The sequence below is a fragment of the Loxodonta africana genome, chromosome 2 (genome assembly GCF_030014295.1).
Source record: "Loxodonta africana isolate mLoxAfr1 chromosome 2, mLoxAfr1.hap2, whole genome shotgun sequence".
In the NCBI taxonomy this organism is placed as follows: domain Eukaryota; kingdom Metazoa; phylum Chordata; class Mammalia; order Proboscidea; family Elephantidae; genus Loxodonta; species Loxodonta africana.
The window spans coordinates 199,476,216-199,548,304 of NC_087343.1; the positions used below are offsets into that span (position 1 = coordinate 199,476,216).

Here is a 72,089-nt window from a genome sequence, read left to right on the forward strand (position 1 = left end):
CTAAATAGACCCATAACAAAAAAAGAGATTGAAAAGGTAATAAAAAAATACCCCCCCAAAAAGCCCTGGTCCGGACAGCTTCACTGCAGAGTTCTACCAAACTTTCAGAGAAGAGTTAACACCACTACTACTAAAGGTATTTCAAAGCATAGAAAAGGATTGAATACTATCGAACTCATTCTATGAAGCCACCATATCCCTGATACCAAAACCAGGTAAAGACACCACAAGAAAAGAAAATTATAGACTTATATTCCTCATGAACGTAGATGCAAAAATCCTCAACAAAATTCTAGCCAATAGAATTCAACAACATATCAAAAAATAATTCACCATGACCAAGTGGGATTCATACCAGGTATGCAGGGATGGTTCAACATTAGAAAAACAATTAATGTAATCCACCACATAAATAAAACAGAAGACAAGAATCACATGATTTTATCAATTGATGCAGAAAAGGCATTTGACAAAGTTCAGCACTCATTCATGATAAAGACTCTCAGCAAAATAGGAATAGAAGGAAAATTTCTCAAGATAATAAAGGGTATTTATACAAAGCCAACAGCCAACATCACCCTAAATGGAGAGAGCCTGAAAACATTCCCACTGAGATTGGGAACCAGACAAGGATGCCCTTGACCACCACTCTTATTCAACATTGTGCTGGAAGTCCTAGCCAGAGCAATTAGGCTAGATAAAGCAATAAAGGGCATCCAGATTCGCAAGGAAGAAGTAAAAGTATCTCTTTTGAATTTTGTGTAAATAAGATCATGCCATGTGCAAATAGAGATAGCTTTACTTGTTACTTTCTAATTTAGATGCCTTTTCTTTTTCTTTTTTTTGCCTAATTTTTGTGTCTAGAACTTCTGGTGGAATTTTGAATAGCAGTTGTGAGAGTAAGAATCCTTGTCTTGGTCCTGATCTTAGGGAGAAAGCCTTCAGCCTTTCTCCAATGAGTATAATGTTAGCTGTGGGTTTTTCATAAACGCCCTTTACCATGTTGAAGTGGTTCCCTTCTATTCTAGCTTGCTGAGTGTTTTTGATTGTAAATGTTATTGGATTTGTCAAGTACTTTTTCTGCATCATTTGAGATTTGTTTATTTCCTTTGTTCTATTAATCGATATTTGTATGTTGCAGCACTCTTGCATTCCTGAGATAAATTCCACTTGGTCATGTTGTATAATCCTTTTAATATGCTGTTAAATTTAGTTTGCTAGTATTTTGTTGAGGATTTTCCCATCTATATTCATATGAGATATTGGTCTGTAGTTTTCTTGTGGCATCCTTTTCTGACTTTGGCATCAGGCTAATGCTGGCCTCATAGAATGAATTAGGAATTGTTTCTTCCTCTTTAAACTTTTGGAAGTTTGAGAAAGATTGGTGTTATTTATTTTTTTATTTTTTATTTTTTGGTAGAATTAACCAGGGAAGCTATTCTCTATATGTGTTACAGGCCTAGTTAGATTCTTTATTTCTTTCTTTTTTAAATAATATTTTATTGTGTCGTTGGTGAAAGTTATACAGCAAATTAGATTCTTATTCAACAGTTTCTACACAAATTGTTCACTGACATTGGTTACATTCTTTACAATATGTCAGCATTCTCGTTATTTCTGTTCTGGTTGTTCTGTTTCTGGTAATCTAGCTTCCCTGTACCCTAACCTTCTCATCTTTGCTTTAAAGTAATTGTTGACCATTTGGTCCCATACAGATGAGTTTTTCAAAGGAGCACAACCCTCACATGTGATATTCTTTATTTTGTGAGCTAATCTGTTATTTAGCTAAAAGGTGACCCCAGAGGATAGTTTCAGTTCAAGGTTTAAAGAGTTATCTGAGGGCTATAGTCTTGGGGAGTCCTCTAATTTCAACCGGTCCAGTAAGTTTGGACTTTTTTTTAAGAATCTGAGTTCTGTTCCATATTTTTCTTCTCTTCTATCAGAATCCGTTTATTGTGGCCCTAATCAAAACGATTAGTAGTGGTAGTTGGGTACCATCTATTTCTTCTGGTTGCAGTGTTGGTGAGGTTCCTGCAGACAGTTAGTCCTGTAGGCTAATTTCTTCTCTGAGTCTTGGATTTCCTTCTTTCTCTTTTGCTCTGGATGAGTAGGAACCAACATATGTATCTGAGATGGCCACTCACAAGTTTTAAGATCCCAGACACTACTCACCAAACTGGAATGTAGAACATAAACTTTACAAACTGTATTATGCCAATTGAGAGAGTTGTCCCATCAGACTATGGTCCTAAGCCTTCAAACCAAAAAAGCAATTCCATGAAGTATTTGGTTATATCTAAGAAGTATTTTTTTTAAGAAGTATTTGTAACTGTGTCCTCCTATGTATTTTATTATAATTACATACATATACATATATACATACACACGCACACACATATACATGCATATACACACACATATATACCCCCATATACATACATACGTATCTACACACATATTTTTTGATTGTTGTTGCTTTTGTTGCAACATATGTCTTAGTATTGACCAAAATGTCCTTTTTTCTTGTGTACATCTTAGTGACATTATTTACCTTGGTCAAGCTTTGCTTGTTTCACCCACTTTTGGCATTATCTTTCCAATGACCAAAAATAACAAGTGTCTGCTCTCTGAAGTCCACCTTTTCCCTACTCCCATGTATCCCTTGTAACCACCAATGAGAGCTGGTCTCTATGTATGTATCTATTTTTTGTCTTTTTATAAAAGTAAAATCATACAATATTTGTCCTTTTTTAAATTGACTTATTTCACTCAGCATAAAGTCCTCTAGATTCACCCACGTTATGTTTTGAGGACTCATTCTTTATGGCTGTGTAGTATTCCATGTATGTATGTACCATGTTTTGTTTATCCACTCATCCATTAATGGGCACTTAGGTTGTTTCCATCTTTTTGTTACTGTGAATAGTGATGCAATGAATATAGATGTACATATGTCTATTTGTGTCTCTTCTATTAGATCTCTAAGACATACACCTAGAAGTGGAATTGCTGGATCATAAAGTAGTTCTATTTCTAGTTTTTTGAGGAAGCATCAGACTGTTTTCCACAGTGGTTGTACCATTTTGCAATCCCACCAGCAGTGGTTAAGAGTTCCAATCTCCCCACACCCTCACCATCATTTGTTATTTTCTTTTTTAACCAATGTCATTTTAGCAGGGATGAGATACTATCTCATTGGTGGCATAGTGGTTAACAGTTTGGCTGTTAACCCAAAGGTTAGCAGTTTGGATCCACCAGGTGCTTCCTGGGAACCCTATGGGGCAGTTCTACTCTGTCCTATAGGGTCACTATGAGTCAGAGTCAACTCGATGGCAACAGGTTTGGTTTTAATGACTAATAATCATGAGCATCTTTTTGCATGCTTTTTGGCTGTTTCAATGTCCTCTTTGGTGAAGTGTCTGTTCATGTCCTTTGCCCATTTTTTAATTGGGTTGTTTGTCTTTTTGTTGTTGAGTTTTCTATATATCTTAAAGATTAGACCCTTATCGGATATGTCATTCCTGAAGGATTTTTCTGATCTGTAAGTTGTCGTTTTATTCTTTTGATAAAGTTTTTTGATGAACATAAGTATCAATTTTTATGAGGTCTCAGTTATCAAAATTGCCTTCTGCTGTTTATGCATTTGTTGTTGTGTTTGATAATCTATTTTTCTAAATTAAGTCCCATAGTGTTGTCCCTATGTTTTCTTCCAAGAACTTTATAGTTTTAGCTCTAACATTTAGGTCTTTGATCCATTTACAGTTAGATTTTGTATATAGTATGAGATATGTGTCCTGTTTCCTGTTTTCCTGCAAGTGGATATCCAATTTTGCTAGCACAATTTGTTTAAGAGACTTTTTCTTCTCTATTTAATGGACTTTGACCACTTATCAAAAATGAATTATCCATAGACGGATAGATTTATTTCTGGCTTCTGAATTCTATTCCACTGGTCTATGTGTCTATCATTGAACCAGGGCCAGGCCATTTTGATTACTGTAGCTGTATAGCATGTTTTATGATTGGGGAGTGTGAGGTGTCCTACCTTGTTCTTCTTCAATATTGCTTTGGCTATTCGAGACCTCTTTCCTTTCCATACAAAGTTGGTGATTAGTTTTTCCATTTCAGTAAAGAATGTTGTTGGAATTTGGATCGGAATTGCATTCTATCTATAGATTACTTTGAGTAGTATTGACATTTTCACAATATTAAGTCTTCCAATCTATGAGCATGGAATGTCCTTCCATTTATGTAGATCTCTTTTAGTCTTTTGTAGTAGTGTTTTACAGCTTTCATTATATAAGTCTTTTACATCCCTGGTTAGGTTTATTCCTAGGTTTTTTGAGGAAGTGCCGTACATTTTATCATTTTGGAGCTATTGTAAAAGGTATTGTTTTCTTGATTTCCTTTTTGGAATTCTCCTTGTTAGCATAAAGGAATCAAACTGATTTTTGTGTGTTGATCTTGTACCTTGTAATATTGCTGTATTCTTCTATTAGTTCCAGTGGCTTTCTTGTGGAATCTTTCAGATTTTCTGTGTATAGATCATGTCATCTGTGAATAATTTTACTTCTTTCTTTCCAATTTGGATACCCTTTATTTCTCTTTCTTTCCCTATTGCTGTGGCTAGGACTTCCAGTACGATATTGAATAGGAGTGTTAATAATGGGCACCCTTGTCTCATTCCCATTCTCAAGGGATTCTCATTTCTTTTTTGTGCCAGCTTCAATAGTTTGTGAATTTCTTGGAATTTGGTCTTTTCGGCTAGGTTATCTAATGTGTTGGCATACAACTGTTCATAATATCTGTTGGAAGTCTTTTTGTTTTAGGAGAACACACATGATGAAAAAAATACCAATTTTACAAAAATAGCTTAGAAAAGTTAGTAAACAAACAGCAACAAAACAAATCCTGAAGAGGGAGAAGAATCTAATTTTAAGAGTTGCCACATTATAATATGCTAAATGTCCAGTTTTCAACAAAAAATTACAAAGCAGGCAAAGAAATAAGAAGTATGGCTCATTCACAGAAGAAATTAAGGTAACTATCCCTGAGAAAGTACAAAGATTGTACTTACTAGACAAAGACTTTAAACTGACTGTTCTGTATGGCCAGTGGTAGTTGTTGTTAGGGTCCGTTGAGACAATTTGAGCTCATAGTGACCCATGTGACAGAGTAGAACTTTCTCAAGGGTGTACTTGGCTGTAATCTTTATGAAAGCAGATTGCTACCGGGTGGTTTCAAATCATCAACCTTTCAGTTAGCAGCCAAACACTTGACTGTTTGCACCATCAAGAATCCTTAAAACCAGTAGTAATGTCCGCAATTACATTTCTGATTTTAGTTGTTTCTATCCGCTCTCTTTTTTTTTTTTTCCTAATTTTCCTAAAATTTTGCTAGTTTTCTTGATTTTTTCAAAGAACCAACTTTGGTTTTGTTGATTCTCTCAATTTTTCTATTCTCTATTTTCTTTATTTCAGCTCTAATCTTTTTTTTAATCATGATTATTTCCTTTCATTGATAACTTCCTATTTAACTTGATCATCTTTTTCTAATTCTTTAAGGTATAAAATTACTTTATTGATTTGAGGTCTTTCTTCTTTTTTAATATAGGCATTTAATGCTATAAATTTCCCACTGAACACTGCTTTTGCTGCATCCCATAAGTTTTGGTATGTTGTGTTTACGTTTTGATTCATCTCAAAGTGTTTTCAAAGTTCCCTTGTGGTTCCTTCTTTTACTCACTGGTTGTTTAAGAGTGTGTTGTTTAATTTCCATATAAATGTAAATTTTCCTGTTTTCCTTCTGTTATTGTTTCTAGCTTCATTTCATTGTGGTTGGAGAAGGTACTTTGTATGACTTCAATTTTTAAAAATTTATTGAGACTTGTTTTGTGACCTAACACACGCTATGTCCTGGATTATGATCCATATGCAATTGAGAAGAATGTGTATTGTGCTGTTGTTGGGTGGAATGTTCTATATCTGTCTGTTAGATCTAGTTGGTTTATAGTGTCATTCAAGTCTTCTATTTTCTTACTGATCTTCTGTCTAGATGTTCTAGTCATTATTGAAAGTTGTGTATTGAAACCTCTAACTTATTGTGGAACTGCCTATTTCTCCCTTCAATTCTGCCAATTTTTGCTTCATATATTTGGTGTCATGTATTAAATTGTGTCTCCAAAAATATGTGTCAATGTGGCTAGGCCATGATTCCCAGTATTGTTTGGTTGTCCTCCATTTTGTGACCTGAAGTAATTGTCCTACGTATTGTAAATCCTAATCTCTGTCTGTGGGCAAGATTATGGTATGCTAAAAAGGATTAGTTTGGGATGCAGCACCATTACTCAGGTCATAGCCCTGATCTAATAAGGTGAGTTTCCCTGCATTGTCTTTATCTTACAAGAAATAAAAGAAGAGAAGCAGAGAGAGGGACCTCCTACCACCAAGAAAGAAGATTTGGGAGTGGACACATCCTTTGGACCTGGGGTTCCTGTGCAGAGAAGCTCCTAGACCCAAGGAAAGAATGATGACAAGGGCCTTTCCTCAGAACTGACAGGGAGAAAAAGCATTCCCCTGGAGCCAGCACCCTGAATTAGGACTTCTAGCCTCCTATACTACTATTACACGATAAATTTTTGTTTGTTAAGCCCATCTATTTTTGGTATTCCTGATATAGCAGCACTAGACAACTAAGAGATTTGGAAATTTTTTGTTAGGTACATTGATGTTTATAGTTGTTGTATCTTTGACGAATTGCCCCTTTTATTAATATATAATATCCTTCTTTGTCTCTACTAACAATTTTTGGGTCAAAGTCTATTTTACCTGATATTAGCATAGTCATCTAGCTCTCTTTTGGTTATGATTCGCATAGAATATTTTTTCCCATTTTTTACTCTCAAACAATTTGTGTCTTTGAACCTAAAGTGAGTCTCTTGTAGACAGCATATACTGTAAAACCTGTGAAAGCCAAAACCTGTGTAAGGCATAAACCTATCAGAAAAGAAAAACTCACTAGGTGTTTACAAGGTAAGATTCTTAATAGAGAGTGATAGAAAGGTGGTAAGCACTCTGTCAAAGGTGGTAAACTTGCAAAACCTGGGAAAAACAAGGCAGTCCTGTCAAATTTCAGCTCTCACAGTTTTCACTGTAGTTGGATCATATTTGTCCTTATCCCTTCTAGCAATCTCTGCCTTTTGATTGGGGACCTTAACCATTTACATTTAAAAGTAATTACTGATGAGGAAGTACTTATGCCATTTTGGTGTTTGCTTTTTATATCTTTTTTTCCCTCTCATTTTCTGCATTAATGCCCTCTTTTGTGTTTAACTGATTTTCTGTAGTGTACTATTTTTGTCACTTACTTATTTTCTTTTGTGTGTATTTTTAGATAGTTTCCATGTGGTTACTATGGGGGATTACAATTATCATCTTAAATTTATAAAAACATAGCTTGAATTGATGCCAATTAAGCTTCAATAGCATACAAAATTTGCTCCTATATAGCTCCAGCCCTGTATTTTATTTTGTAGTTGTCACAAATTACATCTTTATACATCATGTGCCCATTAACATAGATTTATTAAAAAAATTATAGTATTATTAATAATTATATTATAATCAATTATTCGTAATTATTGTTCTATGCATTTGCTTTTTAAATTATGTAAGAAATAGATGAGTCACAAACTGAAAATACAACACTGGCTTTTATATTTACTGATATAGTTACATTTTCTTGAGTTCTTTATTTCTTCATAAGGGCATGAATTACTGTTCAGTATATTTCACTTTGGCCTGAAAGACTCCATTTACCATTTCTTGAAGAACAGGTCTACTAGCAAAGAACAACCTCAGCTTTTGTTTATCTGGGAATGTCTTGGAAACCCTGGTGGCGTAGTGGTTAAGTGCTACGGCTGCTAACCAAAGGGTCGGCAGTTTGAGTCCACCAGGGGCCCCTTGGAAACTGTAAGGGGGAGTTCTACTCTGTTGTATAGGGTTGCTGTGAGTTGGAATCGACTCGATGGTGCTGGGTTTGGTTTTTTGGGGGAGGGAATGTCTTAATTTTCTTTCATTTTTGAAAAATATTTTTGTGAGATATAAAATTCTTGGTTGAAAACAAAAAAAATTTTTTTTCAGCATTTTTAAACACATCATCCCAATTCTTCTGGCCTATGTAGTTTTTGATGAGAAATCTGCTATTAATTGTATGTAATGAGTCATTTCACTCTTGATACTTTCAACATTCTCTTGTTCTTGGCTTTTGACGTTATTGTAATGTGTCTCAGTGTGGTTCTCTTGGTGCTTATACTTCTTGTAATCTGTTGAGTTTCTTGAATGTATAGATTCATGTCTTTTATCAAATTTGGGGAGTTTCTGGCTATTAATTTCTCTTGTCTCTTTCTCTTCCTGATGACCCCCAGGGAATGCCATTGTGTATATGTTGGTATACTTGATGTTGTCACCAGGTCTCTTAGGCTCTGTTCATTTTTCTTTATTGTTTTTTTCTTTTGGCTTATAAGACTGGAAAACTTCTTCCAAGACAGATTTATTCTTTCTTCTGACAGCCCATGGTATATTCACTATTCTTCAACAACACCATAAATCAAAGGCATCAATTATTCTTCAGTTTTCCTTATTCATCGTCTAGCTTTAACATGCATATGAGCTGAATGAAAATATCATGGTTTGAGTCAGGCTACCTTAGTCCTCAAGGTGACATTTTCATTTTCCAACACTTTAAAAAGAGTTCTTTTGCAGCAGATTAGCCCAATGCAATATGTCATTTGATTTCTTGACTCCTGCTTCCATGAGTGTTGATTGTGGATCCAACTAAAATGAAATCCTTGACAACTTCAATATTTTCACCATTTATCAGGATATTCCTTATTGGTCTGGTTGTGAGGACTTTTCTTTTCTTTATGTTGAGGTATAGTCCATACTGAAGGCTGTACTCTTTGATCTTCATCAGTAAGTGATTCAAGTCCTGTTTGATTTCCTCAAGCAAGGTTGTGTTGTCTGCATATCTCAGGTTGTTAATGAGTCTTCCCCCAATCTTGATGCCATGTTCTTCTTCATACAGTCCAGCTTCTTGAATTATTTGAAAGGATACATCCCTGATGCACAGCTTTCCTGATTTTAACCTATGCAGTATCCATTTGTTCTGTTCTGATTGCCTCTTGGTCCATGTACACGTTCCTCATGGCACAATTAAGTGTTCCGGAATCCCCTTTCTTTGCAGTGTTATCTATAATTTGTTATGATTCACACAGTTGAATGCCTTTGCATAGTCAATAAGACACAGGTAAACAGCTTTCTGGTATTCTTTCCTTTCAGCGAAGATCCATCTGACATCAGCTATGATATCCCTGGTTCCACGTCCTCTTCTGAATCCAGCTTGAATTTCTAGCAGTTCCCTGTTGATGTACTCCCGCAATTCTTTTTGAATTATCTTCAGCAAAATTTTACTTGCGTAGGAAATAATTTCTGCATTCTGCTGGATCACCTTTCTTTGGAATGATCATGCATATGGATCTCTTCTAGTCAATTGGCCAGGTAGCTCTCTTCCAAATTTCTTAGCATAGATGAGGGAGAGCTTCCATTTTTTTGAAACATCTTAACTGGTATTCCAGCAATTCCTTGAGACCTTTTTTTTTTTTTTTTTTTTGGCCAGTGTCTTCAGTGCAGGTTGGACTTCTTCCTTCAATGCAATTTGTTCTTGATCATATGCTACCTCATGAGATGTTTGAGTGCCAACCAATTCTTTTTGGTGCAGTGACTCTGTGTATACCTTCTATCTTCTTTTGATGCTTCCTGTGTCATTCAATATTTTACCTATAGAATTCTTCAATATTGCAACTTGACGCTTGAATTTTCTCTTCAGTTCTTTCAACTTGAAAAATGCCAAGCATGTTCTTCTCTTTTGGTTTTCCAGTTCCAGGATTATGCACATATTATAATAGTACTTTACTTTGTCTTCCTGAGCTGCCTTTTGAAATCTTCTGTTCAGCTCTTTTACTTCATCATTTCTTCCATTTGCTTTGGCTACCCTATGTTCAAGAGCAAGTTTCAGGGACTCTTCTGACCTCCATTTTGTTCTTTTCTTTCTTTCCTGTCTTTCTAATGTCCTTTTGTTTTCTTGATGTATGATGTCCTTGATGTCATCCCACAACTCATCTGATCTTTGGTCATTAGTGTTCAATGTGTCAAATCTAACCTTGAGATGGTCTCTAAATTCAGGTGCTGTTACCCAAAGTCTTATTTTGGCACTTGTGGACTCATTTTAATTTTCTTCAGCTTCAACTTGAACTTGCATGTGAGCAATTGATGGTCAATAGAGAGACTATTCTGATTATTCCTTTGACTCCACTATCCATTATGCTAATCACACCCACTTTGTCTTTGTTGTTTAGTGCTGCTATGTGGCCCCAACCACCACAGAATCCAGTCATCTCCATTGTAGTCTTATTTTAGTTAGGTTAGTTTGACTTTCGAACCTGACTCACATAAAATAGTAATCACAGCAGTTTCTAAGGATTCTGTGGCTCTGTTCACAATTTTTTTCCTCACCATTCTGGTAAAAGGTGTGTCCTCTGGGTACTCCATGTATGGGTCTGTGGGTCTAACCTGTTAAATCCACTCTAACATGTCAATTTCCCTAAGCCTTTGGATATGTTCTTCTACAGTATACCAAGGTAGGTTTGGTAGTTCAACTTGAGTAATGGAGGCTACTGCATAATCCATGCTTCAGCAAAGAAACCAAGTAAACTATTAGACCCTTTCCTAACCTCTCAAGCTGAAACATTAAATGAAGAATCTGTGCTTAGTGGGCCTGTATCAATAAAATCAGACTGATCCAACTGTATGTTCCTGGCACCATTATCCCACAGTCTTAGTAGCTGTCCCCACACATATTCCCCAGGCTTCTGTTTGTAGATATCAAAAAGTTAAGCAGTTTTTTTTCTTTTTTTTTTTAGTGTAGTGTACATCCTAGTTGGTCACACTTTGTATTTCACCTTTTAGGGCTTGCTGGGACTTAAGTCTAGTTATAGCTCTAGAAACACAAATGGGTGGTGGGATTATGTTCTGAGAACATTCAGCAATGTCTTGCAAGGCATCTGCCTCAGGCGATGCCCCAGACAATGACTCAGAACCTCCCCAGGTGAAGACTCAGACAAAGGCTCATCAGATGGGGGTGGAGAGGCTATTGGTTTTACTGGGAAGGGTTGCTTAGCAGACAAAGACAAAGTATTCTCTTCAGATGGGAGTGAGAAGTCTGGTTGTGTTGGCAGAAGTGATTCAACAGGATTTAGGGACTCAGTGTCCCCAGCTTCCTTATTATCTGCCCATATATCCCCATCCCAAGGTTCAGGATCCCATTTCTTTCCAATCAATACCCTCACTTAAACTTCAGACACCATTGAGGTTGGGAATTCAATTGGCATTGTAATTCATTCACTCTTACAATAAGCCTCTGGGTTTGGTTTTTGAAAGTATCAGCTGTCACTATAAGAAATAAGGCTTTCTTTTAGTGCACAAACGACAACTTTGAGGATGTTTATGCAGCACTTGAGCTGGGACTCTGAAGCCCTCAGCTCATCTCTTTCTTTCACCATTTTGTCTAGTGGAAGTAGGACCAACCAACCAATACTTCTCATTCTGACAAAATTGTAGAAAAGTATCAATCATGCAATCACCTAGAGCCTCGTCTCTCACCAATACATGATCTGTTGGTGGTGATATTTTGCATATTTCTATTTCCACCTAACACCGTGAATTAGCAGTGTCCTCTTTAGTACTGGAAGCAGAGACATTAACATCTTTAAGACTAACAGACTTGAGAACCGATTTAGAAAGCTCATCCTTACAATATGGTTTATTTAGAGCTCCAAATGTTTCAGTACCAAATGACTTAGGCTAGGTTCTCTAAAAAAAATAAAGGTTCTCTAGAGAAGCAAAATCAGTGATGCACATATATATATTTATATTATTTCCTTGAGGTAAACATATCTATTTACCTCAAGGAAATGGCTCACACAGTTGTAGAGCCTGGCAAGTCCCAAGTTCATGAGTCAGGCATCAGGCTGGAAGCTTCTCCTTATTCACTTAGTTATATAGTTATAGGGGCTAACAAACCCAAGATCAGTAGGTAAGGTGCTAGCTCAAGTCCCAGGAACTGAAGATCAAATGATGAGGAGGTGGACTTAGGATCTAGAGAGACAGCCTTGCTGGAACATCCATTTTATACTGGAGGCAAGCCACACAGCCAAGAAAACTCCCTTTCAACAGATTGATGGCTCATAGCAGATCTCATCATGGGGTTGATTACATCATTGCTTAACTGCCAAACTATGTAATTACATAACTGCCAAACAACATCAAAATTGCCAAACCATTGAGAATTATGGCCAGCCAAATTGACACACAACCGTAACCATTATAGTGTTATTAACTGGTCTTCTTTGCAGGCGTATGAATATTATCCTATCACTGACAGCATTGTACTTCAGGATGGATCTTGAAATTTTTTTTTGATGATGAAAGTAACACCATTCTTTTTCAATTTGTCATTCTCAGCTAGACCATATGATTATCTGATTCTAAATGTCCAGTCCCAGTACATTTCAGCTCATTAATGCCTAGGGCACAGATCTTTATGCATTCCATTTCATTTTTGACAGCTTTCAATTTTCCTAGATTCATACTTTGTACATTCCTCTTCTTGGTTATTAATGGATGTTTACAGCTGTTTCTTCTCATTTTGAGTCATGCCACAGCAGCAAGTGAAGGTCCTGGTAGATTTACTCTATCCACATCATTAAGGCTGACTCTAGTTTGAGGAGACAACTCTTCTGTAGTCATATTTTGAGTGCCTTCCAGCCCAAAGGCTCATCTTCCAGTGCTATTATCAGTCAGTGTTATGCTGTTATTCATAAGGTTTACACTGGCAAATATTTTTTAAGTAGATTACCAAGTTCTTCTGCCTAGTCTATCTTAGTCTGGAAGCATCACTGAAACCTGTCCACCATGGGTGAGCCTGCTGGTATTTGAAATACCAGTGGCATAGCTTACAGCATCACAGCAACATGCAAGCCACCACAGCATGACAAATTGACAGATGAGTGGTGCTTCTCAGGGATAGTTTCTGTTAATTTCTTCTGTGCATGAGATATACTTTCTTGTTTATTTGGCTGCTTTGTGATTTTTTGTTGAAAATTGGGCATTTAGCGTATTGTAATATGGCAACTCTGTAAATTATATTCTTAGCCTCCTTAGGATTTTTGTTGTTGTTGCTATTTGTTTACTGACTTTTCTAAGCTATTTTTTAAAGTTTGTATTTTTTTTTTTTTCCTGTGTGCTCTCCTGAGTCTCTGTCCCTTTGGCTCGTGTTCAGCTAGTGTTTTGACAGAGATTTCCTTGAATGCTAGGGAGACACACACACACTCAGAGAAACTGAGAGAGAGAGACAGAGAGAAAGGGAAATAAATCTTTCCCAGTATTTGCAGATTAACTCTGTGTTGGGTAATTCCTTGACTTCTTAGCCAGGATGTTTACAACTCTGTCTTAGCTTTCAGGTACTGCTTGCACTGAGCCTAGCAATCAGGTAGAGGTGAAAGCTTCCCTAGACTTGTATGTGACTTTTTTAACCACTCTAATTTGAATGCACCAATTTCCCAAATAAACTCTCTCCTCAGCTTTTTCTTCCAGGCTTTTGACCTCTATTCTTTACCTCAATTGCAATATTTTGCCCAGGCAGAAGTGGGTTTTGGGTTTGCCTTGTAGTGTTTTTGAGGGATGGCCACAACCTCTCTGCTCTGAGTTCTCAGTTAAGCCAAACAAAGAAAAGTGCCTAGTGGATGTCCTTCAGGCATCACCTAAACTGGTTAGAACAAACAAAATTCTTTGAGGATGAGATGCGCTCTGCTACCTCCAAAATCAGGGATGGGTCTTACACTGGAAACATGAGATGTTGTCTTCAAAACCACCTCCAATCGGGCGGGGGGTGGGGGGGGGTAAAAGCAAATAAAATGCCACAAAGCTTCTTACCACTTTTAAGTTGCTTTATTCTTGACTCAGCATTCTCTTAGTTGCCATCTTCATCTTTTTTCCAGAGTTTTAACAAAATTGGTTCTGACAATTTTTCCTTTAATTTCAATGTTTCTGTGGTGGGACTGGTCCTGATAGCTGACTAGTATGTAATTTTCACTGATGTCACTTAATTTGTTCCTTGTTGCAAAACAAAACAATTTTATCCTGGAAAAGTAGAATTTTCTGTAGAGATAGCTAGAAGAAGTGGTCAGGATTAGGGTCCCTGTGGTTAGGCGAAACAACAATATCTTCAGCTTTCAGGAATTGGACAGAATAAAGGGCCAGCACTAATAGTAACTATAGTTCTTAAGAACTACAACGAGTAGATGACAGTAGATTGTCTATTCTGTATAAGTCTCGCTGCAAATATTGAACATCACTATTCCCATTTTACAGATGAGGAAATCAGGGCACGAATTGTTTAAGTCCTTGGTCAAGTCTAGCTAAGATTCCCACCCAGCCCTGATTATATGGCTAAGTGTCCATGCTATGCTACCTTTACTTTTTGAAAATCCTTAGTATGAGAGAGGCCCATTTGTGTGGTAGCTGACAGAGGCATGGACAGGAGGTGGTCAGTGTCAGTTAAAGGAACAGGGTTACTTCCTGGTCATAGTACATGGTGTTTGTTGTGTTCTTGACCCTCTGGGGACAGCATTCAATTCCAGTGGGATTAAACTTTGAGGTAAGAAGGGTCAGTGTAACCTTAGACTGAAATCTTATCATTCAGTCTAGGTAATTTGAGAAAGTGGAATGATGCAGAGGTGCAAATACCTGGAAGACTCCAAAAGGTGTCCTGTTAACTTCATCTTCATACATTATATAGGGGCCCCTCCCAGGGCTGACAAACAGAATGAAAACCAATGTTTCTCATTCATCTTTGGAATTGAGGGAGAGCCCATTCTTCCCAGGCAGGCCCATAGAATCCCTCAGTCCCCAAGTTTCCTTTCCACCTTCCCCTGGGACAGAGTTTGTTTGTTGGAGCAGCTGAAATGATCAGAGAACTTTGCAGAAGGCTCCCTTCCCTTGGAGGTTTAATTGATAGAGACTGGGGACAGAGGTATGGCAGAGGAAGGTGTCTCTGAGGATTTATGAAAATGGAAGCAACTTTCCTGAGTCACAGCAGAGGGGGGAGAAGAGTTGGTGGGAGTGAGAGCTGGCAGAGAATAAAACCTCTCAGCTGAGCACTGGATCTGGTCCAGGGAGGGGACCTCTCTTGTATAGGTGACATGCTCTGCTATGGCTCCCAGGAGGGGCCCCTTTCCTCTTGGCCCAGCCTACTCCCATCCTGCTCTCATTTTGGATGAGGAATGTATTTTCTTTCTGTGGTATTGTTTCTGGGAGGCATTTTTCTTAACCCCTCAAAATTCTGCCAAGGTTTTAGGATGGGGCCCACTCTTCTAGGTTTTTCTGTGTTCATTTTTTCAGAAAACATTTTCTTCTCATTTTAACCAATCTTAATGTATTTCTTCAAAACCTTTCCACATCCCTAGTAGAAGGCACAGGGTATTTCCTGCCTGTGGGTGGTCTGTGGCCCAAGCATTTCAATCAACTCCTGTCTTCACATGATGGGAGGATACTTTAGAATAGTTCCAAACACAATGCCCTTTCTTTCTCCTGGAAATTTATCTTCTCTGCTTTTCCTAGGTCTCTCCTGATCTAAAGGCCCATTTTCTTCAAGGAGGTGGAGGCACACTGGCCTCCCTGCACCAAGAGAAACCATATGGTAGACCCAATATATTGATCAGAGCACCTGTCCCTGAGTGGTGGTGAAGTTTGTTCACAAGGACATACAGTTTCAGATTGGGATGCTACTCTCCTGATTCCCCAGCCCTTCTTGGATTGCTTACATGATTTCAGGTAAAGTTCTTCCTCTCTGTATATTTCCCCTCTTTGTTATCTTAGTGCTTAAAAATGTTTGTTCTTGATAACTACCCTACAACAATTATCCCTGCCCATTTCCCTGCTATCTATGTCTCTTGAGGTAGAAAACTCTTCTATGGTTGATTTGGCTTCTAAAATACTGAATTCTCACTCCTAATCCTTTATACACGGGTAGAAGCAGAGAAGACCTGAGGGGTTGTCTCATCCAACCCCTTCACTTTATAGTTGCGGAGGCTGAGACCCAAAGGAGGAAGTGACTTACTCAGACTGTCACCACAGGTGTTAGGAAAGAAGGGCACTCCTCGGTCTTTTCAAGTCTATGGAGATTGCAACAATGCCTGGATCCCCTGATAACCTCACGTGGTGCCTCTTGAGTGTAGTGGAAGAGTTATTTGTCCTTGATAATATTTGGTTGTTAGGTTTTGTCTGAAGGGCAGGAGTAAAATTCACTCCTGCCCACCTACCAGATGCACCTTATATTTCTAACTCTGAGAAAGGAGTTTCTGTTTGCAGCACCCTGCCCCTAATTGTTTTTTTTTTTGTTGTTGTTGTTGTTTTTCCTCTTTGGATATTCTCTCCTATACCCTTTCTTTGAATATTTTCTCCTATACCTTTTTTTCTCAGAAAATATGTTTCTTGGAAAAACATGCTTCTGTATGTATGCTCCCTTCTTTACCCACCCTGCAGTTTCCTTTCTCTGAGAGAAAACCTCTATGGCGGAAATCCCCTTCTTTTTGCTGCAGGGCTTGCCAACAAAATTTCCATATGTGACTCTGCAGGAGTGTCTGTGCACAGCCTATGCCTCTGACAAGGTCTGATTTGAGGGGTGCAGAAAGGCCTTTCTACCCTCAAATATCTCTTCTTGTTGCCCAATTGAAACTGTGTTGTAGCCACCTGTACCTAAGGAAAAATTTACACCTCAGCTGGTAACAAAGGCTTAGATTACACTATAGTGGGGCTGCCTTTATCAATTAATCTGATCGATTGGTTTAAAAGTATATTTATTGAAAACCAGTTGACTTACCTGATAGAAGTTAGAATAAACAGCATCCAAGCTGCCTTTCAACTTGGAAATTCCGATATGTGCAACATGCTTTTTAATTTTTTTGACTTCCTCCCTATTTTCTACGTTTCCTGCCACCACCTTAGTTCAGAGCATAATGTAATGGAGGCTGTAGACAAAGTAGCTGCCACCATTTATCAAGCACTTTTTATGTGCTAGGCGCTGCAGTAGGGACTTTTACATACACTATCCTGTTTTATCTTCAAGATTACCATTTGAAGAGATATTTGTAACTTAATTATCTCAACTGTGTATAGATGATGAAACTGATTAAGTAACCTGCCCAACATCACACAGCGGATGGCCATCCCCTACTTGGGCCATTGCAGTTACTTCCTAGCAGTTTCTCTTGCCTCTAGTCTTTTCTCTCCTACCTGATAAATGGTCTTAAACCTGCCCCTTTGCCAGCAGCTAACTATAGCACTGTTTGTTGAGCCTTTTCTGTGTGAGCCAGCCAAGTGTCTTGTGCTTTTGAATACATCCACTTATTTAATCTTCATAACCATCTTGGGAGGTGATCGTTCTTGTCCTCATTTTACAGACAAGATGAAAATCTCAATGAGGGCTTGTTCAAGGCCTAATACTAGTAATTGGCCAAGCCCTAGTTCTTAACCGTGACTCCGTGGTATTCAGGACCAGGGTCCCTCCCTGATCCTCTGTGTGGTCCTTCTGCTTGGCTGATGGGTCCGACTTACCTCCCCCATCAATATTGTGCCTTCTTCTCTTTGCCTTGGGCTCTGGCTCTTCCGTCTGCCTGAAATACCCTACTGGCTTCTGTTCAGTCCTGGAGATTCTAATTGCCCATCAGGATTCAGCTTCACTTCCTGGGCTAAGTCTCTTATAATTCTTCCAAACAAATAAAAATTTCCACCCTGTCAGGGAGATTTTATCCATGGTACCCTTTGGGCTGCCACCTCTCTTGAGTGCTACATGTACTTAGCTGTGACTACATAATATGTGGACCACACAGAATCATACACTCAAGGTCTTTGTGCTCAGTAAGCCTGCCATGTGAATGGGAAATTAAACATCCAGGTTTGAAAATTTAAAAATCAACCCCACCAGATTAATAACTTCAACAATAAAAGGCATTTTTATGTTTGTTTTCACTTTTTAAAGGGATGTAGTAAAACTATGAACTATGCACACAAACACTTTTTATACGATGTCAGGGTTCATAGACCTCCCCCTTGTTAGGAACCTCTGATATTCTGTATGTCAATGAGGCAATACGTGATTAATCAGCAACTTATTGATTCTAGACACCAAGTGCTATAAGAAAGAGGAGAGGTCACTGAAGCTGCAGTGTGTCAGGAGAGCTTCCCAGAGGAGGAGGGACTTGATGGAGGGGTGAAGGATGGAAGGGTTTGGGCATGGGAGGTGAGGGTCCTGAGAGTATTAGCTTCAGGACAGAGACTGTGGCTGCTTGTTCCCTCTATTCCCAACACCTAGCAAGTGCCACGAAGCCCTAGTGACACAGTGGTTAAGAGCTTGGCTGCTAACCAAAAGGTTGGCAGCTGGAATCCACCAGTCGTTCCTTGGAAACCCTGTGGGGCAGTTCTACTCTGTCCTATAGGGTCACTATGAGTCATAATTGACTCACCAGCAATGGGTTTGTTTTTTTTTCAGTGCAGTGCCTGTTGCTTAGTAGGTCCTCAGTAAATATCTGCTGAATGAATGAATGATGATGGAAGATGTCCCAAGCAGATGGAATGGTGTGGGTACAAATGTAGAGTTTAGACAGTTGAAGCACACTGAGACATAGTAAGTGGTCTCTGGCATAGTAACAAAACAAAACAACAGTTGCCACTGAATTGACTACAACTCCTGGCCACCGCATGTGTGTTGGAGTAGAAGTGTCCTCCATAGGGTTTTCAATGGCTGATTTTTCAGAAGCAGATCACCAGGCCTTTCTTCTGAGGTGCCTCTGAGTGAACTTGAATCATGAACCTTAAAGTTAGCAGGTGAGTGCATTAACCGTTTGCACCACCCAGAGACTCCTTGGCACAGTTAGATGGAGAGGAAGGCTGGGACTGCACAGATAGACATGGAACAGCAGGATCTGCTTCAGTTTGCCTTGTAGGCTATGTGGACCCCTGGTCCCTTGGAAGAGGGTAGACTCATGAGCACGCGCACAGGACATTCCCATGGTTAGGGAGGAAATTGGGAAGGTCAGAGCATGGCTGCTGCCTCTGGGGCCCGAGGACCTAAGAGACTGAGGACAGGTATGAGAAGATCCTGAAGGGGTAAGGGGTAGTCCAAGAGAGAGCCAGAGGGATTTGAAGACAATGCAGTCTGTTCCACAATTCTCAGTCCCAGGAGTCACAGAGCTCATTAAGGTGTTGGTAATGGGAGTGTTCTTTCCCTCTGTCCAGCACCTCACTTCACTTAGGTACCCCTTCTCTTCCTGTTCTTTGCCCCATCTTGCATTGTTCTCTTTCTCCTCAGCCTTCTCTCTTAACATTTGCATTTCCTTTCTTCTAATGTCTATCTTCTCTGCCCTTTGTTGCATCATGCCTGTTTTTTTTTTTTTCTTTTTGTCTCTTCTGGAGAAAAAAAATCCAGTATTTTAATATATCTTCTTGTTTTTCTCCATTTCCTCACTTCTTTTCTCTATTTTATTAACATTTCCCATTACTCATTTTATCTCTCTCATCCTCTCTTGGTCTTTATTGGTGTTTCACCTTCCTTTCTAATCACTCACCCCATAATCAACTGTCTATTCCTCCTGTGCCTCCCTTGCATTTTGTCCTGTCACTCTATAAGGACGGTTGCCACCATTCCCTAGGGTGGGATTCTCAACACCCGTTGTGTATTTGCTCCCTGGTTCTATGACTGCAGTGTGCTCTCAGCCAGCTTTGGCAACAAAAGGATCCTCACCACTTCCCAAAGGTGACATGGAGCGTCCAATAGAAATTAACTTTTCTGTAAAAAATATGAATTTATTACATTTAGTTTTTTCAGAAAAAAATTTCTAATTCTTCCTTGCTCTATATGTTTAAAAATGTTAGGATACAAAGTAACCTTAAGGAGAAAAGACTGTCCAGATATATCACTTAAGTTCTGACAATTTTCACTTACATTCAAGGAATACAAGAAAACATTCTTGTCAAAAACTCAAACATGATCACAAACCCCAAACCCCACCCCTTCTCCAGAGGTAACTACTGTTTTCCTTATGCTCTGTATCCTATGGCAACTTATATTTCTCATAGTGTTGCCCACCCATGATATTTCCAAACTCTATAATTTCTATCAACTTAATAGGTAAACATGAGCCCTGGTGTTTCAGTGGTTAAGCACTTGGTTGCCAGCCAAAAGGTTGGCGATTTGAATGCTCTGTAGGACAAAAAATTTACAGCCTTGGAAATCCTACAGTTCTACTCTGTCTTATAGGATCACTTTGAGTTGGAATTGACTAGCAATGGGTTTAATGGGTAAACAGTTGTATCTTTGTTTTCATTTGAATTTCTCCAGTTAATTGTGAGATAAAGCAATTTTTTTATATATATATAATATTTATTTGGATTTTCTTTTTTGAGAATTACTGCTCATTTTGTTTAACCTTTTATATTAATTTGTGGGTAGTCTTTATATATTTTGAATATGAACCTACTTTCAGTTGTATATTATCAATATTTTGTCCACTTTTTATGCCTTATTTAATAAGGATATTCCTACTAAAGAAGCCCTGGTGGTGCAGTGGTTAAAGAGCTCAGCTGCTAACTGAAAAGTCAGCAGTTCAAACGAGAAAGATGTGGCAATCTGTTTCCATAAAGATTTACAGCCTTAGAAACCCTATGGGGCAGGTCTACTCTGCCCTATAGGGAGGGTTGCTATGAGTCGGAATTGACTCGACAGTTTTTGGGGTTTTTTTTATTCCTACTCCAAGATCATAAACACGTTCTCCTATATTTTCTTCTGTGAATGCTGTAATTTTTTCTCATTTAATTCTTTAATCTGCCAGGAATTTATTTTTATGTGTGGTATGAGGTAGGAATCTAATTTTATTTTTTCAAAATGGGTAGGCAGTTGTCCCAAATTATGAATTCAATAGCCTTTCTTTCCCTAAACCAAACCGAACCCACTGCCGTCGAATTGATTCTGACTCATAGTGACCACATAGGGTTTCCAAGGCTGTAAATGTCTATGGAAGCAGACTGCCACATCTTTCTGCCATGGAGCCACTGGTGGTTTTCAAACACTGATTTTCAGTTAACAGCCCATCACTTTAACCACTGTGCGACCGGGGCTCATTTCCCTACAGATATTTGATTCTATTGTTTAGATCAAATTGCAAATTTTCACACATATATGGTCTTATTCTGGCCTTACTCTGTCCTATTGGTCAATTTGCTTATTTCTTCACCAATACCAGGCTCTTTTAATTAATATAGCTTTATACAGGCATGCCTCATTTTTCTGTGCTTCCCTTTATTGCACTTCGCAGATTCTGTGTTTTTTACCAATTGAAGGTTTGTGGCAACCCTGTGTCTGGATTGAGCAAGACGATTGGCACCACTTTTCCAACAGCATATGCTCACTTCGTGTCTCTGTGTCACATTTTGGTAATTTTTGCAATATTTCAAACTTTTTCATTATTATTTTATCTCTTATGGTGATCTGTGATCTTTGATATTGCGATTGTTATTGTTTTGGGGAACCATGAACTGTACCTGTATAAGGCTGTGAACTGAGCCCATATAAAGACAGTGAACTTAATAAATGTTGTGTGTGTTCTGACTGCCCCACCAACTAGCTGTTCCTTTCTTTCTCTCCCTCTCCTTGGGCCTACCTATACCCTGAGACACAACAATACTGAAATTAGGCCAATTAATAACCCTACAGTAGCCTCTAAGTGTTCAAGTGAAAGGAAGAGTTATACATCTCTCACTTTAAATCAAAAGCTAGAAATGATGAAGCTTAATGAGGAGGACATGTCGGAAAGCTGAGATAGGCCAAAAGCTAGGCTTCTTGTGCCAAACAGCCAAGTTGTGAATGCAAAGAAAAAGTTCTTGATGGAAATGAAAAGTGCTACTCCAGTGAACACATTAATGATAAGAAAGTGAAAGAGCCTTATTGCTGATATAGAGAAAGTTTTCATGGTCTGGATAGAAGCGCAAACCAACACAACAGTCCCCTAAGCCAAAGCCTAATCCAGAGAAAGGCCCTAACTCTCTTCAATTCTGTGAAGGCCGAGAGAGGGGATGAAGCTGCAGAAGGAAAGTTCGAAGCTAGCAGAGGTTGGTTCATGAGGTTTAAGGAAAGAAGCTGTCTCCATAACATACAGGTTCAAGGTGAAGCAACAAGTGCTGATGTAGAAGCTGTAGCAAGTTATCTAGAAGATGTAGCTAAGGTAATTGATGAAGAGAGCTACACTAAACAGCAGATTTTCAATGTAGACAAAACAGTCTCATACTGAAAGAAGACGCCATCTAGCACTTTCATAGCTAGAGGGGAGAAGCCAATGCCTGGTTTCAAAGCTTCAAAAGACAGGTTAACTCTCTCGTTAGGGGCTAATGCAGCTGGTGACTTTAAATTGAAGCCAATGCTCATTTACTATTTTGAAATGCCTAGGGCCCATCAATTGCTCATATGCAAGTTCAAGCTGAAACTGAAGAAAATTAGAGCAAGTCCACAGGAACCAAAATATGAACTGAGTATATCCCACCTGAATTTAGAGACCATCTCAAGAATAGATTTGATGCATTGAACACTAGTGACCGAAGACCAGACAAGTTGTGGAATGACATCACGGACATCATCCATGAAGAAAGCAAGAGGTCATTGAAAAGAAAGGAAATAAATAAAAGACCAAGATGAGTGTCAGAGGAGACTCTAAAACTTTCTCACGAACGTCGAGCAGCTAAAGCAAAAGGAAGAAAGGATGAAGTGAAAGAACTGAACAGAAGATTTCAAAGGGCGGCTCAAAAAGACAAAGTAGTATAATGACATGTGCAAAGAGCTGGAAATAGAAAACCAAAAGGGAAGAACACACTTCGTGTTTCTCAAGCTGAAAGAACTGAATAAAAAATTCAAACCTCAAGTTGCAATAGTGAAGGATTTTATGGGGAAAATATGAAATGATGCAGGAAGCATCAATACCAAAAAGAATTAGTCAATGTTCAACCATTTCAAGAGGTAGCATATGATCAGGAACCAATAGTACTGAAGGAAGAAGTCCAAACTGCTCTGAAGGCATTGGCAAAAAACAAGGCTCCAGGAATTGACTGAATATCAATTGACATATTTCAACAAATGGATGCAGCGGTGGAGGTGCTCAATCCTCTATGTCAAGAAATATGGAAGACAAGTTCCTGGCCAACTGACTGGAAGAGATCCATATTTATGCCTATACCCAAGGAAGGTGATCGAACCCAATGTGGAAATTATAGAACAAAATCATTAATATCACACGCAAGCAAAATTTTGCTGAAGATTGTTCAAAAACAGGAAACTGCCAGAAATTCAGGCTAGTTTCAGAAGAAGATGTGGAACCAGAGATATCATTGCTGATGTCGGATGGGTCCTGGCTGAAAGCAGAGAATACCAGAAGGATGTTTACCTGTGTTTTATTGACTATGCAATGTCATTTGACTGTGCGGATCATAACAAATTGTGGATAACGTTGTGAAGAACTTAACTGTGCTCATGAGGAACCTTTACATAGATCAAGAGGAAGTTGTTTGGACAGAACAAGGGGATACTGATTGGCTTAAAGTCAGGAAAGGTGTGTATCTGAGTTGTATCCTTTCACTATACCTATTCAATCTATATGCTGAAAAAATAATCTGAGAAGCTGGACTATATGAAGAAGAACAGGGCATCAGGATTGGAGGAAGACATTAACAACCTGTGTTATGCAGATGATACAACGTCGCTTGCTGAAAGTGAAAAGGACTTGAAGATCACAGACCACAGCCTTCAGTATAGATTATACTTCGACATAAAGAAAACAAAAATCCTCACAACTAGACCAATGAGCAACATCATGATAAATGGAGAAAAGATTGAAGTTGTTAAGGATTTCGTTTTTCTTGGGTCCACAATCAACAGCAATGGAAGCAGCAGTCAAGCAATCAAGCAACACATTGCATTGAGTTAATCTGCTGCTAAGGACCTCTTTAAAGTGTTGAAAAGCAAAGATGTCACCTTGAAGACTAATGTGCTCCTGATCCAAGCCATAGTATTTTCAATCACATTATATGCATGTGAAAGCTGGACAATGAATAAGGAAGACCAAAGAAGAATTGCTGCCTTTGAATTGTGGTGTTGGCGAAGAATATCGAATATCCTGTGGAGTGCCAAAAGAACGAACAAATCTGTCTTGGAAAAAGTACAACCAGAATGCTCCTTAGAAGCAAGGCTGTGAGACTGCATCTTACATACTTTGGAAGTGTTGTCAAATAAATAAATAAAAACCAGTGCCGTCTATACGATTCCAACTCATAGCGACCCCTATAGGACAGAGTAGAACTGTCTGATAGAGTTTCCAAGGAGCCCCTGGCAGATTCGAACTACCGACCTCTTGGTTAGCAGCTGTAGCACTCAACCACTACGCCATCAGGTTTTCAAGACATGTTGTCAGGAGGGATTAAACCCTGGAGAAGGACATCATGCTTGGAAAAGTACAGGGTCAGCAGAAAAGAGGAGGACCCTCAATGAGGTGGATTGACACAGTGGCTGAAACAATGAGCTCAAGCATAACAATGATTGTAAGAATGGTGCAGGATTGGGCAGCGTTTCGTTCTGTTGTGCATAGGGTCTCTATGAGCTGGAACCGACTTGACAGCGCCAAACAACATAACAAGAACAACAGGGTGCTTAAGAATTGTGCTAAATCTATTCTGCTTGTGCTGTATAAATGGAACACCAAAGCTTGGATGACAGCACATCTTTTTACAACATGATTTACTGAATATTTTAAGCGCACTGTGGAGACCTACTGCTCAGAAAAAAAGATTCCTTTCAAAATATTACTGCTCATTAACAATGCACCTGATCACCCAAGAGCTCTGTTGGAGATGTACAAGGAGATCAATACTGTTTTTATGCTTGCTAACACAGCATCCATTTTGCAGCCCATGGATGAAGGAGTAATTTTGACTTTCCAGAGTCAGAATTGACTCGATGGCACTGGGTTTAGCCTTATTATTTAAGAAATACATTTCATAAGGCTATAGCTGCCATAGATAGTGATTCCTTTGATGGATCTGGGCAAAGTAAATTGAAAACCTTCTGGAAAGGATTCACCATTCTAGCTGCCATTAAGAATATTGTGGTTCATAGGAGGAGGTAAAAATATCAACATTAACCAGAGTTTGGAAGAAATCGATTCCAATCCTTATGGGTGACTTTGAGGGGTTCAAGACTTCCGTGGATGAAGTAACTGCAGATGTGGTGAAAATAGCAAGAGAACTACAATTGGAAGTGGAGCCTGAAGATTTGACTGAATTGCTGCAATCTCATGATAAAATTTTAACAGATGAGGGGTTGCTTCATATGGATGAGCAAAGGAAATGGTTTCTCGAGATGGAATCTACTGCTGATGAAGATGCTATAAACATTGTTGAAATAACAACAAAAGGATTTAGAGTATTACATAATCTTAGCTGATAATGCAGCTGCAGGATTTGAGAGGACTGACTCCAATTTTGAAAGAAGTTCTACTGTGGGTAAAATGCTATCAAACAGCATCACATGCTACAGTAGAGAAATCTTCCATGAAAGGAAGAGACAATTGATATGGCAAAGTCATTGTTATCTTATTTTTAAAAGTTGCCACAGCCACCCCAGCCTTCAGCAACCACCACCGTAATCAGTCAGCGGCCATCAACATCGAGGCAAAACCCTCCACAAGCAAAAAGATTATGACTCGCTAAAGGCTCAGATGATGGTTAGCATGTTTTAGCAAGAAAGTATTTTTTAATTAAGGTACGTACATTATTTTTTTAGACAATGCTATTGCACACTTAACAGACTATGATATTGTGTAAATATAACTTTCATTTGCACTGGGAAACCAAAAAATTTGCGTGACTCGCTTTACTGCAATATTCGCTTTATAGCAGTGGTCTGGAACTGAACTTGCAATATCTTGGAGGTATGCTTGTGCTACATTGTAATAACTGATAAGGCACGTCCCCAGACTTTGTTCTTATTTTTCAAAATTCTTTTGGCCATTTGTTGAGCATATATATATATATATATATAACCAAAGCAATGCCATTGAGTAGATTCTGACTCATAGCAGCCCAGTAGGACAGAGTAGAACTGCCCCATAGAGTTTCCAAGGCTATAAATCTTTATGGAAGCAGATGGCCACATTTTTCTCCCACGGAGCGGCTGGTGAGTTCAAACAGCAAACATTTGGGTTAGTAGCTGAGTGCTTTAGCACACACATATATATGTATACATAACATAAATATATTTAATACAAATATTATATAATATTAAAGGAGATATATTATGATTAAAATATATAACATGTAATTTGCATAATAATATGTAGTGTATTTAATTATGATATATAATTGTATAGTATTTAATTATATATTATATATATCTATACAATTACACTATACACACTCTGTACCTTGTCTTTTCACTGAACAATGTAATTTAGAAAGAATTCGGCATCAACACATAAAAAACAACCTCATTCTGTTTCTTATTTTCATATTATCCCATTGTTTATTCATCCTTACCCCTATTGATGGATCTTTAGATTGTTTTCAGTCTTTTTTCTACAGTGAAACATGTGAGAACCTGGTACTCTATGGGACTGCTATATTTTTCCAGATTTTGCCAATTTTCTGCCTTTGACACTTGTTTTAGTGGAAAATATTTATGCTTTCTTCTCTGACAGATTGCTGCCTTACACAGGTTCCAGCTTTCGCAGGTTTTACAGTATAAACAAATCTATACCAGACCGCCTTGTCTACAGTCATTACACCAATGTGCAATATACCTGTAAGATGAATTCTTGTAAGTAGAACTGCTTAGTCAAAAGGCATTTTTATTTTTTAAAGGACTTGCTGTCACTCAGAATTGACTTGACAGCATTGGGTTTGGTGTTTTTGGTTTGCACTCTGAATGGTCCTTTTTAATAGCATCTTTTGTTTGTTTCATGTGTATACTATCTTTCTTTGTCTCATCCCATGTTGATGAGAAGAATTTTTAAAACTTTTCCTATACAGGCTCTTTTTTTTATCAGTATTGCTTTGTTGTTTTCCTTTCTTTCTTTCATGAAGGAAACTTTTTTTTTTCAGGTATCTGCGGACCCTCGGTTGTCTGTTCAAATTAATAAAAAAAGCAATTGAATATCTGAGCATGTGGGTGGGGCATGTCAATTGTGGTTTCATTTTGGGTGATATGACTGGGTTTCTTTTTTTTAAAAAAAAACTTCCAATATCAGCGTCTTCTGGAGCTGAGGGAGGGGATGGTGTGTTTTCTAACTTCTAGCCTGAAGGGAATAAATCTGGGTCCCAGGAGCTGAGTGAGAGGAGACCAGGGCATCCCCACTTCCCTCACATAATTCCTTTGTGTTCACAGCACTTCCACCTCAACTGCTCTTAATAACCCCTGGTCCTGTAACACTTCACCTCATCTTCCCTGAAGAATTAGTCTCCCACTTCCTGCCAGAGTGTAAGAGTGGCGGGGTCTGTGTGTGTAGAGTGGCAAGGGATCTGTGCATCCACATGCTCCTTCAGCAGACTTTCCATAAATCCCTGTTTTCAGTCTTACCCTTACCCTCACTTATGTTTGGCAACTCCTGCCACCAACTGCTGAATCCCTGGGCACATTCCGTGGTGTTCATCAGACTACCCCTTTCCTCACCATCGCCATAGAACTCAGTCTTCTTAGGTCTGCGTGTGCTTCCAGCTGTCAAAAATGTTTTTATTGTCTTCTCTCTTGTTCTCACTGCATTTGTGACAACACTCATTCTAGTGGGAATTTTGAAGTGAATAGTGATTCAGTGTGTTCTATTTCCCATTTTAATTCAGAAGTAGAGTTATTTATACACCATGGTTCCTGGGACCCTGGATACTGAGGATAACTTTTAGTTATCCTCAGGCTACTGAGACTGAGAAATGTAGGGCTGTTCTTAATGCAAATTCCCTCTTCTCTCCCCGCCACACAGATAGCATTCTTCCTGCAAATAAGACTTGTCGTTGTGTGGGGTTTTTTTTTATTAGATCTTTTATTCTATTCCATCTTCTCTGCTCCTTGGAATGAAACTGAGTCCAGAGGGGTTCCTTACACCAGACTACTCACCTGCTCTCACAGGTGCAAACTAGCACTGTTGGTTTTGGCGCTTGGTGTACACCCTCTCTTTGCAGACGGTATTTTTGTGGTCTGTACTTACAGGTGTCCTTTTCCACATTCTCCATTACCGTTGCTCAGTCTCCACTGTGTTTGGTGTTCCTTCCATACCTTCGTAGCTTCGGCTTTTAGCTGTCCCAACTCTGTCAAGCGTGGACTTTGGGCTTCTGCTTTCAATTTTCTTGGTGCTTCAGGGTGACTTCTGAGAGGATTCTCACTCTGTATTTCCATTTTTAAGCCAGACGTGTGCAATTGGGATTTTAGTTGATGTCACATGGACTTTATAGACTAATTTTGGGGGGAATTTACATCCTTACAGTTTGAGCTTTTCTATCCAAGAATATGCATACCTTCCCATTTCTTCAGACTTTCGGTCAAATTTTTTTTGTCCGTGTTTTCACTAAAGTTTTATCGTTTTTAGCATAGGGCTCTTTCCTAGCTACTTCACAGTTTTTGTTTCAATTGTGAAGAAGATAAATGTATTTTTTCTATTGCTTTTACTAATGGGTTATTGGTATTATATGAGAAACGTGTTGATTTTTGTTTTGATCTTGTGTATAGTGTAACTGCTTTAAAAATGAATCATATTTCTATGTTCCTTGTAGAAAATTTGTACAGTTCTAGGAAATTGTGAGGAAAAAAAAAAAAAACCCTTAACTCTACCACACTGTTAATATATTGGCATATTTCCTTCCAGTCTTTAGAAACACATGGGAATACTTTTTCTCTCTCTCTACACATATATGTATATATATTTTCCTCAATAGCTCTATCTTTTCATGTTAGTTACAAGAATTAAATGCAAGGATGCAACAGTGTTCATTGCAGTGCCCGGCACGTGAAAAATCTTCATGTAATGCTAGCCATCACCATTTTTAAATGCTTGGGAATTGTTTATGTTATCATCTCCAATTTTTACTGTTACTCTGTAAGTTAATATAGCTATTCCAATTCAAGATAAGGAAGCCAAGGTTCAGAGACATTATCAAAGGTGTCCAGTTCATACAGCTGATAACTTCCTTTGCTGCTTTCATATTTTTTCTTATAAAAGCAAATCCTGAAGTGAGACTGGCCTAGAGCTTTGTGAGAGATAACAAAAACTACAAGAACTGGAGAATAGATACCTATTCTTAGCAGAAGCAGAAGCAGTTGCCCACTTTAGCAATAAATAGCTCAATATTCTCTTTTCAAAAATGTCAGAAAGTCCTAGAAAATGAAAGAAAAAACCAATCTACATCTTTGTTAGAGATTTTTTTCATAAAGAGGCCAAGCCTTTTATTCTAAACTAAGTAACATTTAAAGAGGGAAATATATCAGGCAAAGTTAGAGTGTCCTCGATATTACAGCCCTAAACTTAAATCTCCTGCTTTCAGATCCCAACCCTCCCTGGGTGCATCCCTTCTGCAGGAATAATGGTCTGGGTGGGAAACCAGACTCTCATTCCCCACTTCATCCTCCTTGGCCTCTTCACTCACTCCCCGCTGCACTTCTTCTTCTTCTCCATCATCATGGTCATGTTTCTGGTGGCCCTGTCTGCCAATGGGCTCATGATCTTCCTCATCCACGTTGACTCCCGCCTCCACAGCCCCATGTACTTCTTCCTCAGCTGGCTGTCCCTCATGGATCTCATGCTCATCTCCACCATTGTGCCATGGATGGCTGTGGATTTCCTCCTGGGTGGTGGCGCCATCTCCTTCACAGGCTGTGGGCTCCAGATCCTCTTCTTCCTCACCCTCCTGGGGGATGAGTGCTTCCTGCTGGCCTTCATGGCCTACGATCGCTACGTGGCCATCAGCAACCCACTGAGGTACTCGATGGTCATGAGCCGTCGTGTCTGCTGGATCATGGTAGCAGGCTCCTGGCTTTTTGGACTGGTAGACGGGCTGATCCAGGCTGTCTTCACCCTCCGCTTCCCTTACTGCAGCTCCCAGGAGATCGACCACTTCTTCTGCGATGTTCCCACTGTGCTCAAGCTGGCCTGCACTAATACTTCCCTTTATGAGACCATGATCTATGTCTGCTGCATCCTCATGCTTCTCCTACCCTTCTCTGTCATCTCTACCTCCTACCTGCGGATCCTGGTGGCTCTGCTCTGCATGCGCTCTGCCGAAGGCCGGCAGAAGACCTTTGCTACCTGCTCCTCCCACATGGCAGTGGTCTCCCTCTTCTACGGGGCTGCCATGATCACCTACATGCGACCCCAGGCTTACCACTCCTCGAAGCAGGACAAGGTGGTTTCCGCCTTCTATACCATGATCACCCCCATGCTCAACCCTCTCATATACAGTCTGAGGAACAAGGAAGTAACTGGGGCTCTGAGGAAACTCCTGGGAAGGTGTTCCTTTGGGGAAGGACAGGGCTAGGTTGACACCAGCAGACATGGGCTTCCTGACTTGGGAATTTGGATTAGCTAATGGCATCATTTGATACAGGAGAAATGTAGCTTACTAAAAATAAAAGGCATACTCTGACCAAAGTTAATCAGGATTAGCACATTGATTCAATCCTTCAGATTCATGCTGAGTGTAGGCAATAAGTAAGAAAGGCTTGGGCCTAAGGCGTTACAAAAAGTGGAAGACACAGACAGAAATGTTTATCCCCACAGCTCCTGGGAGAGTCAGCAGGTGACAGCTCTCAGCAGCACCCCTCTCTAGGGGTTAACCGTGGCTGAAGAGAGCCACTATGCCCACAGTCATGCCCTCTCCTTGGGGGCTGCCTGAATCCCATGGCTGATCAATAGGTGTATGAAGACCCCCTTGCCTTGCCTCAGTTTGGGATAACCCTGAAGGATCATTCCAGCTTTGAGCTCTCCATAGGATAAGTTGAGGTATCACAAGCAACTTCTCCTTCTATCCAATTTTGTTTCCTCAACTCCCTTCCCTCATCATAGGTTTTGGGCCTGAGAGCACTGTCTTATAAAGCTCCTGCATGCAAATCCTGTCTAAGTCTGCTTCCAGAAAACCTGGCCTGTGACGTAGAAACTCAAGAGTGACCGTAAGCTAAGTGAAATTTGCTATAAATCGTCAGATACATGCACTCAGTGTATGATGTGGGTACCAAGAAAGGCCCCATAACATTGTTTTGGTGATAGGAAGAGGTCAAAGAGGTGTCATGGAGATACCTAAGAAAGGTTTCATGCTAAGGCTGGAAACCTAAATCCCCACAGGTACAGATGGAAATGTCAGTGAGGGGTAGCCGTCTACTGACTGACAAGGGTGAATGGGGCACTCATTCCTCAACTAAAGCCTCTGGACTGTTGTGTTCCACCCATGTTGTTGTTAAAGATGTCATTTTGCTTGGATCCACAATCAACGAACATGGAAGCAGCAGTCAAGAAATCGAGGGACATATTTCATTTGGCAAATCTGTTGCAAAAGTCTCTTAAAAGAGTTAAAAAAAAAAAAAAAAAGCAATGTTGAGGACTGAGATGTTCTTGACCCAAGCCATGGTTATTTTCAGTTGCCTCATATGCATGTGAAAGCTGAACATTGAATAAGGAAGACCGAAACAGAATTGATGCCTTTGAATTAAGGTGTTGGCAAAGAATATTTAAGATACCATAGATTGCCAGATAGGTGAGAAATACGTTTTCTAGGGTGGCCATTGTCAGGAGTAGAGGAAAAGCACCAGAGAATGGAAGGCTGCCATTGACTTGAGCACCTTTTCCGTGCTGGACATCTCACACATCTTATTTTACTTAATCTTTCTTGCAGCTTTATAAAGTCCTTATTCCTATTTTATAGCTGAGTACGTATCAGTGTGTCATTTTTTTTTATACCTGAATAATATTCCATTGTACGGATATACCACATTTTGCTTACCCAATCAGTTGCTGCTGGACATTTGGTATGTTTCCACCTTTTAATTATTTTGAATAGTGCTGCTATGAATATGTATGTACAAGAATTCATTTGAGCCTGTGTTTTTAATTCTTTTGGGTATCTCCCTGCGAGTGGAGTTGTTGGGTCATATGGCAACTCTATGTTTATATACATTTTTTCACAATCCAAAAATATTTTTATTAATAAATTTCCTGACACACCTCTATGATACTTTGTGTTTATTTTTGCTTACATTTTCTTAATATGATAAAGATTTTAAGATCTTTTTTTTGGTTTTTTTTCTTAAATAATTTTTATTGTGCTTTAAGTGAAAGCTAACAAATCAAGTCAGTCTGTCACATATAAACTTATATACACCTTACTACGTACTCTCACTTACTCTCCCCCTAATGAGTCAGCCCGCTCCCTCTTTCCAGTCTCTCCTTTCATGACCATTTTGCCGGTTTCTAACCCCCTTTACCCTCCCATCTCCCCTCCAGACAGGAGATGCCAACATAGTCTCAAGTGTCCACCTGATGCAAGTAGCTCACTCCTCATGAGCATCTCTCTCCAACCCATTGTCCGGTCCAATCCATGTCTGCTGAGTTGGCTTCGGAAATGGTTCCTGTCCTGGGCTAACAGAAGGTTTGGGGACCATGACCTCCAGGATTCTTCTAGTCTTAGTCAGACCATTAAGTCTGGTCTTTTTATGAGAATTTGGGGTCTGCATCCCACTGTTCTCCTGCTCCTTCAGGGGTTCTCTGTTGTGCTCCGTGTCAGGGCAGTCATCGGTTGTGGCCGGGCACCATCTAGTTCTTCTGGTCTCAGGATGATGTAAGTCTCTGGTTCATGTGGCCCTTTCTGTCTCTTGGGCTCATAATTACCTTGAGACTTCAGTGTTCTTCATTCTCCTTTGATCCAGGTGTGTTGAGAGCAATTGATTCATCTTAGACGGCCGCTTGTTAGCGTTTAAGACTCCAGATGCCACACTGCAAAGTGGGATGCAGAATGTTTTGTTATTAAAATTTATTTTGCCAGTTGACTTAGATGTCCACTGAAGCCATAGTCCCCAAACCCCCGCCCTTGCTCTGCTGCCTTTGAAGCATTCAGTTTATTCAGGAAATTTATTTGCTTTTGGTCCAGTCCAGTTGTGCTGACCTCCCCTGTATTGAGTGTTGTCCTTCCCTTCACCTAAAGTAGTTCTTATCTACTATCTAATCAGTAAATAACCTTCTCCCACTCTCCCTCCCTGCCCCCTCTTGTAACCACCAAAGAATGTGTTCTTCTCAATTTAAACTATTACTCAAGATCTTATAATAGTGGTTCCATACAATATTTGTCCTTTTGCATCTCACTAATTTCACTCAGCATAATGCCTTCCAGGTTCCTCCATGTTATGAAATGTTTCACAGACTCATCATTGTTCTTTATCGATGCGTAGTATTCCATTGTGTGAATATACCATAATTTACTTATCCATTTGTCCGTTGATGGACACCTTGGTTGCTTCCAGCTTTTGGCTATTGTAAACAGTGCTGCAATAAACATAAGTGTGCATATATCTGTTCGTGTAAAGGCTCTCATTTCTCTAGGGTATATTCAGAGGAGTGGGATTTCTGGGTCGTATGGTAGTTCTATTTCTCGCTTTTTAAGGAAATGCCAGATAGATTTCCAAAGTGGTTGTACCATTTTACATTCCCACCAGCAGTGTATAAGTGTTCCAATCTCTCCACAGCCTCTCCAACATTTATTATTTTGTGTTTTTTGGATTAATGTCAGCCTTGTTGGAGTGAGATGGAATCTCATTGTAGTTTTAATTTGCATTTCTCTAATGGATAAGGATCGAGAACATTTTCTCATGTGTCTGTTAGCTGCCTGAATATCTTCTTTAGTGAAGTGCATGTTCATATCCTTTGCCCACTTTTTGATTGGGTTGTTTGTCTTTTTGTGGTTGAGTTTTAACAGAATCATATAGATTTTAGAGATCAGGCACTGGTCGGAGATATCATAGCTGAAAAATTTTTCCCAGTCTGTAGATGGCCTTTTTACTCTTTTGGTGAAATCTTTAGATGAGCATAGGTGTTTGATTTTTAGGAGCTCCCAGTTATCTGGTTTTTCTTTGTCATTTTTAGTAATGTTTTGTATTCCGTTTATGCCTTGTATTAGGGCTCCTAATGTTGTCCCTATTTTTTCTTCCATGATCTTTATCATTTTAGTCTTTGTGTTTAGGTCTTTGATCCATTTGGAGTTAGTTTTTGTGCGTGGTGTAAGGTATGGGTCCTGTTTCATTTTTTGCAGATGGATATCCAGTTATGCCAGCACCATTTGTTAAAAAGACTATCTTTTCCCCAATTAACTGACACTGGTCCTTTGTCAAATATCAGCTGCTCATACGTGGATGGATTTATATCTGGGTTCTCAGTTCTGTTCTATTGGTCTACGTGCCTGTTGTTGTACCAGTACCAGGCTGTTTTGACTACTGTGGATGTATAATATGTTCTAAAATCAGGTAGAGTGAGGCCTCCCACTTCCTTCTTTTTCAGTACTTCTTTCCCTTCCATATGAAGTTGGTGATTTGTTTCTCCAACACATTAAAAAATGTCGTTGGAATTTGGGTCAAAAGTGCATTGTATATATAGATGGCTTTTGGTAGAATAGACATTTTTACTATGTTAAGTCTTCCTATCCATGAGCAAGGTATGTTTTTCCACTTGTGTAGGTCCCTTTTAGTTTCTTGCACTAGTACTTTGCAGTTCTCTTTGTATATGTCTTTTAAATCTTTGGTAAGATTTATTCCTAAGTATTTTATCTTCTTGGGGGCTATCGTGAATATTATTCATTTGGTGATTTCCTCTTCAGTGTTCTTTTTGTTGATGTAGAGGAATCCAAGTGAGTTTTGCATGTTTTTGTTGTGACCTGAAACTCTGCCGACCTCTTCTATTAGTTTCAGTAGTCTTCTTGAGGATTCCTTAGGGTTTTCTGTGTATAAGATCATGTCATCTGCGAATGGAGATAATTTGACTTCTTCCTTGCCAATCTGGATGCCCTTTATTTCTTTATCTAGCCTAATTGCTCTGGCTAGGACCTCCAGCACAATGTTGAATAAGAGTGGTGAAAAGGGCATCCTTGTCTGGTTCCCGTTCTCAAGGGACATGCTTCCAGGCTCTCTCCATTTAGAATGATGTTGGCTGTCTGCTTTGTGTAAATGCCCTTTATTATGCTGAGGAATTTTTTTCTATTCCTATTTTGCTGAGAGTTTTTTGTATCATGAATGGGTGTTGGACTTTGTCAAATGCCTTCAATTGATAAGATAATGTGGTTTTTGTCTTTTGTTTTATTTATATGGTGGATTACATTAATTGTGTTTCTAATATTAAACCAACCTTGCATACCTGGTATAAATCCCACTTGGTCGTGGTGGATTATTTTTTTTTTTTGATATTTTGTTGAATTCTGATGGCTAGAATTTTGTTGAGGATTTTCGCATCTATGTTCATGAGGGATATAGGTCTGTAATTTTCTTTTTTTGTGGTGTCTTTACCTGGTTTTTGGCGTAGTGCCTAAGTGCTACGGCTGCTAACCAAATGGTCGGCAGTTCAAGTCCGCCAGGCGCTCCTTGGAAACCACTATGGGGCGTTGCATAGGATCGCTATGAGTTCGGAAACGACTCGATAGCACTATTTTTTTTTTTTTACCTGGTTTTGGTATCAGGGTTATGCTGGCTTCATAGAATGAGTTAGGTAATATCCCATCCTTTTCTATGCTTTGAAATACCTTTAGTAGTAGTGGTGTTAACTCTTCTCTGAAAGTTTGGTAGAACTCTGCAGTGAAGCCGTCCAGGCTAGGGCTTTATTTTGTTGGGAGTTTTTTGATTACCTTTTCAATCTCTTTTTTTGTTATGGGTCTATTTAGTTGTTCTACTTTTGATTGTGTTAGTTTAGGTAGGTAGCGTTTTTCTAGGAATTCCTCCAATTCTTGTAGGTTTTCAAATTTGTTTGAGTACAATTTTTCATAGTAATCTGATATGATTCTTTTAACTTCAGTTGGGTCTGTTGCGATATGGCCCATCTCATTTCTTATTCTGGCTATTTGTTTCCTTTCCTGTATTTCTTTAGTCAATCTGGCCAATGGTTTATCAAGTTTGTTAATTTTTTCAGAGAACCAGCTTTTGGCTTTGTTAATTCTTTCAATTGTTTTTCTGTTCTCTAATGCATTTCATTCCACTCTAATTTTTATTGTTTGTTTTCTTCTGGTGCCTGATGGATTCTTTTGTTGCTCGCTTTCTATTTGTTCAAGTTGTAGGGACAGTTCTCTGATCTTGGCTCTTTCTTCTTTATGTATGTGTGCATTTATTCATATAAATTGACCTCTGAGCACTGCTTTTGCTGTGTCCCAGAGGTTTTGATAGAAAGTGTTTTCATTCTCATTGCATTCTGTGAATTTCTTTATTCCTTCCTTAATGTCTCCTATAACCCAGTCTTTTTTGAGTAGGGTATTCTTCAGTTTCCATGTATTTGATTTCTTTTCCCTGATTTTCTATTATTGATTTCTACTTTTATGGCCTTCTGATCCGAGAAGGTGCTTTGTAATATTTTGATGTTTTGGATTCTGCAAAGGTTTTATGACCTAATATGTGATCTAATCTAGAGAATGTTCCGTGTGCACTAGAAAAAAAAGTATACTTTGCAGCTGTTGGGTGGAGTGTTCTGTATAAGTCTATGAGGTCAAGTTGCTTGATTGTAGCAATTACATCTTCCGTGTCTCTATTGAGCTTCTTATTGATAGTCCTATCCTTCTCCGAAAGTGGTGTGTTGAAGTCTCCTACTATAATTGTGGAGGTGTCTATCTCACTATTCAATTCTGTTAAAGTTTTTTTTATGTATCTTGTGGCCCCGTCATTGGGTGCATAAACATTTACTATGGTTATATCTTCCTGGTAAATTGTCCCTTTTACCATTATATAGTGTCCTTCTTTATCCTTTGTGGTGGATTTAACTTTGAAGTCTATTTTGTCAGAAATTAATATTGCACTCTTGCTCTTTTTTGATTGTAGTTTGCTTGATACATATTTTTTCTATCCTTTGAGTTTTAGTTTGTTTGTGTCTCTAAGTCTAAGGTATGTGTCTAAGTCTAAGGTGTGTCTCTTGTAGGCAGCATACAGACGGATCGTGTTTCTTAATCCAGTCTGAGACTCTCTGTCTCTTTATTGGTGCATTTAGTCCATTTACATTCAGCGTAATTATAGATAAGTATGAGTTTAGTGCTGTCATTTTGATGCCTTTTTGTGTGTGTTGTTGACAATTTCATTTTTCCACTTACTTTTTTGTGCTGAGATGTTTTCCTTTGTAAATTGTGTGTTCCTCGTTTTCACAGTAGTTGAATTTATTTTTTCTGAGTCATTATGTTTTTCTTGATTTTTATTTTGAGTTATGGAATTGTTAAACCTCTTTGTGGTTACCTTAATATTTACCCCTATTTTTCTACATAAAAACCTAACTCGTATAGTCCTGTATCACCTTGTTTTCCTCTCCATATAGAAGATCTATGCCTCCTGTATTTAGTCCCTTTTTTTTTATTATTGTAATCTTTTACATAATGACTTCAATGAGTCCCTGTTTTGAGCATTTTTTTGTTTTTTAAATCTTATTTTGTTTTTGTGATTTCCCTATTTGAGTTGATATCAGGATGTTCTGTTCTGTGACCCTGTGTTGTTTTGGTATCTGATGTTATTGATTTTCTGACCAAAGTATTTCCTTTAGTAATTCTCATAGCTTTGGTTTGGTTTTTGCAAATTCTCTAAGCTTGTGTTTATCTGTAAATGTTTTAATTTCACCGTCATATTTGAGAGAGTTTTGCTGGATATATGATTCTTGGCTGGCAGTTTTTTTCCTACAGTGTTCTATATATGTCATCTCATTGCCTTCTTGCCTGCATGGTTTCTGCTGAGTAGCCTGAACTTATTGATTCTCTTTTGTGGGTGACTTTTATTTTATCCCTGGCTGCTTTTAAAATTTTCTCTTTATCTTTGGTTTTGGAAAGTTTGATGGTAATATGTCTTGGTGATTTCCTTTTTGGACCAATCTTGTATGGGGTTCGATGAGCATCTTGGAAAATATCCTTTCACCTTTCACGATGACAGGGCAGTTTTCTGCCAACATATCTTCAACTATTCTCTCTGTATTTTATGTTATCCCTCCCTGTTCTAGAACTCCAATCAAATGCAAATTATTCTTCTTGATAGAGTCCCACATGATTCTTAGGGTTTCTTCATTTTTTTTAATTCTTTTATTTGATTTTTCTTCAACTATATTGGTGTCAATTGCCTTATCCTCCAACTCCCCCACTCTGCATTCCAATTCCTTGATTCTGCTCCTCTGACTTCCTATTGAGTTGTCTAATTCTGTAATTTTACTGTTAATCTTTTGGATTTCTGAATGCTGTCTGTCTATGGATTCTTGCAGATTATTAATTTTTCCACTATGTTCTTGAATAATCTTTTTGATTTTCTTCATCTGCTTTATCAGTGTGTTCCTTGGCTTTTTCTGTTGATTGCCTTATTTCATTTCTGAGGTCATCCTTGATGTCTTGAATCATTCCATATATTAGGTTTTTATATTCTGCATCTGGCAATTCCAGGATTGTATCTTCATTTGGGAAAGATTTTGATTCTTTAATTTGGGGATTTGTAGAAGCAATCATGGTCTGTTTCTTTATGTGATTTGATATTGACTGCTTTCTCCAAGCCATCTATAAGGTATTATAATGATTTATATTTGCTCACTGAGTCTTATCTTCTTGTTTTGTTTCGTTTCAATGTACCCAGATGGGCTACTAGATTGCACTGTCTTGATTGTTGTAGCCTTTGAATAACTTTTGTCCTATTACCAGCTGGTTCGAGCTGTTACCAGATATATAAGCCTAAGAGTCTGTTCACTATTCTCAAATAGAATCAGCTTAGGTGTTCTGATTTTGGGTCACCAGGTGTGTGGTGTAGACTGTCACCTATTAACTCAGAGGAGTAGTGGTGATAGTTGTGTGCTCCAGATTCTAGTAGCAGCAGGGGGTCACACTCCAAGGAAGGCAGGATGCTGACAGCCTTCCCCCACATGCCAGTGAGGTACATGAGTCTCTATTCCTAGAGGACTTTGGTGGGTGAGCTCCGCAGCTGTACCTTAGGCACACAATGCTTGTACCTCTAAAGATTGGTAGACGTCACTATCCTCAGACTCCTTTAGCAGGTGGATAGGTGGTTTGGGTGGAGCTTCAGCCCTCAGTTCCCTACTGTGGATCAGTGAGGGCTCTGTTTAATAGGTAGAGAGGTGTCAGACCTGGAAAACTTGTCTTTCCACTGCTCTGCTAAAACAATTGCAGTCAGCTCTCTACCAGAATTGCCTTTGCATTATAATAGCCACCTTGTTCCCTGTAGGGATGAAAGCCAAAGACTGTGGATCTCATATGCTTGGCTGGAGCTGGTTCTGTATTTTTATTCCATTTTAGGGAAGTCAGGGAAGGATTTTTTTCCCCTGGGTTGTTAGTTGCTGCTTCTCTCAGGCCAGGAGAATGGGCTAGGGAAAAAAAAAACCCGAAAGAGCACTTCACTCCCTGGCCCAGGAAATTCCAATGTTAATGAAGCCGCCTGGGGCAGGGAGGGGAGGGATCAATAGATAGGAGAGAGTAGCACATGGCAATATAGACAAAGTTACTTATCTTGCTTGGAGATGACTGTTTTATCTGAGATTCCAGAGGGGTGTGTAGCCTGTGTGTGCTGGCTAGGTCGAGATCGCCCCGAGGGTCAAGCCTCTGTCCTGTGCTTGCGCCTTCTCAGGAAGCTGTGATCAGCTCCTCCATTCCTAGTCCGTGCCAAGGTTTTCTGGCTGGGACTCTGCACTCCAGGCTCCAAAGGCAGTCTCTGCTTCCCGGTGATTTCTCCTCCTGTCAGCCGCATAGTTGTGCAGCCTGAGTGTGCTGGCTGAGTTTCCCCCGAGGTAACCTCAGGGGGCGAGGGCTGCGTCCCGTGCATGCGCCTTCTCAGGAAGCCATGCTCAGCTCTTCTGCGCTTAGTCCAAAGCCCGGCGCCAAGGTTTTCTGACTGGGACGCTGGCTCCAGGTTCTGAAAAGAGGCACTGCTTCTCTGTGTTTGATCGTTCTCTTGTCAGCCACCTCAGTGTGCAGCCTGCTTGCACTGGCTGAGTCTCTACCGAGGTTACTCCAGGGCGTTAGGGGTTAGGGCTGTGTCCCGTGCTTGCCCTGTCTCAGTAAGCTGCAATCAGCCCCACCTCTCTGGCACCAGGGAACCGCAAGGGATCAAGCCTGTGGGGCGGGACACCAGTTGCGGAAGTGGTTGCTGATTCCAGGTGTGGCTTTTCGCTCCCCTGTCACTCAGGTCAACTCTTTAGTTCTGTGTTTGATGGTGAGGGTTCGTAGATTGTCATGTATCTGATCGATTCACTTGTTTTTCTGAGTCTTTGTTGCAAAGGGATCTGCAGTAGCTTCTACCTAGTCAGCCATCTTGGCCCTGCCCTATGTTTACGTTTTTGGGGAACCACCAAATTGTTCCACAGTGGCTGAAACATTTTACATTCCCATGCCTGTCTGTTAGGCCTAGTGGGTTTCTAGTGGGTTTGTTTTTCAAATCCTCAATTTCCTTATTGATTTTCTGTCTAGATCTTTTACCCTTTATTGAAAGTGATATATTGAATTCTCTGACTATTATTGTTGAACTGCCCATTTCTCCCTTCAATTCTGTAAATTTTTGCTTCGTGTGCTTTGAGACTCTCTTGTTAGGTTCATATATGTCTATAATTGTTATATCTTCTTGATGAATTGACCCTTTTATCATTACATAATAAACCAAACCCATTGCCATGTTGCTGATTCCGAATCATAGCAACCGTATAGGACAGAGTAGAACTGTCCCATAGGGTTCCCAAGGAGAAGCTGGTGGATTCAGACTGCTGACTTTTTAGCTAGCAGCCGGACACTTAACCACTGAGCCACCAAAGCGCCATCATTATACAATGGCCTTGTTTACCTCTTGTAACAGTTTTTTTCTCCTCCTTTATTCTATTCTTTTTAGTGCAGTTGTGCTGACCTCCCCTGTATTGTGTGTTGTCTTTCCCTTCACCTAAAGTAGCTCTTATCTACCACCTAATTAGTGAATACCTCTCTCCCACCCTCCCTCCCGCCCCCCTCTCGTAACCACAAAAGAATGTTTTCTTCTCAGTTTAAACTATTTCTCAAGTTCGTATAATAGTGGTCTTATACAATATTTGTCCTTTTGCAACTGACTAGTTTCATTCAGCATAATTCCTTCCAGGTTCCTCCATGTTATGAAATGTTTCACAAATTCATCACTGTTCTTTATCCATGCGTAGTATTCCATTGTGTGAATATATCATAATTTATTTAACCATTCATCCATTGATGGGCACCTTGATTGCTTCCACCTTTTTGCTACTGTAAATAGTGCTGCAATAAACATGGCTGTACATATAACTGTTCATGTAAAGGCTCTTTTTTCTCCAGGATATATTCTGAGGAGTGGGATTGATGGATCATATGGTAGTTCTATTTCTAGCTTTTTAAGGAGGCGCCAAATTGATTTCCAAAGTGGTTGTACCATTTGACATTCCCACCAGCAGTGTATAAGTGTTCCAAACTCTCCACAGCTTCTCCAACACTTATTATTTTTGCTTTTTGGATTAATGCCAGTCTTGTTGGAGTGAGATGAAATCTCATTGTAGTTTTGATTTGCATTTCTCTAATGGCTAATGATTGTGAGCATTTCCTCATGTATCTGTTAGTTACCTGAATGTCTTCTTTAGTGAAGTGTCTGTTCATATCTTTTGCCCATTTTTTAAATGGGTTATTTGTCTTTTTCTAGTTGAGTTTTTGCAGTATCACGTAGATTTTGAAGATCAAGCGCTGATCGGAAATATCATAGCTAAAAACTTTTTCCTAGTCTGTAGGTAGTTTTTTTACTCTTTTGGTGAAGTCTTTGGATGAGCGTAGGTGTTTGATTTTTAGGAGCTCCCAGTTATCTAGTTTTTCTTCTGCATTCTTAATAATGTTTTGTATACTGTTTCTGCCATGTATTAGGGCTCCTAATGTTGTCCTTATTTTTTCTTCCATGATCCTTATCGTTTTAGATTTTCTGTTTAGGTCGTTAATACATTTTGAGCTCGTTTTTGTGCGTGGAGTGAGGTATGGGTCTTGTTTCATTTTTTTGCAGATGAATATCCAGTTATGCCAACACTCTTTGTTAAAAAGATTGTCTTTTCCCCATTTAACTGTTTTGGGGCCTTTGTCAAATACCAACTGCTCATATGTGGATGGATTTATGTCTGGATTCTCAATTCTGTTCCATTGGTCTACTATGTGTATGTTGTTGTGCCAGTACCAGGCTGTTTTGACTACTGTGGCAGTATAATAGTTTCTAAAATCAGGTAAAGTAAGGCCTCCCACTTTGTTCTTTTTCAGTAATGCCTTACTTATCTGGGGCCCCTTTCCCTTCCATATGAAGTTGGTGATATGTTTCTCCATCTCATTAAAGAATGTCATTGGAATTTGGATCAGAATTGCATTAAATGTGTAGATGGGTTTTGGTAGAATAGATATTTTTATAATGTTAAGTCTTCCTATCCATGAGTAAGGTATGTTTTTCCACTTATGTAAATCACTTTTGGTTTCTTGCAGAAGTGTACTGTAGTTTTCTTTGTATAAGTTCTTTACATCTCTGGTAAGATTTGTTCGTAAGTATTTTATTTTGGGGGCTACTGCAGATGGCATTGATTTGGTGATTTCCTCTTCGATGTTCTTTTTGTTGATGTAGAGGGATCCAACTGGTTTTTGTATGTTAACTTGTACCCAGATACTCTGCTGAACTCTTCTATTAGTTTCAGTAGTTTTCTTGACGATTTCTTAGGGTTTTCTGTGTATAAGATCATGTCGTCTGCAAATAGAGATACTTTTACTTCTTCCTTGCCAATCTGGATGCCCTTTATTTCTTTATCTAGCCTAATTGCTCTGGCTAGGACCTCCAACACAATGTTGAATAAGAGTGGGGATAAAGGGCATCCTTGTTTAGCTCCCGATCTCAATGGGGATGATTTCAAGCTCTCTCCATTAAGGGTGATGTAGGCTGTTGGCTTTGTATAAATGCCCTTTATTATGTTGAGGAGTTTTCCTTTTATTCCTGTTTTCCTGAGAGTTTTTATCATGAATGGGTGTTGAACTTTGTCAAATGCCTTTTCTGCATCAATTGATAAAATCATGTGATTCTTGTCTTTTGTTTTATTTATGTGATGGATTACATTATTTGTTTTTCTAATGTTGAACCATCCCTGCATACTTGGTATGAATCCCACTTGTTCATGGTGTGTTATTTTTTTTGATATGTTGTTGAATTCTATTGGCTAGAATTTTGTTGAGGATTTTTGCATCTACCTTCATGAGGGATATAGGTGTATAATTTTCTTTTTGTGATGTCTTTACCTGGTTTTGGTATCAGGGATATGGTGGCTTCATAGAATGAGTTTGGTAGTATTCCATCCTCTTCTACGCTCTGAAATACCTTTAGAAGTAGTGGTGTTAACTCTTCTCTGAAAGTTTGGTAGAACTCTGCACTGAAGCTGCCCGGACCAGGGCTTCTTTTTGTTGAAAGTTTTTTGATTACCTTTTCAACTCTTGTTATGGGTCTATTTAGTTGTTCTACCTCTGTTTGTGTTAGTTTAGGTAGGTAGTGTGTTTCTAGGAATTTCTCCATTTCTTGTAGGTTTTCAAACTTGTTAGAGTACAATTTTTCAAAGTAATCTGATATGATTCTTTAATTTCAGTTGGGTCTCTTGTAATATCAACCATCTCATTTCTTATTTGGTTATTTGCTTCCTCTTCTGTTTTTCTTTTTCATTTCAGCCAGTGGTTTATCAATTTTGTTGATTTTTTCAAAAAACAGCTTTTGGTCTTGTTAATTCTGTTAATTGTTTTTCTGTTTTCTATTTCATTTAGTTCAGCTGTAATTTTTATTATTTGTTTTCTTCTGGTACTTGTGGGTTTCTTTTGTAGCTCTCTTTCTATTTGTTCAAGTTGTAGGGATAATTCTTTGATTTTGGCCTTTTCTTCTTTTTGGATGTGTGCATTTATTCATATAAATTGGCTTCTGAGACCGCTTTTGCTGTGTCCCAAAGGTTCTGTTAGGAAGTCTTTTCTTTCCATTGGATTCTCTGAATTTCTTTATTCCATCCTTAATGTCTTCTATAATCCAGTCTTTTTTGAGCAAGGTATTGTTCAGTTTCCAAGTGTTTGATTTCTTTTCCCTACTTTTCCTGTTATTGATTTCCACTTTTATGGCCTTATGGTCAGAGAAGATGCTTTGTAGTATTTCAATGTTTTGGATTCTGCTAAGGCTTGGTTTTTGACCCAATATGTGGTCTATTCTAGAGAATGTTCCATGTGCACTAGAAAAGAAGGTATACTTGGTTGCTGTTGGGTGGAGTGTTTTGTAAAAGTCTATGAAGTCAAGTTGGTTGATTGTGGCATTTAGATCTTCCTTGTCTTGAGCTTCTTTTTGATGTTCTGTCATTTACTGAAAGTGATGTGTTGACGTCTGCTACTATTACCGTGGAGCTGTCTATCTCACTTTTCAACGCTGTTAGTTTGTTTTGTGTATCTTGCAGCCCTGTCATTGGGTGCATAAATATTTAATATGGTTATATCCTCCTGGTATATTGTCCCCTTAATCATTATATAGTGTCCTTCCTTATCCTTTATGATGGATTTAACTTTAAATTCTATTTTGCCAGAAATTAATATTGCTACTCCTGCTCTTTTTTGATTGTTGTTTGCTTGATACATTTTTTCCATCCTTGAGTTTTAGTTTGTTTGTGTCTCTAGGTCTAAGTTGTGTTTCATGTAGGCAGCATATGGACAGATCATGTTTTTTAATCTATTCTGCCACTCTCTGTCTCTTTATTGGTGCTTCTAGTCCATTTACTTTCAGTGTAATTACGGATAGGTATGAATTGAGTGCTAAGATTTTGATGACTTTTTTTGTGTTTTGTTGACAGTTTCTTTTTCCCACTTAATTTTATGTGCTGAGTAGATTATCATTATATATTGTTTTCCCCTCATATTCATTTTTTTTACAAAAAAAAATTTTTTTTATTTACCCCTATTTTACTAAATTTAAACCTTACTTTTATTTCTTTGTATCACAGTATCTTCCTCTGCATATGGAAGATCTATGATTACGTTTCTTAGTACCTCTTTATCATTTTAATGTTGCCTTCTTTTATGTAATAACATCACTGTTACCCTGTTTTTGGCTTTTTTTTTATAATCTTGTTTTTTTTTTTTTTTTTGGATTTCCCTGTCTGGGTTGACTTCTGATTGCTCTGCCTAGTGTTCTAGTCTTGGGTTGATACCTGATATTATTGATTTTCTAACCAAAGAACTCCTTTTAGTATTTCTTGTAGTTTTGGTTTGGTTTTTATGAATTCCCTAAACTTCCGTTTATCTGGAAATGTCTTAATTTCACCTTCATATTTAAGAGACAATTTTGATGGATATATGATTCTTGGCAGGCAATTCTTTTCCTTCAATTTTTAAAAATATGTCATCCCATTGCCTTCTTGCCTGCATGGTTTCTGTCGAGTAGTCCGAGCTTATTCTTATCGGCACTCCTTTGTAGGTGACTTTTTGTTTATCCCTAGCTGCTCTTATAATTGTCTCTTTATCCTTGGTTTTGGCATGTTTGATTATAACACTTCTTGGTGACTGTCTTTTAACATCTACCTTATGTGGAGTTTCATGAGCATCTTGGATAGATATCTTCTCATCTTTCATGATATCAGAGAAGTTTTCTGCCAACAAATCTTCAACAATTCTCTTTGTATTTTCTGTTATCCCTCCCTGTTCTGGTACTCCAATCACTCATAAGTTATTTCTCTTGCTAAAGTCCCACATAATTCTCAAGGTTTCTTCATTTTTTTTTTAATTCTTTTTTCTGATTTTTCTTCAAATATATTAGTGCCAAGTGATTTATCTTCGAGTTCGGAAATTCTGGCTTCTACTTGCACAATTCTGCTCCTCTGACTTTCTATTGGGTTGTCTAATTCTGTATTTTTTATTGTTAATCTTCTGAATTTCTGATTGGCGTCTGTCTATGGATTTTTCCAGCTTATTAAAGTTTTCATTATGTTCCTGAATAATCTTTCTAATTTTTTCAGTTGCTTCATCTGTGTGTTCCTTGGCTAGTTCTGCATATTACCTCATTTCCTTTCTGATGTCTTGAAGTGTTCTGTATATTAAACTTTAGTATTCTGGCTCTGGTAATTCCAAGAATGCGCTTTCATCTAGAAGATCCCTGAATTCTTTGTTCTGAGAGCCTTTTGAGGTGATCATGGTCTGTTTCTTTATGTGACTTGATATTGACTGTTGTCTCCAAGCCATGTACAAGTTATTGTATTAGTTTATGGTTACTCACTGTGTCGTAGCTTCTTGCTTTGTTTTGTTTTGTTATACCCAAATGGATTGCTTGAATAAGCTAGCTTGATTATTTTTGCCTTTGGAGCTCTGATGTCCTGTCCCCAGATGGCTAGAGTTGTTATCAGGTATATCAGTCTAGGAGACCATTCAGTTTTCTTGTATGAATTCAACTCAGGTGACTCGGTAGCTGATCATCCAGTGTGTGGTACAGGCTCTGTCCTAAAATCTTAGAGAGGCGGGGGTGATTGGTCTATGTACTGGTATCTGATTGCAGCAGGGGTCATGCTCTGAAAAAGGCAGGGGGCTGAGAACTGACCCCCAAGTGTCTCTGAGGAAAGCACGTCCCTGTTCCCTAGAGCGAGCAGGTGGATCAGTTATGCAGAAAGACCATGGGCACCCAAAGTTTTTGATTGTTGTGACTGGGAGATACCAGTTATCCTTGGAACCCTGTCATGGTTGGCTGCGTGACTTGAGTGGAGCTACCAGTCCTTAGGTCCCTAACATGGGTTGGTGAGGACCTTGTTTAATAGGCAAAACAATGTCAAACATCAAACGCCCACCTGTCCACTGCAAAGCTGAGACAGTTGCAGTCTGCCAATAAGGGCCTATTCTCCTGAAATAGGCACACAGGTCCTTACAGAAGGGAAAGACACTCAAAGCCCACAGACCATTTATGCCTGGACAGGAGGCGCTTCTGTCCTGAGCTCCCCAGGTTTGTGGAGCTAGGAAATTATCTTTTCCCCCAATTGCAAATTTTTTCCTTCCTTCCCCAAGGCCGGGAGGATGGCTGTAGGCACTCAACAGTGCCTATCTCAGGCGCAGAGAATTCAGCCGCTTAAGCTGGCCTGGGGGTTGGGGGCGTGGTAAAATATATGCAAGTACTTAGCTTTTGCCAAAAGGTCCATTCTTCTCTGGTTCTGGAGGTGTGAGTAGGCTGTGTGTCTGGCTGCTTCTCGCTGAGGAAACTCAGTCTTCCTCCAATCCTGATACCCCATTCTTCTTCATATAATCCAGCTTCTCGGATTATTTGCTCAGCATACAGATTGAATAGGTATGGTGAAAAAATACAACCCTGACACACACATTTCCTGATTTTAAACAGATCAGTATCTCCTTGTTCTGTCCAAACAACTGCCTGTTGATCTACGTAAAGGTTCCTAATGAGCACATTTAAGTGTTCTGCAATTCTTGTTCTTTGCAATGTTATCCATAATTTGTTACGATCCACACAGTTGAATGTCTTTGCGTAGTCAACAAAACACAGGTAAACATCCTTCTGGTATTCTCTGCTTTCAGCCAGGACCCATCTGACATCAGCAATGATATCCCTGGTTCCACATCTTCTTCTGAAACCAGCCTGAATTTCTGGCAGTTCCCTGTCGATATACTGCTGCAGCCATTTTTGAATGATCTTCAGCAAAATTTTGCTTGTGTGTGGTATTAATGATATTGTTCTATAATTTCCACATTTGGTTGGATCACCTTTCTTGGGAATAAGCATAATTATGGATCTCTTCGAGTCATTTGGCTAGGAAGCTGTCTTCCATATTTCTTGGCATAGACGAGTGAGTACCTCCAGTGCTGCATCTGTTTGTTGAAACACCTGAATTGATATTCCATCAATTCCTGGAGCCTTCTTTTTCACCATTGGCTTCAGAGCAGCTTGGACTTCTTCCTTCAGTACAATCAGTTCCTGATCATATGCCACCTCTTGAAATGGTTGAATATCGACTAATTCTTTTTGGTATAATGACTCTGTGTATTGCTCTTCTTTTGATGCTTCCTGTGTCGTTCAATATTTTCCCCATAGAATCCTTCACTATTTCAACTCAAGTCTTGAATTTTTTCTTCAGTTCTTTCAGCTTGAGAAACACCAAGTGTGTTCTTCCCTTTTGGTTTTCCATCTGCAGCTGTTTGCACATGTCAGTATAATACTTTACTTTATCTTCTGTAGATGCCATTTGAAATCTTCTGTTCAGTTGTTTTACTTCATCAATTCTTCCTTTTGCTTTAGCTGCTCGACTTTCATGATCAAGTTCCAGAGTCTCCTCTGACATACATCTTGGTCTTTTCAATGACCTCTTGCTTTCTTCATGGATGATGCCCTTAATGTCATTCCACAACTCATCTAATGTTCGGTTTCTAGTGTTCAATGCATCTAATCTATTCTTCAGATGGTTTCTAAATTCAGGTGGGATATACTCAAGGTCATATTTTGGCTCTCGTGGACTTGCTCTGATTTGCTTCAGTTTCAGCTTGAACTTGCATATGAGCAATTGATGGTCTGTTCCACAGTCGGTCCCTGGGCTTGTTCTGACTGATGATATTGAACTTTTCTATAGTCTCTTTGCACAGATGTAGTCAATTTGATTTCTGTGTGTTCCATCGGTGGGTCCATGTGTATAGTTGCTATTTATGTTGGTGAAAGAAGGTATTTGTAATGAAGAAGTCACTGGTCTTGCAAAATTCTATCATTGGATCTCCCGCATTGTTTCTCTCACGAAGGCCATATTTTCCAACTACTGATCCTTCTTTTTTGTTTCTAATTTTTGCATTCCAATCGCCAGTAATTATCAATGCATCTTGATTGCATGTTCGATCAATTTCAGACTGCAGCCACAGATAAAAATCTTCTATTTCTTCATCTTTGGCCTTATTGGTTGGTGTGTATATTTGAATAATAGTCGTATTAACTGGTCTTCCTTGTAGGCATATGGATATTATCCCATCACTAACAGCATTGTACTTCAGGATAGATCTCAAAATGTTCTTTTTGGTGATGAATGCAACACTATTCCTCTTCAAGTTGTCATTCCAGCATAGTAGACTATATGATTGTCCAAATCAAAATCGCCAACACCAGTCCGTTTCAGTTCACTAATGCCTAGGATATCAATGTTTATATGTTCCATTTCATTTTTGATGATTTCTAAATTTCCTAAGTTCATACTTTGTACATTCCAGGTTCTGATTATTAATGGATGTTTACAGCTGTTTCTTCTCATTTTGAGTCATGCCACATCAGCAAATGAAGGTCCCAAAAGCTTTACTCCATCCGTGTCATTAATGTCAACTCCACTTTGTGGAGGCAGCTCTTCCCCAGTCATCTTTTGAGTGCCTTCCAACTTGGGGGGCTCATCTTCCAGCAGTATATCAGACAATGTTCCGCTGCTATTCATAAGGTTTTCACTGGCTAATGCTTTTCAGAAGTATACTGCCAGGTCCTTCTTTCTAGTCAGTCTTAGTCTGGAAGTTCAGCTGAAACCCGTGCTCCACGGATGACCCTGCTGGTATCTGAATACCAGTGGGATAGCTTCCATCATGAGAGCAACACTCAAGCCCGTATAGTGTGACAAACTGACAGACATGTGGGGTTGGAAGATAGAGTAGTGTGCAAATCAGCACATTTCAGTCTAGTAATTGTGCTGATTTGAGGCTGCATTCAGTCTTTGTAAAAGCTGATCTATTTACAGCTCACCATTGTTTTAGGGTGCAGTGTTTTGAGCATTCCAACGTAAAGTCTTAGATTTTGGGGAGGCTGCCTCATTGCTGAGCCCTCATACCAATTTTTGGGTGTCCAGGACAAGAACTGGCAAAAGATCTGCTCAACTCCCAAGACTTTTAGTCTCTGTTTTATGTTCAGTTTCTCACCCTCTGAGCCCTGTGTTTCTTATTCATCAACAGACATCTCGAGGAGAAAAGCACACATAATGTTGAGCTCATGTTAGTATATTTCCCTTCTGTCCATGATTTTGACCCCTGAGCCATATCTGTCTTGGTATTGTTCTGATGCTTTCAAACATATTCCTTTTTTTATTTTATTCAAAGCTTTTCTAGTATTTTTCAAAACTGGAACACCTTGTGGACAGAAAAATTGTCTTTTTGATTCAACTTTGCTATTTTTAATTACGTAAAACATTTATCTGATATCAAAACCAAAAGTATCATTGATATCTACCAGTCAAAGACCACTAGCAACACATCTGTAGGCAGACAAAGCTAGAGATTGCATTCTTGAATAAGGATTGGTGTATTGTATAACTAAGATGAAAACAAAGAAAAAACAAAACAAGATAGACGTTGTCTTGTATATCAAGTTCAGTAACAAATTCTATAGCAAATTCCTGAAAACACGCTCTTACTATGACACTCTTTGTTCCCCATGCTGCATGGGCTCCTTTCTGTAGCAATTAATGCTACTTTAAATAGAGCAGCATTTCCCTTCTCTGCTCCCTGAGTTATAGAGGATTCAAAAGTACCCCTCCTATAGAAAGAGAAATTGGCAGCTAGATCCCTGGATGCACGCTTTGTAGCTACAGAAATTCCTGGGCCTGATTCCAAGGAGCGGAGCCAGGGAAGTGGTCTCCAGGGAGACTCTGGCATGTGTGTTCCAGGGAGCTTGCAGACATAGGTAAATGCATAACAGGTACCTGGAGGATTCTGAAGTAGTGAGACAAGCTGGAGCATCTCGCATTGACAAGGGAAGAACAGCAACAGTCCAGTGTTCGGGATGACTGGCTGACATGGTTCTGAAGTGGATACTTTGGAAGGTCACCATCTCAAGCTTTCTTGAAAAATCGTCTCTCGAGGGTGGCCTGTGTAAAGGTCTGAAAGGAAAATTCTAGGGACAGGAAATGGGAGGTGGTCACAAAATTGACAACTAAAGAGCACATACCCATATAGGGGAAGTGTCACTGCAGAGGTCTCAGAGGTGGGGTGGGCACTCAACATCCCCCAAATGTACAGAGATAGATAGACAGACAGACAGACAGATAGATAGATAGATGATAGAGAGATAAGTAGATAGATGATGGATGGATGGATGGATGATAGATAGATGACAAAGAAAGATATATTGGACTTTAGATATCTCAACTGATGTCCTCAACAGATTGCACAATTGCCCCAAATTTTGTGATCCTTCCTGCAAACCCCAACACATCAAGGAAGGAAGAGAGATTCATAGACTGAGAGGTGGGGGAAGAAGAGTAAAAGGAAGATCCTTCACCTTTGCCATACAATGGGTCTCCAAGTCTCCAATTAGGCCTGAGGTAGGCAGGAACAGGGGTGAGACCTTGAACTGACTGGGAAATGTAAGTTGTCACTTGGATGAGAATGAACATTAGCCTGCTTGAAAAACAATCTTGGTTAGCTAAGTGAGACTTACACTAATAACTGAAGGTAACTAGACAGCTCTGGGGTAAGCCTGATATGTCATCAAGAGTAAAGTTGTTTGTACACAATCAGCTTTCACCCAATCAATATGTAGGTTAGATAAACAATAGTATAACAGATTTCACATGGCAGAACAGGGTAAATTGCAAAATGTACAGGCAATAGTCTGCAGAAGCTCATGGAGGCTGAGGTCCCTGAGGACTGACTGAATCTTTTGGAAGATCAGAATGGCAAAGATGATATAAAGAATATATATATATTTTATCGAGTTTTAGGTGAAAGTTTACATAGCAAATTAGGTTACCAGTCAACAATCCATACACAAACTGTTCCTTGACATTGGTTACAAAGGATGATAGGTCTTTACAGAATGAGTCATGTTTGAGTAAGAAAAGGCAAAGCAGGCAAAGTATGTTCCAATGAGGGAAATAGCTTGAACAAAAGTTTATAGGAAGTAAAACATCAGGGAACCAGAGTAGATCAACTGCTTGAGGAAGAGAAACTAGAGGCTGGAACAGGAGAAGAATATGAGATGGCTCTGGGGAGAGTCTTCAAAAGCCAGTTTGCAGTGCCTAAAGCCAGTATGGCAGGAAGCTTATTTTTCCTATGTCCTTTATATTCTCCCCTTCTTCTGCACATCCATGTTTCCAAAACTCCCTTCAAGCCCAATGTCTTAGCTCTCTGATCTCTCCTCTCTGCTTGTCAGCCTTCAACAGCTGACCCAAGAACACTGTATGGGCAAGTGACACATATTTATTGCCATTGTGAAAATAAAGTGAAAACCAGTCAAATAAAGAATTAAGGGGAAAAGTTAATGTGATGATTTGACCATGTGGCTTCCAATAAATGGGCCTTTTGGAAAATTAATGATGAATAAATTGACCTGCTTCTGTGGGACATAAAGCCAAAAATAGAGTGACCATATAATTTATTATCCACCTGGGAATCTCTTGAGGGTGAAGTGGCTACTATTTATGCTTGTACATGGTCAACAGGTATAGCTGTCAACAACACTATCTCCTATAACCCATGAAGTACAATGACCTTACAGAAAAATCCGATGCCATGCTCTCTGAATCTTGGGAATATGGGTGTTCCTCTTTCTCTCCTACTAGGACCAGGAATGTGGATGCTCTTATTTCTCTCCCACTAGAGAGTGAGTGAAATGGAGTGCTATACATAATGAAACAGGAACAACAGGCATAATTATTGTAGAAAATAGGGCTGTCTACAGCAGACTATGGAGAGTGGTGATCTTATAGAAAACTCTGACAGTATTTGGGATGAAACCATGCTCTCATGCTACCATCTGAATCCCTTGAATGCCTCATGCCAAGCATATTTAAATGCCCCATGCCAGGAGCTGTTTTCAGTTCCCATCTTTAATTCAAACACATCTCACCCAGTACTCTGCATAATATGGGTGCTCAGTAGAGGTTGGCTGACTTCATGGGGGTAAAAAAAGGACAGGTATGGACGATGGGGTGCAGGAAACGGAAAGCTGAGGCAGCAATAGGTGGAGACCCCAGAAGGGTCTGAGTGTCACTGGGGCAGTGCTGAAATGTGGAGGGAGTATGGATCACAAGGACAACTTGCCCCCATTCCTGTTCCTGACTGGTCCTATGGCCTTCCGCTAACTGGGTTTTCTCACACTGTTCCCACTGTCTTGATCCCAATCCTGTCCCCAGGCTCCTTCTTTTGGTTTAATTGTCAACTTGGGAGCTCCTATTCTAGGGCTAGAGTTTTGTTGGCTCCCCTGGAGGCCTTCAGCTTTACCCTCCTCACTCAGTTTCTATGTTAAGTAACTGGTTGAGCAGTGGGAGAGGGTTCTGCAACCTGGACTGAGAGGCAGGGCTCTGGGGAAGGTGGGCAGACAGCAATGTGTGGCTTGGATGCACAGGTCCTGGCTCTGATCCCATCCACCCTGCACCATCTCCTTGACCAAGTCACCTTCTTCTCTTCCCGTTTTTCTGAGAGGAGGCTGTTGTCTGTCTGAGATGCCCTGTTTAACCTAGAGAGTCCACAGTCAGGCTGAGGGTTACATGTACATCCACAGGCAGGCTGACAGGTAGTGGGGAGCTGAGGAAAGGGTCAGATCTGGGTGGCGGGCTCCTGCCTGTCCACTCTGACCCTGTTTGTGCAAACACAGAAGGAAGATGAAATGATTTTGATGCTAGAGACTTCTCCCCAGGGTTTGTCTCCTGAATTTGTTTTCCTCCGGGGGACCCACCCAAAGGCAAGTGACAGTCTCTCTGTCTTTTTCCTTTTCTTGCAGTTCCTGTTATTGGTTTTGCCAGCTCGTCTCTCCATTTCTATTTGTTTACCAGCAATTCCCTTTTCTCCTTTATCTGCCTGTGTCCTACCTTTTTTCTGGGTGTGGAAGGAGGAATTAGGGGACATGCACTTTCTGGAGTTTCTGTGTTTTGTCTCTTTTTTTCTAGTCCTCCTCTTCCTTTTACTTACTTCTCTCATTTTCTTTTCGTAGTACTATTTTAACCTCTGTCTTGATTGCGATGGAGGTGGTCAACAATGGGTTCCTGGACTGAAGAGTGATCTAAAGCAGGAAGACTAAAGAGTAGAAAGAAACGAAAGAGAAGGGGCAGGAAGAGGCAGTAGATATGGGAAATAGAGTTATACTGTACTGAGACAAAACTGAAGAGACAAGGAGTCTTCTTTTGTGTGCTCCTAGGGAGCAATACGAAACCGTTAACTCAACCCACAGCAGAAAGGACTGAAGCTAGAGAGCAAGAAAAATGAGCATGTGAGATGCTAAAATAATTTCTTGAGGTGTTTTTACATTGTGCAAATATTATTCATTCAACAAACATCTACTGAGAAGATAATATATTCCAAAAGCTGTTTTAGGAGTCCAGGATCCTACCGTCAACAAAATGGAATCAGGGAACATAGGTTCTATTGGAAATGCAGAAAATCAAACAAATCCCTATGAATAAGATACATCTTGTCAGATGGCTTTGAGTGCTTGGGAAACACAAGGCAGGAAAGGGGAATAGGAGACAGAGGGATTGGAACTTTAATTAGGGTGTTGAGGGAAGACCTCACGGATATTGGACAGATGGAGGTAAGTGAACAAGGCAGAGGATATCTGGGGAAGAGACTTCCCTAACAGGTAGGAGCCAGTGTTGAGCTCCACCCAGGGATGGTGTCTGCCTCCTGTGAGGGAGGAACAGGGAGGTTGGGGAGCCTTGAGACAGGGATCCCCATGGAAAGCTGAGGAACGGGGATCTGGGTGGTGATGGAGGCCAGCCAGACAGTCTTGCTTTTATTCTTAAAGCAGTTTGACTTTAGTTCTTATTGAGAACTAAACTTGTTCTTACTGAGAACTCACTCCATTACTGTGTGGCAAAAAAACTGTGGGGGCAGGGGGCAAGTAATGAGACCAGTCTAGTTAGTGGCTTGTCTTAGTTTAGGAGTGTTGCCATAACAGAAAAATACCGCGAGTGGGTGGCTTTAAAGAATAGGAGTATATTGTCTCATAGTTTTGGAGGCTATAAGTTCAAATTCAGAGCTTCATCAGGACTTGTCCGTTTTCTATGTTTCTTTCTCTCTGAGTTCCAGGGAAAGATCCTTGTCTCTTTCCCCTTCTGTAGCCCAAGGAGTACCTTGGGTTATAGAAGTTCCTCATATGATCTCTTCCCCATGTGTGTGTCTCTGTACCTGTTCTGCTCTTTTTTAAGACACCTTTCAGAAGTGTTTGGGTTTAGGATCCACCTTATTCTGGTCATTGTTGTTGTTAGGTGCCCACGAGTGGGTTCCAACTCATAGCAACCCTATGTATCACAGAACCCTATTTTAGCATAATCTCATTAGCATAACAAAAGAAAACCCTTATTTCCAAAGAAAGTCATATTTACAGGTATAAGAGTTAGGGCTTCAGCATAATTTTGCCTGTGTTTGTGTGTGTGTGTGTGGTGAATATGTACAGAAGAAAAAATTTTTTATTTTCAGCATAACCTTTTGGAGTACACATCAGGTGCCATTGCAACCCTCCAGGGAGTAGGGACAATGTTGTGGGCAGGGTGGCAGTAGCGGAGGGGTGAGAAGTAGTCAGAAGGTGGAGATATATTGAAAGAAGAGCCAGCCATAACTGAAATGGGGAAGAATTTGCGAGGACACACGGTTCTCTAGAGTAGAACCAAGAGCTCTATTTTTTCACTTCAGGTGGGATGAACCTCTTGGATATCTGAGGGAAGAGGCTAAGAACACAGTGTATATAAGAATCTAGAGCCCAGGGGAGCCATCTGATATGGAGAGATAAATGTTGCTAGTCATTGCATGGTATTACTGCTAGTAAACTGACATGTTAGAGCTCTTTTCTGGAAAATTCCACATAAACTTTCTCATCAGAGGCTCATGAGAGCACAGGGATGGGGAACTGGCATAATTATCCTCATTTCACAGATGATGCAAGTGCCTCTGGCAGGGGCCTGGAGCACTGCATGAGTTTCACAGTCAGTAGTGATAGAAGAGATGGTTCTTGGACCCAGTGCTCGGATGTCCTTTCTGGCTTTCTGTCTGTTATATTTGCTATTTCTGCCAATGAAAGGCTTTCCTAGGGAGATGCACTTGTTATGTAAGTGTGTGGTAACCAGAAGGAAGTGTGAGAATTGTGAGAAGTGACGAGAGAAGAAAGAGAGGGAAAGAAAGAGAGGCTGAAAGCATGTCTCTTTGAAGGTTGGAATTGGGTAGGGTGTACATGGCTGAAGGTCTCTGCACACAGTGGGCAGCACTAGACATTCGCAGCACGTGGGCAGGCCTATCCTAACTTGGAGATGTACATGGGCTTGTACACATAGAGCAAGGCACTGGAATTGCCTTGTTTCCTTTTTGCAGTGAGCTATGGTCCACATGAACACACCAGCATATGTATGTCTTCTAGATGTCAGTAACATCCATTTGTAATAACATGGTTATCTTTTCTAAATATCTGAAGATATTTCCTACTTTACCGCTGACTACCCTCCAGAAAAGAATGAAGCAGTGAACTTGTACTTCATTCATATGAAGAAGACATTCTGCTGTAATGAAAGTGGTAGGCTTTCTGCTTTTAGGAAATGAAAATTGCATACAACTTGACTGTGTATTATTTTATCCAGCCAACTTATACATGTTGAGCTCATACTATTAGCCTAGCACCATTCTAGGGGATTTTAACATGATGAACAAAAACAGTGCTCATATCGTAGTGGGATGTGACAGGTAGTAAAACTACAAACAAGCAGGTATGTATCAAATGGTCTAAGTGTTGTAGATAAACTGAAGCAGGCAATTGGCTAGACAGTGGAGGGCATTTATAGTTTTTAATATGGCTTTCATGGAAGGTCTCTTAAAAAAGTTGGCATTTGAGTAAAGGGCTGAAGCACACGAGAGAGAGAGAAAGAGAGACAGATAGGTGTCTGGAAAAAAGAGAAAATGCAAATGGCAAAGGTAGGAGTGTGCATAGTTTTTTCTCAGGAAATTCACTGAGTGAGGGGGAAGCACAATAAGTGTGGGGGAGGAATGTTAGGAAACGAGATCAGAGTAACAGTATTTGTGAGAGCGGAGGATCATATAGGTCTCTGGTGCCACTTAAAGGATTTTGGTTTTGTTTGGAGTAATTTAAGAAGTCACTGATACACTTTCAGTTCAAGAGTTACATCATATGACTTACATTTTAGTAGAGCCATTTGAATTGCTATGAGAATAGTCTCAAGGGGTTCAAGGGTAGAAACTGGGAGACAAGGAATTATAATCTAGCTCACTTGGACCAAGATAGTAGCAGTGGGGGTGGTAAGCCCTAATTGGATTCTGAGATATTTTGAATGTAGAGCCAGCCAAGTGGCTTTTCTGATTGTTTGAATAGAGGGCATGAAAGAAACAGGCATTAAAACTTATCCCAAGATTTCTGGCCTGAGTAAATAAAGACTAAAGAAAATCTTAAGCTTTTATTACTTTCTCTTATTGTAACAAATGTATATTATATATTGGATATAAAATGGCCCAAGCCCCGTTAGAGATAGTTTTCCAAGTCCATGTGATCCCAGATAAGACGGTCAGTGTGACATGATGTTGCCAACTCCTAGAAGGTGGGTTCTCTCAGGCATGCTCAGGCCTGCCAATAATCTGGGCACCTGCCTTTGAGAAAGAGAAAGTAACTTTATTGCAATGCGCAGAGCAAGCAGCCAGGAGGAAGTTCCTCAGATCCCAATTCATGAGCTATGGGAAGCATGGCTTATATGGTGGCCATGCAGGCATACTGGAGAGGGGAAATTCTAGTAGGAATAGATAGGGAAGATGTTGCAAGAATTATGGTGGCCAGGAAACAGGAGGTGATGTGATTCTTGTCAAGGCTCTTCGCTTTAGAATGGGGCCTGGGCGATGATTTTCCTTCTGATTCATTCCACTTGTTGCTTCATCCGCTGTTGAGGTCAACTAACTGTCACAGCTGACTCTTGTTCGCATGCGAGGTGGGCCGAATCTAGTTTGGTCTGGTTTAAAGCACACTTTTCTGACTACTGGAAATTTACTGACATTTGTGGGGTCAGGTTACAAGAGCAAAGCCAAGACTTTGCTTACAGAAGGAAGATTATCCAATAGTCTTATCAAGACTATTTATATTATATTGGAAATACAAAATAACTCAGTTTCCACACTTGGAATGGATACATACAAATACTGATATGCAGTCCAATTCTATAAGCTAGCGGAGAGTCTATCATCTGTGTCATGGGAATATGAAAGAATGTCCTTTTTTATGTCCCAAAGCTTATGTTGCTGACATCTGATAACTTACAAAGAAAATGACTATCTGAAGAGGCAGAATGCAAACATATGTCAGTCATTTTATGAACATTTTTTTTGACATGTTTTCAGGTGACAAGGAACAACTGAGCCATGGACACCTGGTTGAATCAATCATACACAGATGACTTTGTCCTCTTGGGCATCTTTTCATACTGTGCAACTGATCTTGTTCTTTTCTCTATGGTCATGATGGTCTTCACAGTGGCCCTCTGTGGGAATGTCCTACTCATCTCCCTCATCTACATAGATCCTCGACTTCATACACCCATGTACTTCTTCCTTAGTCAGCTTTCCCTCATGGACCTCATGTTGGTATGTAACATTGTGCCAAAGATGGCAGTCAACTTCCTGTCTGGCAGAAAGTCCATCTCCTTTGTGGGTTGTGGTATACAAATTGGCCTTTTTGTCTCTCTTGTGGGCTCTGAGGGGCTCTTACTGGGACTCATGGCTTACGATCGCTATGTGGCCATTAGCCACCCACTTCACTATCCCATCCTCATGAGCCAGAGGGTCTGTCTCCAGATTGCTGGAGGATCCTGGGCCTTTGGCATACTAGATGGAATGATCCAGATGGTGGCAGCCATGACCTTCCCCTACTGTGGCTCCAGGAATGTGGACCACTTCTTCTGTGAGGTGCCAGCCTTATTGAAGCTGGCCTGTGCAGATACATCCCTTTTTGAGAACCTGCTATTTGGTTGCTGTGTCTTCATGCTCCTCCTTCCCTTCTCCATCATCATGGCCTCCTATGCTTGCATTCTGGCTGCTGTGCTCTGTATGAACTCTGCTCAGGCCCGTAAGAAGGCTCTGGCGACCTGTTCCTCCCATCTGACAGCTGTCTCCCTCTTCTATGGGGCTGCCATGTTCATCTACTTGAGGCCTAAGCACTACGGGACCCCTAGCCATGACAAAGTGGTCTCTGTCTTCTACACCATTCTTACTCCTATGCTCAACCCCCTCATTTATAGCTTGAGGAATGGGGAAGTGATGGGGGCACTGAGGAAGGGGCTAGACCGTTGTAGGATTGTCAGCTAGCACTGAAGTTTCAGGATATCTGATGCATGGCTCTGCCATTTCTTGGCTGTATAACTTTGGTACATCATTCTCCCTTCATGGGTGTCTGTTTCTTCATAATAAATGAGAATCATGGCATTTGTTCTACCTCACAGGGATGTTGTGGAGACTATTGCATATAAATCAAAGCCCCATGCAGAAGCAATATATACTATTATTGTTAGTGTTGATTGTTTATAGAGCTCTTAAAGTGAATTCTCTCTTTTTAATTCTTCTTTGTAATAGTTGTCTTTTACTGAGTACTTACTATGTCCTGGACACTGGCTTATCTATCTTATTATCTAAGTCATAATTCAAGGTAATAAATATGAGTATATTAAGGAAAATATTCTAGTTTTAGAAGTTGAATCTCTAGAATTTTTCTTGGATTTTTCCTAGCCTTCTCCTTTGTTCCATTAGAAGTTTTATAATGCCTCCTTTAAGGAACAAAAATATATCTCTACTATTTAGAAGTTCTCCCTGCAGGGGTAATGCCTTGTGTGTTTGTGTATTACCAATGCTTGCCCTGTGACCTATAAAACCTTTATTATTGCTCAATAATTTCTTATTGAATGAATGCAAGAAGAGAGTATAAAATGACACAATGTATACAAAAGCATTTTGTAAAGTATTATTCACATGTCAAATTTTCTGTGGCAGCTGTGATTCGTTTCAGTACTTCAAGTTTTGCAACAGTGAAATTATATGTGTTTTGGAGGATGAAGATTGGAACAGAAATGAACATAATATCTGAGCCATTATTTTAAAATGTATTTAAGTCAGATTGCAGTCAGGAATTAAACTACATCGGTTACTTTAATGCAGAGGACTGAATATAATCTTTACTCAGATATTGGAGAACTGAAATGGCAAGACAGGAAGTCTAAGATTCTCAAAAGGAAAAACTACAGTAAGAAGCTACTATCTCTAGGCCTGGGAGATCTAGAGTAAAAGGATGGGGTTATTAACACCTGGAATATTGGAGCCAAAACGTATGAGTTGTGGGCACAGGTCACCTGGTATTTATACCTCAGAAACATTTCTACAGAGGTGACAGACAGTCTGAGAAGACTGCCTTGCCCTGACTTGTGGTGGTACCTCCAGAACTCAGAGGAAGAAGAGGAGTTTGCAGAGCTGGAGCCCAGAGTCCTGAGAAGGAAGTGCTGCCCAGATTCCTGAGAAGAGACACCAGGAGTTCAGAGGGGGATCCCTGGTCTCTTCTCAGACCTCTGAGGAATGGTGCTGGTCAGCTGATGTTTGTTTCTCTGAAGGACAGGATGAGACTGGTTCTGGGAGTGTGAAAATTAAGACTGCAAAGTGAAACCAACTGCCAGAATAGAGAAACATTGTTTACAATGATATCCACAGAAGCAACAGGAAATCATGAAGGAGCTAGTTTCTTTTCCCCTTTTCCTGGCTTACAATCTCCTTCTGGTTCCCCTATTGGCAGGTCCTTGTGTGAAGAAACCATGGTTGACCAGTGGGTAAAGTGGTTGGCTGCTAGGCTCAAACCCATCAGCTGCTCCACAGGAGAAAAATATGTCAGTCTGCCTCTGTAGAGATGTACAGCCTTGGAAACCCAATGGGGCAGTTCTTCTCTGTCCTATAGGATCACTATGAGTTGCAATTGACTTGCTGGCAATGGGTCTGGTTTTTTATTTTGATGTGAAGCTAAGGAGCCCTGGTAGTGCAGTGGTTATGATCTCCTCTGCTAACTGAAAAGTCGGAGGTTCCAATGCACCAACCATTCTGTGGGATATGCACTCTGTAGATTACAGCCTTGAAAACCCTATGGTACATTTCTACCCTGTCTTATAAGGTCACTATGACTTGAACTAAACTTGATTACAATGGCTTTTTTGGTGTGAAACTTGATGACAAAAAGAAACCCCAACATCACAAATCAGAATATAGAAGTATTGATTTGAAGCTGAGGCAATAGCTTAACAACTGGCATAGTATATACCCCTTCGGCAACACAGCATCCATACTTGCAGTTTTACTCATATTTGAACTTCCTTAAAAACAGCATCAACGTTTGTGATTTTGCCTAACAAGGTGTTAACTGTCCTTCATACACATGGTATCCATTTGTGGGCAAAGTTAATTATATCTAAAATTCATTCACAGTCTCATCTGAATATTAACCACCAACAACAATCAGAGAGACAATAAGGGATGTACACACACACACACTCCCATAAACACCAACACATCAACATACCAATTGGTCATGAGGCCGTAATAGATATTTACAGCTTCTTTCTTCTACTTCCCATTCCCTATTTCCTTTGCCACCAGCTAGAACCTTATCTGGTAGGAATTATATACCTGGTAGTATAATCAACACCACCATTCCAAACATGTCTTAATCCTCAATGGTACTGTTTTTGGTTGCTTGCTTTAGTTTTCCATTATCTTTTACTAATGGACATGGAAGTACTGATGGGTTTCCCAGAGAATCTCTAGTTCCAGAAAATAACCCTCTCTATTCTTTGTGTTTAGTAGCAACCCAATTTCCCCTTGGTAATCAGCATTTTTAATCACCCTACTGCACTTCAGTAGAGCTGTTCTATTATTTCCCTATTTGTCAGTGACAGGAAAAGCCCAAATGAACAGATGAAGTTTCAACTTCCAATATAATGAGGCCATTGTTTCATGGACACAAGAGAAATAGTACAATATATTGATCACTAATTCAAAACACATATTGCATTCTGTAAAATAATAAACCTGTGGCTGTTGAATTGTTTCTGACTCGTAACGACCTGATAGGACAGAGTAGAACTGCCCAATAGGGTTTCCAAGGCTGTAATATTTAGGGAGGCAGACTGCCACATCCTTCTTCTGTGGAGCTGCCGGTGATTTTGAACTGCCGGCTTCTCGGATAGCAACCAGGTGCTTAACCACTGCTCCAGTAGGGCTCCTATTCAGTAAGACACACTTCCATTTTTTCAGGGTATTTTTTCTGATCTACACCTGTGAAAGAATTAATACCATAACCGAGGCCAACTGCTTCTGGGTAATGGAGTATACATAAGACCAGTAAATGAGATGGACACAAGTCCATTGCTGCCCTCTTTCTTGTAAAACAAATTCTTTCATCATAAGCAGTATTGTACAGAACCGTGATGGTATCTGTAAGTACATGGATGATGGTGATGTCAGAAACTTTACAGGCAAGGAAAGCAAATTCATTTCTAGAATACATGTGTCTATTCCAGTGAGGTCAAATTTCTATCCTATTCATGATGAAAGGAGTCCAGTAAGATCAATCTGCTACCAGGTGGCAAGAGGTTTCCCCAGAGGAAACGCATTTTGTTGGGGTTCAGAATTCTTTTCTGTTCCAGGAAGGTTAGGTAGTTAGTGATAATATTAATCAGGTCAGCTTGGTGAGGAGAAATTCATGTTGGTGAGCCTATGTATAACTCCCATCCCTATCAAAATTGTCAATTTGTGCATAGCCCATTTAACAAACACAAGAGTTATTAAGAAAGAGGCTAACTGATGTCCACAGAATATAATGTTCTGTGGAATGTTAAAATGATCAAGATCTCTGTAGAATATATTATGAAGTAGGAGAATTTATGTAGTACTGAGGCAAGATTGTGAAGGTAAGCACCCTTCTTCTAGTGATAACCAGATATCAGGGGATGTGATTGTGTGCCCCATCCAATAAAGATGACCACATCTGTAACAGCAACTGTGGTTAGAGTCACCACCTGATTAACTTTACACTGATTCACTCTAATTCTCTAGGACCCACTCACCTTTTGTACAGGCCAGGAAGACACATTGCGGGTGTGTGTATTTCAAGTATTTATTGTGACACTAATACCTGTAATTTCCAATGATGCAGTATTGATCTTGATTTACTGTCCTGGTCCCATAAAAAAAAAAAAAAAAACCGTTGCCATCGAGTCAATTCCAACTCACAGTGGCCCTATAGGACAGAGTAGGCCTGCTTCATAGGGTTTCCAAGGCTGTAGTCTTTATGGGAGCAGACTGCAATATCTTTTTCCTGCGGAGTGGAAGGTGGGTTTAAATTGCTGACCTTTCAGTTAGCAGCCGAGTGCTCATCCTCTGCGCCACCTAATGTCCTGGTAGGGAACAGAAATTCCTGAGCTTCTACTGACCTTTCTACCATAATGGAACTCACTGCATAGGTCAGAGGTGGTTTCTACCAGTTTTGGATTATGTCAATACCAAATACGTGCCAAGAATTTGGGAAATAACCACAGGTTAGGTCTGCAGAGCTGTTTGGCTCACTGTAATTTGAATTTGGGCTGGCATGCTACCTATTACCTCTTCACATTTTAAGCCCCACTTTGGAGGACCACAGTGGTGTTTTGGGTCACAAGAAATCAGTATCAAGTTAGTGTCAGTGTCTAGGGAAAACTAAACTGTATGCATTCACTTGGGTTAGTTATCAGGACTCAAAAGTAAGGCACCTATGTCAATACGACTTTGCTATTTATTCCAGGAAATTCCTACCCAGTAAGATAAGGCTAATAATTAAAACATAACTTCATTGTTACCTTTGTCTTAGCAATAGACTGCTCAACCAGCCCCCCTTTCAAGACAATAGATGACTCAGTTGGACAAACTCAGCTTCTTACCAAATGACTATTTTCTCATTAAGACTCCTCCATGACTCATGCTCATGGTATCCACCATTCCTATTATGTCATGGATTTTGACAGATTCCAATCAAATTCTTGCATTGCAAGGGCCACCTCAAACCACTCAACACCAGATCCTAAAACCCTGTAAACAGCTACTCTTGATCTTCCCCTTCTGAGACACTACTAAGGTTTTGTCAAGATGTTGTTTATCTTTACTGTGTAAGTAACGAACCTGGCTTTGTTTGATCAGCAGGTTGTTGTGGTGATCTTTTTTTTGTTATGCCAATAGTTAATGCTATTAATTCCTAAAAGGTTTGGGTATTTTCTTTTCTTCCATGCATGACCACTCTAGTAAATGGCAACAGATTCTTTTGGGGAGTGGCTTAGAGGATTTACAGTATTGTATATATTTGTGTCTTGGAAGAAGTACAGCCATAATGCTCCTTTTAAGAGAATATGGTGAGGCTCTGTCTAATCTACTTTGGACATGTTATCAGGACGGACCTGTCCCTGGAGAAAGACATCACGCTTGGTAAAGTAGAGGGTTAGTGAAAAATAGGAATACCTTCAATGAGATGGATTGACACAGTGGCTGCAAGAATAGTTGCAAGCATAACAATTGTGAGGATGGTGCAGGACTGAGCAGTGTTTTCTTCTGTTGTACATGGGGTCCCTATGAGTTGGAAATGACTCAATGGCACCTAACAAGTGACTAATGATTTTATCTTCTCATGTGCTTCTTGGCCATTTGTTCATCCTCTTTGGAGAAGTATCTATTGAAATCCAGCCTTGAAAAGTGAGAATAGACAGCTCCACTATAATAGTAGGAGACTTCTACACAGCACTTCCAGTGAAAGACAGGACATCCAGAAAGAAGCTCAATAAAGACATGGATATCTAAGTGCCACAATCAACTCACTTGACCTCACAGATGTGTACAGAACACTCCACCCAAGAGCAACCAACTATACTTTCTTTTCTAGTGCACATGGAACATTCTCTAGAATAGACCACATATTAGGTCAAAAACCAAGCCTTAGCAGAATCCAAAACATTGAAATATTACAAAGCATCTTCTCTGACCATAAGGCCATAAAAGCAGAAATCAATAACAGAAAAAACAGGGAGAAGAAATCAAACACTTGGAAACTGAACAATATCCTGCTCACAAAAGACTAGGTTATAGAAGAAATTAAGTAAGGATGGAGTAAAGAAATTTATAGAATCCAATGAGAATGAAAACACTTCCTATCAGAATCTTTGGGATACAGCGGAAGCGGTGCTCAGAGGTCATTTTATATCAACAAATGCGCACATACAAAAAGAAAGGGCCAGGATCAAAGAATTACCCCTACAATTTGGACAAATAGAAACAGAGCAACAAAAGAAACCCTCAGGCACCAGAAGGAAGTAAATAATAAAAAAGAGAGCAGAATTAAATGAAATAGAGAACAGAAAAACAATTGAAAGAGTTAACGAGACTAAAAATTGTTCTTTGAAAAAATTAACAAACTTGATAAACTATTGGCAACACTGACAAAGGAAAAACAGGAGAGGGAGCAAATAACCTGAATAAGAAATGAGATGGGAGATATCACAACCGACCCAGCTGAAATTAAAAGAATCATATCAGACTACTACGAAAAAGTGTACTCTAACAAATTTGAAAACTAGAAGAAATGGATGAATTTCTAGAAACACACTACATACCTAAACTAATGCAAACAGAGGTATAACAACTAAATAAACCCATAACTAGAGAAGAGATTGAAACGGTATTTAAAAGACTCCCAACAACAACAGCCAAAAAAAAAAGCTCTGGCCCAGACGACTTCACTGCACAGTTCTACCAAACTTTCAGAGAAGAGTCAAAACCACTACTACTAACGGTATTTCAGAGCACAGAAAAGGATGGAATACTACCAAACTCACTCTATGAAGCCAGTGTATCCCTGATACCAAAACCAGGTAAAGACACTACAAAAAAATTACAGACCTATATCTCTCATTAACTTAGGTGCAAAAATCCTCAACAAAATTCTAGCCAATAAAATTCAACAATGTATCAAAAAAGTAATTTCACCATGACCAAGTGGGATTCATACCAGGTGTGCAGGGATGGTTCAACATTAGAAAAACAATTAATGTAATCCATTATATAAACAAAAGACAAGAATCACATGATTTTATCAATTGATGCAGAAAAGGCATTTGTCAAAGTCCAACATCCATTCATGATAAAAACTTTCAGCAAAATAGGAATAGAAGGGAAATTCCTCAACATAATAAAGGCATTTATACAAAACCAACAGCCAAAATTACCCTTAATGGACAGAGTCTGAAAGCATGCCCCTAGAGATGGGGAACCAGACAAGGATGCCCTTTATCACCGCTCTTATTCGACATTGTGCTGGAGGTCATAGTCAGAGCAATTAAGATAGAGAAAGAAATAAAGTGCATTCAGATTCATAAGGAAGAAGTAAAAGTACCTCTATTTGCAGATGATATGATCTTATATACAAAAAACGCTAACGAATCCTCAAGAAAACTACTGAAACTAATAGAAGTGTTCAGCAGAGTATCAGGATACAAGATAAACGTACCAAAATCAGTTGGATTCTTTTACACCAACAAAAAGGACATCGAAGAGGAAATCACCAAATCAATACCTTTTACAGTAGCCCCCAAGAAGATAAAAATACTTAGGAATAAATCTTACCAGAGAAACAAATCACCAACTTCATATGGAAGGGAAAGAGGCCCCGAACACGTAAAGCATTACTGAAAGAGAAGAATAAAGTGGGAGACCTCACTCTACCTGATTTTAGAACCCATTATACTGCCACAGTAATCAAAACAGCCTGGTACTGGTAAAAAAACAGATGCATAGACCAATGGAACAGAACTGAGAATGCAGATATAAACCATCCACATATGAGCAGCTGATATTTGACAAAGGCCCAAAGTTCGTTCACTGGAGAAAAGACAGTCTCTTTAACAAACATTGCTGGCATAACTGGACACCCATCTGCAAATAAATGAAAGAAGACCCATACTGCACTCCATGCACAAAAACTAACTCAAAATGGATCAAAGACCTAAATATAAAATCTAAAACAATAAAGACCATGGAGGAAAAAATAGGGACAATTCATGGAGCCCTATACATGCTATAAATAGTATACAAAACACTACTAACAATACACAAACACCAGAAGAGAAACTAGATAACTGGGAGGCACTAAAAATCAAACACTTATGTTCATCCAAAGACTTCACCAAAAGAGTAAAAAGACAATCTACAGACTGGGAAAAAATTTTGGGCTACAACAAATCCAAACAGCATCTAATCTCTAAAATCTACAGGATACTACATCACCTCAACAACAAAAAGAGAAATAACTCAATTAAAAATTGGGCAAAGGATATGAACAGGCACTTCACCAAAGAAGACATTCAGGTAGCTAAGAGATACATGAGGAAATGCACACTATCATTAGCTGTTAGGGAAATGCAAATCAAATGAGATACCATCTCACCCCAACAAGCCTAGCATTAATCCAAAACACACAACATAATGAATGTTGGAGGGGTTGTGGAGAGACTGGAACACTTATACTCCGCTGGTGTGAATGTACAATGGTACAACCACCTTGGAAATCGATTTGGAGCTTCCTTATAAAGCTAGAAATAGAAGTACCAAAGGATCCAGCAATCTCACTCCTTGGAATATATCCTAGACAGATAAGAGCCCTCACAGGAATAGATATATGCATACCCGTGTTCATTGCAGAATTGTTTACAAGAACAAAAAGATGGAAACAACCTTGGTGCCCATCAGTGGATGAATGGATGAAGAAATTATGGTATATTCACACAACAGAATATTATGCGACAATGTAGAACAATGATGAATCCGTGAAACATAACATGGAAAAATCTGGAAGGCATTATGCTGAGTGAAATTAGTCAGTTGCAAAAGGACAAACACAGTATGTGACCACTATTATAAGAACTCAAGAAAAGGTTTAAACACAGAAGAAAACTTTCTTTGATGGTTACGAGGGTGGGAGGGAAAGAGGGGTATACACAAACTAGACAATAGAAAAGAGTTACTTTAGGTGAAGGGAAGAACAACACACAATACAGGGGAAGTCAGCACAACTTGGCTACAATAACAGCTAAGAAGTTTCCAGAATACAACCAAACACTTTGAGGGACAGAGTAGCAGAGGCGGAGGTCAGAGGACTACGGTTTTTGAGGGGACATCTAAATCAATTGGCATAAAACATAGCAAAGTTTATTAAGAAAATGTTCTGCATCCCACTTTGGTGAGTGGCATCTGGGGCCTTAAAAGCTAGCAACGGGCCATCTAAGATGCATCAATTTGTCCCAACCCACCTGGAGCAAAGGAGAATGAAGAACACCAAAGACACTTGGAAAATATGAGCCCAAGAGACAGAAGGGGCACATAAACCAGAGCCTCCATCAGCCTGAGACCAGAACTAGATGGTACCTGGCTACCACCAATGACTACCTTGTCAGGGAATACAACAGACAGTCCCTGGCAGAGCAGGAGAAAAGTGGGGTGCAGAACTCAAATTCTAGTAAAAAGACCAGACTTAATGGTCTGGAGGGACCCCCAGAGGATACAGCCCCTGGACTCTCTGTTACCCCAAAACTAACAGCATTCCCGAAGCCAACTTTTCAGACAAAGATTAGGCTGGACTATAAGACATAAAATGATACAGATGAGGGGTGTGTTTCTTAGCTCAAGTAGACACATGAGACCATGTGGGCAGCTCCTGTCTGGAGGTGAGATGAGAAGGCAGAGGGGGACAGGAGCTGGTTGAATGGATTTGGGAAATACAGGGTGAAGAGGAGGAATGTGCTGTCACATTATAGGGAGATACTAGGTGTGTTTCTTATACACACTTAACTAGGTGTAAGTTTTTGTATGAGAAACTGACGTGTACTGTAAACTTTCACTTAAAGCACAATAAAAATAAAACAATGGTCCATAGATGTCTGGGTTTATTTCCAGACTCTTAATTGTATACCATTGGTCTATATGTCTATCCTTATGCCAGTACCACACTGTTTTAATTAATGTAGGTTTTTTGTGTGTGTGTGCTTTAGGTGAAAGTTTACAGCTCAATTTAATTTCTCATACAAAAATTTATACACATATTGTTATGTGGCATTAGTCGTAATTCCTATACTGTGACAGCACACTCCCCTTTTCCACCCTGGGTTTGTTGTGTCCATCAACCCCTTCCTTTCCCTGTCTTCTCATCCTGCCTCCGGACAGGAACCACCCATTTGGTCTCGTGTATCTGATTGAACTAAGAAGCACACTCTTCACAAGTATTATTTTATGTTTTATAGTATAGTCCAGTCTAATCTTTGTCTGAGGAGTGGGTTTCAGGAATGGTTTTCACTTCTGGGTTAACAGAGCGTCTGGTGGCCATGGCTTCAGGGGTTCCTCCAGTCTCAGTCAGATGATTTAGTCTTTTTTACCTGAATTTGAGTTCTGCTCCACGCTTTCTTCTCGCTCTGTCAGGGACTCTCTGTTGTGTTCCCTGAGAGGGTGGTCATTGATGGTAGCCAGACACCATTTACTTCCGGTCTCAGGCTGATGGTGTCTCTGGTTTATGTGGTCATTTTGTCTCTTGGGCTAATATTTTCCTTGTGTCATTGGTGTTCTTTACTCTCCTTTACTCCAAGTGGGTTGGGATTAATTGATGCATCTTAGATGGCTGCTCAGAAGTTTTTTTTTTTTTTTTGTCTTTCCAGAAATCCACAGTGGAAATTTTATTAGCATTAATTTTATTAATCAAAAGTATGACTCTCGAAGAGAGATCACCTGGAATTTTGACCATAGGTACTAGGAGACCATCTGCCTAATTTTAGTCTAGAATACTGATGCCTCAGCCCACTCTGTGGTCCCAACCTTGCTTTGTAACAAAGTCTCCCAGAAGCCTCGCTCTCCTTTTTTTTTTTTATTAACTTTTATTAAGCTTCAAGTGAACGTTTACAAATCCAATCAGTCTGTCACATATAAGTTTACATACATCTTACTCCGTACTCCCACTTGCTCTCCTCCTATTGAGTCAGCCCTTTCAGTCTCTCCTTTCGTGACAATTTTGCCAGCTTCCCTCTCTCTCTATCCTCCCATCCCCGCTCCAGACAAGAGTTGCCAACACAATCTCAAGTGTCCACCTGATATAATTAGCTCACTCTTCATCAGCATCTCTCTCCCACCCGCTGACCAGTCCCTTTCATGTCTGATGAGTTGTCTTCAGGGATGGTTCCTGTCCTGTGCCAACAGAAGGTCTGGGGACCATGACCGCCGGGATTCCTCTAGTCTCAGTCAGACCATTAAGTATGGTCTTTTTGTGAGAATTTGGGGTCTGCATCCCAATGATCTCCTGCTCTCTCAGGGGTTCTCTGTCGTGCTCCCTGTCAGGGCAGTCATCGATTGTGGCCAGGCACCAACTAGTTCTTCTGGTCTCAGGATGATGTAGGTCTCTGGTTCATGTGGCCCTTTCTGTCTCGGGCTCTTAGTTGTCGTGTGACCTTGGTGTTCTTCATTTTCCTTTGATCCAGGTGGGTTGAGACCAACTGATGCATCTTAGATGGCCGCTTGTTTGCATTTAAGACCCCAGAAGCCACATTTCAAAGTGGGATGCAGAATGTTTTCATACTAGAATTATTTTGCCAATTGACTTAGAAGTCCCCTCAAACCATGTTCCCCAAACCCCCGCCCTTGCTCCGCTGACCTTTGAAGCATTCATTTTATCCTGGAAACTTCTTTGCTTTTGGTCCAGTCCAATTGAGCTGTCCTTCCATGTATTGAGTGTTGTCCTTCCCTTCACCTAAAGCAGTTCTTATCTACTGATTAATCAGTAAAAAACCCTCTCCCTCCCTCCCTCCCTCCCCCCTTCGTAACCACGAAAGTATGTGCTCTTCTCAGTTTTTACTATTTCTCAAGATCTTATAATAGTGGTCTTATACAATATTTGTCCTTTTGCCTCTGACTAATTTCGCTCAGCATAATGCCTTCCAGCTTCCTCCATGTTATGAAATGTTTCACAGATTCGTCACTGTTCTTTATCGATGCGTAGTATTCCATTGTGTGAATGTACCACAATTTATTTACCCATTCATCCGTTGATGGACACCTTGGTTGCTTCCAGCTTTTCGCTATTGTAAACAGAGCTGCAATAAACACGGGTGTGCATATATCTGTTTGTGTGAAGGCTCTTGTATCTCTAGGGTATATTCTGAGGAGTGGGATTTCTGGGTTGTATGGTTGTTCTATTTCTAACTGTTTAAGATAACGCCAGATAGATTACTAAAGTGGTTGTACCATTTGACATTTCCACCAGCAGTGTGTAAGAGTTCCAATCTCTCCGCAGCGTCTCCAACATTTATTATTTTGTGTTTTTTGGATTAATGCCAGCCTTGTTGGTGTGAGATGGAATCTCATCCTAGTTTTAATTTGCATTTCTCTAATGGCTAATGATCGGGAGCATTTTCTCATGTATCTGTGGGCTGCCTGAATATCTTCTTTAGTGAAATGTGTGTTCATATCCTTTGCCCATTTCTTGATTGGGTTGTTTGTCTTTTTGTGGTTGAGTTTTGACAGAATCATGTAGATTTTAGAGATCAGGCGCTGGTCTGAGATATCATAGCTGAAAATTCTTTCCCAATCTGTAGGTGGTCTTTTTACTCTTTTGGTGAAGTCTTTACATGAGCATAGGTGTTT

The 72,089-nt window shown here is 39.6% G+C and overlaps 2 protein-coding genes across 2 annotated transcripts; both read left to right on the top strand.

Annotated features, from left to right (window-relative positions):
• The first annotated feature begins 29,585 nt into the window (after positions 1 to 29,585).
• Positions 29,586 to 31,024, top strand: LOC100671335 (olfactory receptor 2T27-like). The gene has a single exon (XM_003404919.4). The coding sequence runs from the start codon at positions 29,772 to 29,774 to the stop codon at positions 30,720 to 30,722; it is 951 nt and encodes a 316-aa protein (XP_003404967.4). The 5' UTR covers positions 29,586 to 29,771; the 3' UTR covers positions 30,723 to 31,024.
• A 27,013-nt stretch (positions 31,025 to 58,037) lies between these two features.
• On the top strand, positions 58,038 to 59,998 carry LOC100671618 (olfactory receptor 2V1). The gene has a single exon (XM_003404920.3). The coding sequence runs from the start codon at positions 58,734 to 58,736 to the stop codon at positions 59,673 to 59,675; it is 942 nt and encodes a 313-aa protein (XP_003404968.2). The 5' UTR covers positions 58,038 to 58,733; the 3' UTR covers positions 59,676 to 59,998.
• Positions 59,999 to 72,089: the final 12,091 nt, after the last annotated feature.

Coding starts and splice junctions, on each gene's coding strand:
- LOC100671335 (XM_003404919.4), top strand. CDS start 29,772: ATGGTCTGGGTGGGAAACCAGACTCTCATTCCCCACTTCATCCTCCTT.
- LOC100671618 (XM_003404920.3), top strand. CDS start 58,734: ATGGACACCTGGTTGAATCAATCATACACAGATGACTTTGTCCTCTTG.